The sequence below is a fragment of the Aegilops tauschii genome, chromosome 3 (assembly GCF_002575655.3).
Source record: "Aegilops tauschii subsp. strangulata cultivar AL8/78 chromosome 3, Aet v6.0, whole genome shotgun sequence".
Lineage (NCBI taxonomy): Eukaryota > Viridiplantae > Streptophyta > Magnoliopsida > Poales > Poaceae > Aegilops > Aegilops tauschii.
The window spans coordinates 49,019,862-49,091,950 of record NC_053037.3 but is presented as its reverse complement, the minus strand read 5'-3'; the positions used below and the strand labels follow the sequence as shown (position 1 = coordinate 49,091,950).

At 44.7% G+C, this 72,089-nt stretch overlaps 2 protein-coding genes across 2 annotated transcripts; one reads left to right on the top strand and one right to left on the bottom strand.

The window, feature by feature from the left end:
- Nucleotides 1-29,451: 29,451 nt before the first annotated feature.
- Nucleotides 29,452-29,978, top strand: LOC109756897 (putative cytochrome c oxidase subunit 5C-4). Its single transcript, XM_020315736.4, has one exon. It carries the CDS (start codon nucleotides 29,502-29,504, stop codon nucleotides 29,745-29,747), a length of 246 nt encoding a protein of 81 aa, XP_020171325.1. The 5' UTR covers nucleotides 29,452-29,501; the 3' UTR covers nucleotides 29,748-29,978.
- Nucleotides 29,979-30,734: 756 nt separating this feature from the next.
- Nucleotides 30,735-31,893, bottom strand: LOC120975338 (uncharacterized). Its single transcript, XM_040401945.3, has one exon. The coding sequence runs from the start codon at nucleotides 31,189-31,191 to the stop codon at nucleotides 30,895-30,897; it is 297 nt and encodes a 98-aa protein (XP_040257879.1). The 5' UTR covers nucleotides 31,192-31,893; the 3' UTR covers nucleotides 30,735-30,894.
- Between the last annotated feature and the right edge of the window lie 40,196 nt (nucleotides 31,894-72,089).

Here is a 72,089-nt window from a genome sequence, read left to right as displayed (position 1 = left end):
TTGGAGAGATCCGGAGTTTTCTTGGACTCGCAGGATACTACCGGAGGTTCATTGAGAATTTCTCAAAGATTGCGAAGCCCATGATGGAGTTGTTGAAGAAGGACACTAAATTCAAATGGATTGAGGAATGTGAGGCCAGTTTTCAAGAGTTGAAGAGACGCTTGGTTACGTCACCAGTGTTGATTCTGCCAGATCAACGCAAGGATTATGAAGTGTATTGCGATGCTTCTCGTCGAGGACTTGGAGCCGTACTTATGCAGGAGGGAAGAGTTGTTTCATATGCCTCACGACAACTTAAACCCCATGAGTTAAATTATGCTACGCCTGATTTGGAGTTAGCAGCCGTAGTGCATGCATTGAAGACATGGAGAGATTTTCTCATCGAAAACCATTGTGAGGTATACACGGATCACAAGAGTTTGAAGTATATCTTCACGCAGAAGGAGTTGAATCTCAGGCAGAGGAGATGGTTAGAGCTCATTAAGGATTATGATATGAGATTGCATTATCATCCCGGAAAGGCTAACGTAGTAGCTGATGCGTTGAGTCGCAAAAGTCATGTCAACACACTCATAACCGGAGAGTTACCTAAGGAGTTAGCAGAGGATCTTCGCGAGCTATGTTTGGAGATAGTTCCGAGAGGATATGTAGCAGCTTTGGAGATTCAATCTACTTTAATGGATAAGATCAGAGAAGCTCAGAAGACGGACAAGGAGATTGCCGAAATAAAGGAAAGAATGAGTAAAGGAAAGGCTAAGGGATTTCGTGAGGATGAGCACGATACCTTATGGTTTGAGGACCGCGTATATGTGCCAAATGATCAGGAGATCAGGAAGTTTATTCTGCAAGAGGCCCATGATTCGCCATATTCGATTCACCCAGGAAATACCAAGATGTATCTGGATTTGAAGGATAGTTTCTGGTGGACCGGAATGAAGAAGGATATTGCAGAGTATGTAGCAGTTTGTGATGTATGTCAGAGAGTGAAGGCAGAGCATAAGAAACCAGCAGGATTGCTACAACCATTGCCGATACCCGAAAGGAAGTGGGATAAGTTAGGCATGGATTTTATAACGGGATTACCCAGGACTCGTTCAGGCTATGACTCGATATGGGTTGTAGTCGATCGTTTGACGGAAGTAGCTCACTTCATCCCAGTGAAGACCACTTACACCAGTGCTAAGTTGGCAAAGATATACATGACCAGGATCGTATGTCTGCATGGAGTCCCGAGGACCATTATATCAGATAGAGGAACCCAGTTTACTTCAAAGTTTTGGAATCAGTTGCATGAAACTTTGGGAACCAGGCTAGAGTTCAGTACAGCTTTTCACCTGCAGACGGATGGACAGACTGAAAGAGTCAATCAGATTCTGGAGGACATGTTGAGAGCTTGTGCGCCAGACTATGTAGGAGATATGCCCTAGAGGCAATAATAAATGTTATTGATTATCTCCCTGTTCATAATTATGTTTATGTTCCATGCTATAACTGCTGTGGTTCCCGAGCCCGTATATCCATAAAGGCTCTGGGGAGAACCCATATGCACGTGTGGAATAATAAACGGTAAAATGTATTCCTAGTCGTGCCTCTAAGACTAGCTCAAGTGTTGCATGATGATTATGGTTTCCCAATCATGGGCATGTCTATGCCAAGCAACTTTGAGGGCACAATGTCAGGAAGGACATTTGTGTTGAATCGACCCGAATTGATGTTATGCTATGAGATACATTCGTCACAAGTTAATGGTTTATAACACAGAGATAGTTAATGTTTGCATAATTCCTTAGACCATGAGAGTATCGAGTTTCTTCATGCTTGCTTCATGAACTTTGGGGTTTGTTAAACGTCATCCGTAACTGGATGGCTATTACGGCGGCTTACGGGTTCATGGAAAAGTGTGTCAAGTAACTTGATAGCTCAAGATTGGGATTTGCTCCTCCGACGATGGAGAGATATCTTTGGGCCCTCTCGGTGTTACAGTATCCATCATCGTCTGGCCAGACACTTTGTGATTTGATCATGGGGATGCCGGAACACGATAACGAGAAACGAGAACAATACCGGTAACGAGGTAACTAGCATAGTGGACAAGTTGTTGATCCACGGGAATGCCAACATGTCTCACCTCGGGTATTTGTAACATATCGCGAAGCAACAGGAATAGCACATGGCAACTGGAGGTTCACTCGAATATTTATTTGTGTGGGTATAGGGGTCAATATGGGTGTCCACGGCTCCGATGTTGATCATTGATCGGAAAGGGTTCCAGTCATGTCTATACTTCACCGAACCTATAGGGTCACACGCTTAAGGGTCATCTATCTGCTAAATACTAGACAAGGAGTCTGAGAGAAAATCACCGAAAGAGTTTCGGACACCGAAAAGTTTCGGACAGCGGAAAAGTTCCGCAGAGAGAGGTCACCGGATGAGTTTCGGTGAAACCGAAAAAGTTGTTTCGGGGTATGCCATTAAGTCAAAATGGTTTCGGCACATGCCTGGTAATTCTTGGAGGGTGCCAGAATCATTCTGGAAACTTTTTGGAATTTTCAGAAATAAAAACCGAAAATGTTTCGGAGCTGCCGGTACCGCTTTGGCTGTTTTTCGCAGATGAAATTCACTAATCTGAAATTGTTTCAGAACGAATCCAAAATCATTTTAGTGGGTACTGGAATTCTTCTAAGACCCACAGAAATATTTTCGGATTTAGTGGACGCGAAAAATTGTCTTCATGAATAGTGAAAACGCATTCTTGTTTGCTTTTCGCAGATGAAAATCACTAAACCGAAATTGTTTCGGAATGCGTTGAAAATTATTTTAGTGGGTACTGGAAATGTTCTGAGCCCACATAAATATTTTCAGTTCGAACGGACGCTGAAAAATGTCGTCATGAATAGTGAAAGTGCTTTTTGCTTGGCTTCTTGGAGAAGCCACCTTGAGGGCCTTTTTGGTATTTCCCCCCTTGGCTTCTTGGTGAATCCACCCTTGGGTTTGGCCTATAAATAGGGGTGGAGGGGGCTGCCTAAAGGATCATTCCTTCTCACATACAAGTGCCATGCATGATCTGGCTTCTCTCTCCCTCCCAGCGAAATAGTTTCGTAGAGCCGAAAGGTTGTCTGGGTTCCGGTGGGAACTAGTTCTGGACGGCGAAGCCCTGCCGGATAGATGACACCGTATGTGTGCAACTCTATAGAGAGATCGTAGTTTCGGTCTTAGTTCGTGAGTGCCTCCCGAAGGGCTGTCCGTGTGACCGTCCGAGTTTTGAAGGTCCTCCCGAAGGGCTGTCCGAGTGACCGTTCGAGTTTCGAAGGTCCTCCCGAAGGGCTGTCCGCGACACCGTCTGGGGGACTGTTCGACCGCCTCCCGGAGGGCTGTCTGAGGAGCAGATGAGGGTATACATCCTCGCGGTTGGGAGGTTGTAAATCCTAGCTGCGGGGATCTGCACCGCCGATCGTCATCGACTCTACTTCCCGCTGCGCTACGAGTCGGTAACGAATAAGATCAAACCTTGTATGCAGTCTCCATAGTGGTCCTGGGCTGGTGCGTAGGTCAGAATATTTTTGTTTTCTGCTGCGTTACCCTACAGTGGCATCATGAGCCGTGCTATGCGTAGATGCAGGTTGCGATCTAGAATACATAGAGATGTATGGGTATTGCATAATATAATTAGGTAGTAGATGAGATCTATTGCTGAAAATTATTTATGCGGGTGACAGATGAAATCTGTTACCCGATGTTCTTGTTGCTTCCCTAGAATTTGCTTTTGCTCAATCTCGAGACAGCATGGTGGAATTTGACAAAGTTCTGGCAATCCGTGATCTTGATTGATCATGGAAGTGCTATCAGTTCTTTGGGTTCTGCCGTAGTCAAAAGAAAGATGAAATTCGCAGACGACAGGGCAATGCAGATATGATCTGCACGGGGGTCATGCGTATGACGATGTTTAGTATGGGGTTCGAGATTTTATTGTCTCGTGCTTCATACACCCTGCAAAGTTAATCTAGCGACATGAACTATCATACTTGATGATGAACGTTGGTCGCTGCGGTTTAAGTCAAAACCTTAGAAGACATGTAAAATAAATTTTGCATAAACCGATTAGAGGCGTCTAACTTGGTTTTGCAGGATGTGCATGTGATGTGGTATAGCAGTGCTCATACTAATTCGATTATGTATGAGATGACTATATGATGTAATTTGATTAACATGACCTGCGTGTCATGATTCGGCATGATGGCTGGAGCCATATGATTGCACTTTAATGACCTGCGTGTCAACCTTGTTGTAATGCATTATTTTGTTAGCTATAGAGATAGCAATATTATCTGGTGCATCGACAAGGTGGTGGCAATCTTCGCGAAGGTGAACACCGACGCGAATGCCGAAGACGAAGAAATGAAAGACTTCTCCGTCAGAAAGGGCTATACCGTATCATGCTATTATGAATTGCCCGAGATGTTTATCCCTTATGATGCACCCTTCTTGATTGCGCGGTAGTCGCTTTTATTAGGGTGATCTCTCACAAAAAATACCAAGTAGTTAGTGTTCTCCCAAGTGTAGCACCGTCATGGCACCTATCTTTTCGGGGTGCGCCGTGTCACACGGGTACGAACGATTAGAGAAGTGTGAGGCGGTTGAGTTGAGACCTCGCAGCGAGATCCCTTGGTTGTCTTGACGTTCAGGCATGACCGTCATGAGCTCGGAACACACGCATCGAAAGATGAACAAGAGTCACATAGAGATGTGATTGGCAAGTTGGCCTACCGGTTGAGATTTTTCGTCATCAGTGGTGTTACAGCAATGGCGAACAATTGAAATGTGGGTCTTGTATCACTCACAATCAATTATGAGAGATATTGATTTGAGTGGGAGCGCACTGTTGAATTAACATGTTTAATTCTTAGTGCAATTAATTATGAACATTGTCTAAGTGTTATATGCAAAATAGTTGTAGAATAATGGCTCGCGTTTCCATCTTCCCTATTAAAATTGAATAGCTGTTAAATATCTGGTTAAAACTTTACGGTTGGTAACGTAATGTGAGGATCGTCCTCAAGAGTGCCGAGAAGGACTTTGTCCTATCGCATGCTTTCGGTATTATCCCGCTAATGCTATGGATCATACGACTCTCGTCCTTCGATCCAAAAGCTATAATTCCGTTTCAGTCAAGTGCAATATGTTTGCTTCCATGAGACCCGAACTTCGAAAGTTTGGATAGTTATGTGATATTCATGGAATCTGAAAATCATTTTCAGAGACAGACAAAAGCTAAAAGATATGAGATATCCAAAGCAATGTTTGTTTGCAAACTATTAGTAAAAGTGTTTACTATGCATTAGACTGATAAAAGAGGGATCCAGGAGAACGCCTACCATATGATGAAAGGTGAATAAAACAACAACTTAAAGAGAAAGGAAGTGTCCGAAGGGTGTTAGTAAGACTTTCACGCCTAGGAAGTCCGGGGCTAATGCCACTCTTAAGTTGGGTGCTTCTTCTGAGAGTAGGAGAAATACTAAAAGTTAAACTGTTAGAAGTATAAAGGCAAAAGGAAAGAAGACTGGAATATCCAGCTCATGTATGAATGTCATACAAGTTTTTGATGTATAGAAGGCTGGTCAAAGATATAGTTCTTGCGAATTATGGTTAAACATGTTAATCACTAATTCTTGGGTATTGTGAGTTAATCACAAAAATGTCCGCTCGATTGCATTTTGTTGCAACTCGATGTAAGAACTACTATGGCCTGAAAGACTAGCCAGGAATGAGGTTGAGATACACACATGGAACATAGTAAATGTTACTATACCTTCCATCGGTGTATTACCCATGTATTTACTTTCATAATTCATTTTAGAGTTTCACACTCTAGCCCTTTGCATAAGGTATCTTGCAAGAAGGTTGTTCATAAGAGAACTTTTCATGTTGGTGTTATGAATAACATAAGGGCCATACTTTCATTATGAATGAGATGTATGTTATGAATATTGATTAATACATTACCTCTGGGTTTACCTTCATAATTCATTTTAGAGTTTCATACACTCTAGCCATTGCACAATGTTTGTTGCAAAAGAGTTGTTCATAAAAACAACAATTGTTGTTAAGTATTATGAATAACATGAAGGGCCATGCTTCCATCCAAGATGGATGTATGTTATGAATATTGATGGTAGTATAATACATCCATAACACTGACGCTAAATGTCGCAAGACTATGAGAATACCACACATGTGTGGCACTGTATTTGGTCACATTGGAGAAACCCGCATGGAAAAATTCCATTATGATGGATTTTGAAGTCGTTTGATTTTGAATCATCTAACACTTGCAACTTTTCTCCGAAAAGTGAAGTGACTGAAATACCGTTCACAGGCCATAAGGAACGAGCAACAAACTTATTGGTGATCATACATTTTGATGTGTGTAGTTCAATAAATGTTGTTGCAAGTAGTGGATTGATATATCTTCAGAAATGACTCAAGTAGATATATGGATATTTGCTTGATGAGACGTAAGTCTGGATCTTTTGAAATCATTCGAAAGGTTTTCAAAAATGAAGTAGAAGTTATTGTAACAAGAAAATTATGTTTCTGCAATTTGATTGCACAAAGGAATATTTGAGTTACATGTTTAGCGAATGTCTGATGAGTTGTGAAAGGGGTTTCATAACTTGCACCTCCCAGAACACCACTGCAAGTGAAAAGTCCGTGGAGATGTAATCTAACCATTTATGACATGGTAAGGTCAAAGATGACATAAATAAATTTGCCATTATCCTTTTTAAAGTGATGCTTTAGAGACTGCGGCTTTTACACTGAAAAGAGCTACATCGGGTCTGTTGAAATGAAGCCATGGTATGGTACGCCCAACCATGTTATATCTTTTCTTAACATTTGGAATATGGGGCTTGTGTAAAAGGTTACAAACCTATTCCAAATCAGACAAGTGCTACTTTGTAGGTTATACCAAAATGTTGGGTATTCCTCCCTCACTATACCGAGGCAAATAGTTTTGCCGCGAAATGGTGTGCTTTTAAAGAGAATGGTTCTTTCAAAAAGGTGAGTGGGAGAATAGTGCAACTCGACGAGATAAACAGTATCTTCATCAGATCAAAGGAAAGAGACCTTGGAAGTAATTCCAGAGTTTCCTACTGCGACTGATACGGAAGTCTCTACAATAAAATGTATGAACTTCGGTCGAACTTGCAGCTGAACCACGTAGGAAAGGCTCATGCAAACCTCTCAGGTGCGCAACCGAGATATTGTTGTTAAACAACATTATACCTACGATACACAAGGAAGCGTTGATGGGCCCTGACTCCAGAATTGGCTAAATGCCAATACAACCCCAGTTAGTTTCCATATAAGTGATTCAAGATTAAAACCTTGATACACCTTTCGGAAGACTTAGAGTCTAACGAATATTTATGGAACTTAAAACTGATACGAATAAAAATGTTTTATCCATGAAGCTCGACTTGTTGAAATAACAAGTTCAAGAGTTGACTACGATGAGGTTGTTTTCATCGTAGCGATGCTTAAAGTCGGTTCGGGTTGAACTAGCAATTAATACATATTTCAATCATGAGATATGAAACATGGATGACAATAGGATTTCCATCTGATGGAAATGAAACCAAGGACTTGCATGTGTTACAGTCCAAGGCATTTTGTCTATCCAGAGGATGCTAGTAAGGGTGCAAACTTTAGAGTTCCAGCGATGGACAGAAGAGAGCAAAATGGAGTTGGAATCTTCGTGCTTTGATGAAATGGTCAAAGGGGTTTGACTTCATCAATGGGTAACGAAGATGTTTGTAATTCAAGAAAGTAAGTGGGAGCGTAATAATATTTCTAAAAACCTTGTGTGCTTGACACATTGTTAATTGGAAATAAATTTCTTGACACGAATTAGGACTTCATTTGAAAATAGTTTATTGATGAAGTGCTTAGGCTAAATAGCCTCAATATTAGGCATAATGATCTATGGAGATAGATTTACCTAATAGGGCTAAGCAATGAATACATATTGACAAGGTGCTAAAACCTTTTAGCATTTAAAACCGCTAGGGAGTGATTCTTGCCGGAGTCACATGGAAGAGTTTTTTGCAAGACTCGGTGTCCCAAAACATTGATGAGCAAAATACATGATGCAAATTTCACACACTTTTGTGTATGGATTAATCATGTATTCCATGGTATGTAAAACAACCAGATACGTCCGATACTCCCAAGGTGTTGCGAGTATGGATACCAAAGTGATCAAATTACTGATCATGGGACAACAGTGAAAGATGTCACAGAGTACTAGAGTAAGTACTGATGACATGCTCGCAAGCAAAGATCATGAAGAGTTCTTTGTAAAATGTTACATCGATACAGTCTTCATCTTTTCTCCATGCGATTTTCGATTTAACTTGAGGGTTTTGTGTAACACACAATGTGGTGGCACAGTTAGTTGGAATTTGTTCAAACTAGTTACTGTGGCGAATTCTATAACAAGGGCTAAATATGTTGACGCTTTAGAAGCGACAAAGAAGATGTTGAATCATATAGTTCATTCATGAACTTAGTATGGTTCCAAGATGGCTTTTGACAATGGGACACTACTGCAGATAGTTGCTCCATAACTCAGTCTGAGGAATCCAGGTTCGACCTGTGATTCACATACATACAAAGCCAAGTCCACACAAAATATGAATTTTGTGAAAACGTGAAAACGCGAGGACATGCAAAGATACACAAGGAGCTGAAGTAACCAGATCCATTGGACATCAGGCTATACCACAAGCGAAGCATATTTACACCAGTGTGCCACAGGTGTGAAGTGCATTAGCATAAGCTAGATTATTGACTCTAGTGCAAGTGGGAGTCTGTAGGAGATATGCCCTAGAGGCAATAATAAATGTTATTGATTATCTCCCTGTTCATAATTATGTTTATGTTCCATGCTATAACTGTTGTGGTTCCCGAGCCCGTATATCCATAAAGGCTCTGGGGAGAACCCATATGCACATGTGGAATAATAAACGGTAAAATGTATTCCTAGTCGTGCCTCTAAGACTAGTTCAAGTGTTGCATGATGATTATGTTTTCCCAATCATGGGCATGTCTATGCCAAGCAACTTTGAGGGCACAATGTCAGGAAGGACATTTGTGTTGAATCGACCCGAATTGATGTTATGCTATGAGATACATTCGTCACAAGTTAATGGTTTATAACACAGAGATAGTTAATGTTTGCATAATTCCTTAGACCATGAGAGTATCGAGTTTCTTCATGCTTGCTTCATGAACTTTGGGGTTTGTTAAACGTCATCCGTAACTGGATGGCTATTACGGCGGCTTACGGGTTCATGGAAAAGTGTGTCAAGTAACTTGATAGCTCAAGATTGGGATTTGCTCCTCTGACGATGGAGAGATGTTGGGGAACGTAGCAGAAATTCAAAATTTTCTACGCATCACCAAGATCAATCTATGGAGTAATCTAGCAACGAGGGGAAGGGGAGTGCATCTACATACCCTTGTAGATCGCGATGCGGAAGCGTTGCAAGAACGCGGATGAAGGAGTCACACTCGTAGCGATTCAGATCGCGGTTGATTCCGATTTAAGCGCCGAACCACGGCGCCTCCGCGTTCAACACACGTGCAGCCCGGTGACGTCTCCCACGCCTTGATCCAGCAAGGTGAGAGGGAGAGGTTGGGGAAGACTCCATCCAGCAGCAGCACGACGACGTGGTGGTGGTGGAGGAGCGTGGCAATCCCGCAGGGCTTCGCCAAGCACCGCGGGAGAGGAGGAGGAGGAGGAGGTAGGGCTGCACCAGGGAGAGGAGAACTCATGTGTTTGCAGCCCCCAATGCCTCAACTATATATAGGGGAGAGGGAGGGGGCTGCGCCCCCTCTAGGGTTTCCACCCCAAGGGGTGCGGCAGCCCAAAACCCATCTAGGGCGGCGGCCAAGGGGGGAGAGGGGGAAACTTGCCCCCCAAGCAAGGTGGAGGAGCCCCCTCCCCAAACCCTAGGCGCCTTGGGCCTTGGTGGGGGGGCGCACCAGCCCACCTGGGGCTGGTCCCCTCCCACACTTGGCCCATGCTGCCCTCTGGGGCCGGTGGCCCCACTTGGTGGACCCCCGGGACCCTCCCGGTGGTCCCGGTACATTACCGATATCACCCGAAACTTTTCCGGTGACCAAAACAGGACTTCCCATATATAAATCTTTACCTCCGGACCATTCCGGAACTCCTCGTGATGTCCGGGATCTCATCCGAGACTCCGAACAACATTCAGTAACCACGTACATACATTCCCTATAACCCTAGCGTCATCGAACCTTAAGTGTGTAGACCCTACGGGTTCGGGAACCATGCAGACATGACCGAGACGTTCTCCGGTCAATAACCAACAGCGAGATCTGGATACCCATGTTGGCTCCCACATGTTCCACGATGATCTCATCGGATGAACCACGATGTCGGGGATTCAATCAATCCCGTATACAATTCCCTTTGTCTATCGGTATGTTACTTGCCCGAGATTCGATCGTCGGTATCCCTATACCTTGTTCAATCTCGTTATTGGCAAGTCTCTTTACTCGTTCCGTAACACATCATCCCGTGATCAACTCCTTGGTCACATTGTGCACATTATGATGGTGTCCTACCGAGTGGGCCCAGAGATACCTCTCCGTTTACACGGAGTGACAAATCCCAGTCTTGATTCGTGCCAACCCAACAGACACTTTCGGAGATACCTGTAGTGCACCTTTATAGCCACCCAGTTACGTTGTGACGTTTGGTACACCCAAAGCATTCCTACGGTATCCGGGAGTTGCACAATCTCATGGTCTAAGGAAATGATACTTGACATTAGAAAAGCTCTAGCAAACGAACTACACGATCTTGTGCTATGCTTAGGATTGGGTCTTGTCCATCACATCATTCTCCTAATGATGTTATCCCGTTATCAATGACATCCAATGTCCATGGTCAGGAAACCATAACCATCTATTGATCAACGAGCTAGTCAACTAGAGGCTTACTAGGGACATGTTGTGGTCTATGTATTCACACATGTATTACAGGAATAGCACACGGCAACTGGAGGTTCACTTGAATATTTATTTGTGTGGGTATAGGGGTCAATATGGGTGTCCACGGCTCCGATGTTGATCATTGATCGGAAAGGGTTCCAATCATGTCTATACTTCACCGAACCTATAGGGTCACATGCTTAAGGGTCATCTATCTGCTGAATACTAGACAAGGAGTCTGAGAGAAAATCACCGAAAAAGTTTCGGACACCGAAAAGTTTCGGATAGCGGAAAAGTTCCGCAGAGAGAGGTCACCGGATGAGTTTCGGTGAAACCGAAAAAGTTGTTTCGGGGTATGCCATTAAGTCAAAATGGTTTCGGCACATGCCTGGTAATTCTTGGAGGGTGCCAGAATCATTCTGGAAACTTTTTGGAATTTTCAGAAATAAAAACCGAAAATGTTTCGGAGCTGCCGGTACCGCTTTGGCTGTTTTTCGCAGATGAAATTCACTAATCTGAAATTGTTTCAGAACGAATCCAAAATCATTTTAGTGGGTACTGGAATTATTCTAAGACCCACAGAAATATTTTTGGATTTAGTGGACGCGAAAAATTGTCTTCATGAATAGTGAAAACGCATTCTTGTTTGCTTTTCGCAGATGAAAATCACTAAACCGAAATTGTTTCGGAACGCGTTGAAAATTATTTTAGTGGGTACTGGAAATGTTCTGAGCCCACATAAATATTTTCAGTTCGAACGGACGCTGAAAAATGTCGTCATGAATAGTGAAAGTGCTTTTTGCTTGGCTTCTTGGAGAAGCCACCTTGAGGGCCTTTTTGGTATTTCCCCCCTTGGCTTCTTGGTGAAGCCACCCGTGGGCTTGGCCTATAAATAGGGGTGGAGGGGGCTGCCTAAAGGATCATTCCTTCTCACATACAAGTGCCATGCATGATCTGGCTTCTCTCTCCCTCCCAGCGAAATAGTTTCGTAGAGCCGAAAGGCTGTCTGGGTTCCGGTGGGAACTAGTTCTGGACGGCGAAGCCCTGCCGGATGGATGACACCGTATGTGTGCAACTCTGTAGAGAGATCGTAGTTTCGGTCTTAGTTCGTGAGTGCCTCCCGAAGGGCTGTCCGTGTGACCGTCCGAGTTTCGAAGGTCCTCCCGAAGGGCTGTCCGAGTGACCGTTCGAGTTTCGAAGGTCCTCCCGAAGGGCTGTCCGCGACACCGTCCGGGGGACTGTTCGACCGCCTCCCGGAGGGCTGTCTGAGGAGCAGATGAGGGTATACATCCTCGCGGTTGGGAGGTTGTAAATCCTAGCTGCGGGGATCTGCACCGCCGATCGTCATCGACTCTACTTCCCGCTGCGCTACGAGTCGGTAACGAAAAATATCAAACCTTGTATGCAGTCTCCATAGTGGTCCTGGGCTGGTGCGTAGGTCAGAATATTTTTGTTTTCTGCTGCGTTACCCTACAGACTATGGATCTAGTTGGGACGATAATTTGCCGTATGCGGAGTTCTCATACAACAACAACTACCAAGCCAGTTTGAAGATGGCCCCTTTCGAAGCACTGTATGAAAGGAGGTGCAGAACACCGTTGTTGTGGGACGAAGTTGGAGACCGACAGTTGTTTGGACCAGATTTGATTAAAGAGTCTGAAGAGAAGGTTAAGCTGATTCGCGATAGACTCAAGGTAGCCCAGTCCAGGCAGAAGAGCTATGCGGATTCTAAACGCAAGGAGACAGTTTACGAAGTTGGAGACAGAGTGTATCTTCGTGTATCCCCACTTCGAGGAGTAAAGCGCTTTGGAGTTAAGGGAAAGTTAGCGCCACGTTTTGTGGGACCATACAAAGTTTTGGAACGTATGGGAGAAGTTGCTTACAAGTTGGAATTACCCGAAGGATTGTCAGGAGTTCACGATGTGTTCCACGTTTCTCAGTTGAAAAAGTGCCACGCGGAGATGGTTGATATTCCTCTGAGAGATACAGTGCCGCTGGAAGCGATACAGTTGGATAGCGATTTGACCTATGAGGAGAAGCCAGTCAAGATACTCGAGTTTGCTAGCCGAGTCACACGCAGCAGAGTAATCAAGTTCTGCAAAGTTCAGTGGAGTCACCATACTGAAGATGAAGCCACCTGGGAGCGAGAGGAAGACCTACGGAAAGATCACCCACACCTATTTTCTAGCCAACCCGAATCTTGTGGGCGAGATTCATCTTAACGGGGGTAGGTTTGTAACATCCCAAATTATCAATTTGGAATGTTATACATTAGATCATCATTGCATATCATATTTTTTTTGCATTTTGGTTGATCCTAGAAATTCTACGCAACTCAAGGACCCGCGGAGAGTATTTGGGGATTTCATTATTTTCATATTCGAATTTTTCTCGAATTTTGAAAAGAGGATCGTTTGATTTTTATTATTTTCTCTTCGAATATTTCTTTTATAAAAATAAAGAGAGAGGATAAAATGACTTCCTCAAAATAAAGAAATATCTGAGATTTAATATTAAAATCAAATAAGATTTTTATTTGGAATTTTATCGCTATTTTATTTGAATTAGGAAAATATGCGTTTTTCAAAATTGCATTTTAGGCCCAAATAAATGTTCACCTTTTCCGGCCTATTTTTAGAGGACAGGGAAAATTTATTTCAGGATTTTTGGAGTCTGTTTAGTATTTCTTTTCTTTTTTTTTCTGCACGTCGGAATTATTTAAAAAAAAGTCAAACCGACTCCGGGCCGTATCCGAGCGGGACTCCGCCCGGGGGGGTTTTATAAGCCGCCGCCCCGAGCCGCCCGAGGCCCAGCCCAGCCGCACCAGCGCCCCAAACCCTAACCCACGCCGCGCCGCCGTCGCCAGCCGCCGCCATTCACCGACCCGCTGGAGGTAGCCGCCGCCGCCGCCTCGGTTTTCGCGAGAGAACCGACGTTTTTTTTCTAAACCTAGATCCGTGTTTTTTAGATCCCGTTCGGTTTATTTTTTCGGTTTAGTTATTTAGCGAACACCCGTTCATTAGTAACGGTTTTCACCGTTTAGCCGCAGACAGCGAACGTTCATTCGTTAGCCTGTTCCTCAGTTTTTCTTTTTCTAGGATTTTTCCGCGATTATTTTTGATCGCGATTTCTGATCCAATTTTCGTTCTGGTATAACTTTTCGCTCATTTATCGGAATCAGGCGATTCAAGCGCCTAGAGTTTCGTCTCGAAACCCTCTTTCTGGTTAACCAACTTAAACAAGATTTTGCTACTGTAAAATTCGACTTTAGTCCAGATTAGTAAACGAAGCTTGTTTCTTTCGCTGTTTGAGTTTTGTTGCTTCGTTTGATTTGATTCTTTTTGCAAACCAGAGTTCTTAAGTTGAACTTTCTGGTTAGATCTCTTATTTGAGTTTTACCCGTGCCCTTGCTTGATTGCTTATTGTATGCTTGTTTGTTTGCGATAGAGTACCCGGAGTGCGAAGCGTGCTACTACGAGTCTCTAGGTTTCGCGGATCATCAGCAAGGCAAGTAACACTTTGATCATACCTCTTTCATACCCAGTTTTACTGCATTAGATCAATCATCAAACAATTGCATGGCTAGGATCTGAATTAAATTATGGGATTGGGAAGTAGATGAGGTAGTACCTATTCACCTGTTTATTATCAAACCCTGGGAGTTACTTCTACGTTGATTATATTGCTATGCTATGCTCGTAGACGTGGTTTGGGTTTGAGAGTATTCATGACAGATGTGAGATTCTTATTAATGGTTAACTTAAGGTGGCAACTTAAATACATAGCTGGGTGGATATTCCCTGTATTTTTTTGGAAATCCCGGGGTACCGTGTGATTCTCCTATGGACTGCCACCCAGGCTCAAAGGGATCATAAGATTATTCATGCTAGAAACTTCCGTGTGCAACCACATGCCATTATGGGCTCTGGCATAGTTGAGTAAGTTGTGGGAAACCTTTCCATGATGGGCTAGCAGATGTAGGGGATTGTAGGTGTACCGGCCTATCTATCGGTTAAGGGGACCTCTTCGGGACTGTGTCTCGGTCATCCGTTTCTCAAACATCTTGTAGTGCGAGAAATCAAACGGAGGAGATCGAGTCTTGTGGGGAAAAGTGCACAAACCTCTGCAGAGTGTACAAACTAATCATGGTTAGCCGTGTCCCCGGTTATGGACATCTTGAGTATCTGGTTCTTGGATTATCATGTGGATCTCATCACTCTTAATTATAAAAGTTGATTGGGTTATTGATTACTTTTAATTGGGATTGAGATGGGGTTTACCATTCTCAATGTTTAACAACCACCATGATAGTTAAATAAAATATATTCCTTTGTTGTAGGGAAAAATTGGCTTTTCGCAAAACATATTAACCATATAGCCTCCACCAGCCATATATGCATGTAGTGATAGCTTTATTCTGTTCATTACTCTCTTGTGTTACATTGCCAGCATATTCCATGTGCTGACCCGTTTTTGGGCTGCAACGTATCATGTTGCAGACTTTTCAGACGACGAGTAAGGAGCCTTAGGTCGTGGTCTTTCACTCAGTGATGCCGTTGGAGTTGATGGACTCACTTTATCTTCCAAGCCTTCCGCTGTTATCGTATTAGATGGCCTTAAGCCATATTTATTGTAAGAAGTTCTCTTTTGAGACATTCGATGTAATAAGTGTGTGATTGCTACTCTGTTATAAATCCTTCAAGTACTGTGCGTGTTAGCATTACCGATCCAGGGATGACACTGATGCATAGAGATCAGACTATTTGAGGTCTGGTCGCTACAAATACCTTGTGCGCTATCAAACGTCACAACGTAACTGGGTGATCATAAAGATACTCTACAGGTATCTCCGAAGGTGTTTGTTGAGTTGGCATAGATCAAGATTAGGATTTGTCACTCCAAGTATCAGAGAAGTATCTCTGGGCCCTCTCGGTAATACACATCATAAGCTTGCAAGCAAACGACTAAGGAGTTAGTCACGAGGTGATGTATTACGGAACGAGTAAAGAGACTTGCCGGTAACGAGATTTAACTAGGTATGAAGATACTAATACGTCTCCAACGTATCTATAATTTTTGATTGCTCCATGCTATATTATCTACTGTTTTTGGACATTATTGGGCTTTATTATTCACTTTTATATTATTTTTGGGACTAACCTATTAGCCGGAGGCCCAGCCCAGAATTGCTGGTTTCGCCTATTTCAGAGTTTCGCAGAAAAGGAATATCAAACGGAGTCCAAACGGAATGAAACCTTCGGGAACGTGATTTTCAGAACGAACAAGATCCAGGAGACTTGGACCCTACGTCAAGAAATAAAAGAGGAGGCCACGAGGTAGGGGGCGCGCCTACCCCCCAGGGCGCGCCGTCCACCCTCGTGGGCCCCCTGTTGCTCCACCGATGTACTCCTTCCTCCTATATATATACCTACGTACCCCCAAACGATCAGATACGGAGCCAAAAACCTAATTCCACCGCCGCAACCTTCTGTACCCACGAGATCCCATCTTGGGGCCTGTTCCGGAGCTCCGCCGGAGGGGGCATTGATCACGGAGGGCTTCTACATCATCACCATAGCCCCTCCGATGAAGTGTGAGTAGTTTACCTCAGACCTTCGGGTCCATAGTTATTAGCTAGATGGCTTCTTCTCTCTTTTTGGATCTCAATACAATGTTCTCCCCCTCTCTCATGGAGATCTATTCGATGTAATCTTCTTTTGCGGTGTGTTTGTTGAGACCGATGAATTGTGGGTTTATGATCAAGTTTATCTATGAACGATATTTGAATCTTCTGAATTCTTTTATGTATGATTGGTTATCTTTGCAAGTCTCTTCGAATTATCAGTTTGGTTTGGCCTACTAGATTGATCTTTCTTGCAATGGGAGAAGTGCTTAGCTTTGGGTTCAATCTTGCGGTGTCCTTTCCCAGTGACAGTAGGGGCAGCAAGGCACGTATTGTATTGTTGCCATCGAGGATAACAAGATGGTTTTTTTATCATATTGCATGAATTTGTCCCTCTACATCATGTCATCTTGCTTAAGGCGTTAATCTGTTTTTATGAACTTAATACTCTAGATGAATGCTGGATAGCGGTCGATCAGTGGAGTAATAGTAGTAGATGCAGGCAGGAGTCTGTCTACTTGTCTCGGATGTGATGCCTATATACATGATCATACCTAGATATTCTCATAACTATGCTCAATTCTGTCAATTGCTCAACAGTAATTTGTTCACCCACCGTAGAATACTTATGCTCATGAGAGAAACCACTAGTGAAACCTATGGCCCTCGGGTCTATCTTCGTCATATTAATCTTCCAACACTTAGTTATTTCCTTTGCTTTTTACTTTGATTTTATTTTACTTTGCATCTTTATCACAAAAATACCAAAAATATTATCCTATCATATCTATCAGATCTCACTCTCATAAGTGACCGTGTAGGGATTGACAACCCCTTATCGCGTTGGTTGCGAGGATTTATTTGTTTTGTGTAGGTGCGAGGGACTCGCGCGTAGCCTCCTACTGGATTGATACCTTGGTTCTAAAAAACTGAGGGAAATACTTACGCTACTTTGCTGCATCACCCTTTCCTCTTCAAGGGAAAACCAACGCAGTGCTCAAGAGGTAGCAAGAAGGATTTCTGGCGCCGTTGCCGGGGAGGTCTACGCAAAAGTCAACATACCAAGTACCCATCACAATCCCTTATCTCCCGCACTACATTATTTGCCATTTGCCTCTCGTTCCTCTCCCCCACTTCACCCTTGTCGTTTTATTCGCCCTCTCTTTTTCCGTTTGCCTCTTTTTCGCCTGCTTTTTGTTTGCTCGTGTGTTGGATTGCTTGTTTGTCGCGATGGCTCAAGATAATACCAAATTGTGTGACTTTACCAATACCAAAAATAATGATTTCCTTAGCACTCCGATTGCTCCTCCTACCAATACTGAATCTTGTGAAATCAATGCTGCTTTGTTGAATCTTGTCATGAAAGATCAATTCGCCGGCCTCCTAGTGAAGATGCCGCTACTCATCTAAATAGCTTCGTTGATTTGTGTGATATGCAAAAGAAGAAAGATGTTGATAATGATATTGTTAAATTGAAGCTATTTCCTTTTTCGCTTAGAGATCGTGCTAAAGCTTGGTTTTCGTCTTTGCCTAAAAATAGTATTGATTCATGGAATAAGTGCAAAGATGCTTTTATCTCTAAGTATTTTCCTCCCGCTAAGATCATCTCTCTTAGAAACGATATTATGAATCTTAAGCAACTTGATCATGAACATGTTGCACAAGTTTGGGAGAGGATGAAATTAATGATACGTAATTGCCCTACTCATGGTTTGAATTTGTGGATGATTATACAAAAAATTTATGCCGGATTGAATTTTGCTTCTAGAAATCTTTTAGATTCGGCCGCAGGAGGCACTTTTATGGAAATCACTTTAGGAGAAGCTACTAAACTCCTAGATAATATTATGGTTAATTATTCTCAATGGCACACTGAAAGATCTACTAATAAAAAAGTGCATGCGATAGAAGAAATTAATGTTTTGAGTGGAAAGATGGATGAACTTATGAAATTATTTGCTACTAAGAGTGTTTCTTCTGATCCTAATGATATGCCTTTGTCTACTTTGATTGAGAATAATAATGAATCTATGGATGTGAATTTTGTTGGTAGGAATAATTTTGGTAACAACGCGTATAGAGAAAACTTTAATCCTAGGCCTTATCCTAGCAATTCCTCTAATAATTATGGTAATTCTTACAACAACTCTTATGGAAATTTTAATAAGATGCCCTCTGAATTTGAGACTAGTGTTAAAGAGTTTATGAATTCACAAAAGAATTTCAATGTTTGCTTGAAGAGAAATTGCTTAAAGTTGATGAATTGGCTAGGAACGTTGATAGAATTTCTCTTGATGTTGATTCTTTAAAACTTAGATCTATTCCTCCTAAGCATGATATCAATGAGTCTCTCAAAGCCATGAGAATTTCCATTGATGAGTGCAAAGAAAGAACCGCTAGGATGCGTGCTAAGAAAGATTGCTTTATAAAAGCGTGTTCTTCAAATTTCTATGAAAATAAAGACGAAGATCTAAAAGTTATTGATGTGTCTACTATTAAATCCTTGTTTTGAAATATGAATCTTGATAATGATGAGACTGAATATGATCCACCTTTATCTAGAAGGCGTTCCAAAAATTCAGAGTTTTTAGATCTTGATGCTAAAATTGATAAAAGTGGAATTGAAGAAATCAAAACGTTAGATATTAATAACCCCACTATTTTGGATTTCAAGGAATTTAATTATGATAATTGCTCTTTTATAGATTGTATTTCCTTGTTGCAATCCGTGCTAAATTCTCCTCATGCTTATAGTCAAAATAAAGCCTTCACCAAACATATCGTTGATGCCTTGATGCAATCTTATGAAGAAAAACTCGAGTTGGAAGTTTCTATCCCTAGAAAACTTTACGATGAGTGGGAACCTACTATTAAAATTAAGATTAAGGATCATGAGTTCTATGCTTTATGTGATTTGGGTGCTAGTGTTTCCACTATTCCCAAAACTTTGTGCGATTTGCTAGATTTCCGTGATTTTGATGATTGCTCTCTAAACTTGCACCTTGCGGATTCCACTATTAAGAAACCTATGGGAAGAATTAATGATGTTCTTATTGTTGCAAATAGGAACTATGTGCCCATAGATTTTATTGTTCTCGATATAGATTGCAATCCTTCATGTCCTATTATTCTTGGTAGACCTTTCCTTAGAACGATTGGCGCAATTATTGATATGAAGGAAGGGAATATTAGATTTCAATTTCCATTAAAGAAAGGCATGGAACACTTCCCTAGGAAGAAAATAAAATTACCATATGAATCTATTATGAGAGGCACTTATGGATTGCCTACCAAAGATGGCAATACCTAGATCTATCCTTGCTTTTATGCCTAGCTAGGGGCGTTAAACGATAGCGCTTGTTGGGAGGCAACCCAATTTTTTTTTAGTTTTTTTTTTGCTTTTTGCTTCTGTTTAGGAATAAATATTTGTTCTAGCCTCTGGTTAGATGTGTTTTTATGTTTTAATTAGTGTTTGTGCCAAGTTAAACCTATAGGATCTTCTTGGATGATAGTTATTTGATCTTGCTGTAATTTCCAGAAACTTTCTGTTCACGAAAATAATTGTTAAAAATCACCAGAACGTGATAAAATACTGATTCCAATTGCTGATGATCAATAAACAAATTTTCTAGGCCGTCCTATTTTGGCTGATTTTTTGGAGTTTCAGAAGTTTGCGTTAGTTACAGATTACTACAGACTGTTCTGTTTTTGACAGATTCTGTTTTTCGTGTGTTGTTTGCTTATTTTGATGAATCTATGGCTAGTAAAATAGTTTATAAACCATAGAGAAGTTGGAATAAATTAGGTTTAACACCAATATAAATAAAGAATGAGTTCATTACAGTACCTTGAAGTGGTCTTTTGTTTTCTTTCGCTAACGGAGCTCACGAGATTTTCTGTTGAGTTTTGTGTTGTGAAGTTTTCAAGTTTTGGGTGAAAGACTAGATGGATTATGGAACAAGGAGTGAAAAAAGCCTAAGCTTGGGGATGCCCATGGCACCCCCAAGATAATCTAAGGACTCCAAAAAGCCAAAGCTTGGGGATGCCCCGGAAGGCATCCCCTCTTTCGTCTACTTCCATCGGTAACTTTACTTGGAGCTATATTTTTATTCACCACATGATATGTGTTTTGCTTGGAGCGTCTTGTATGATTTGAGTCTTTGCTTTTTAGTTTACCACAATCATCCTTGCTGTACACACCTTTTGAGAGAGCCATACATGATTTGGAATTTGTTAGGATACTCTATGTGCTTCGCTTATATCTTTTGAGTTATATAGTTTTGCTCTAGTGCTTCACTTATATCTTTTAGAGCACGGTGGTGGATTTGTTTTATAGAAACTATTGATCTCTCATGCTTCACTTAGATTATTTTGAGAGTCTTAAATAGCATGGTAATTTGCTTAAATAATCCTAATATGCTTGGTATTCAAGATTAGTAAAACTTTCTTATGAGTGTGTTGAATACTAAGAAAAGTTTGATGCTTGATAATTGTTTTGAGATATAAAGATTGTGATATTAGAGTCATGCTAGTTGAGTAGCTGTGAATTTGAGAGATACTTGTGTAAAAGTTTGTGATTCCCGTAGCATGCACATATGGTGAATCGTTATGTGATGAAATTGGAGCATAATTTATTTATTGATTGTCTTCCTTATGAGTGGCGGTCGGGGATGAGCGATGGTCTTTTCCTACCAATCTATCCCCCTAGGAGCATGCGCGTAATACTTTGCTTTGATAACTTGTAGATTTTTGCAATAAGTATATGAGTTCTTTATGACTAATGTTGAGTCCATGGATTATACACACTCTTCTTTCTCCCACCATTGCTAGCCTCTCTAATACCGCGCAATTTTCGCCGGTATTATACACCCACCATAAACCTTCCTCAAAAAAGCCACCATACCTACCTATCATGGCATTTTCATAGCCATTCCGAGATATATTGCCATGCAACTTTCCACCGTTCCGTTTATTATGACACGCTCCATCATTGTCATATTGCTTTGCATGATCATGTAGTTGACATCGTATTTGTGGCAAAGCCACCGTTCATAATTCTTTCATACATGTCACTCTTGATTCATTGCATATCCCGGTACACCGCCGGAGGCATTGATATAGAGTCATATTTTGTTCTAAGTATCGAGTTGTAATTGTTGAGTTGTAAGAAAATAAAAGTGTGATGATCTTCATTTTTAGAGCATTGTCCCAAGTGAGGAAAATGATGATGGAGACTATGATTCCCCCACAAGTCGGGATGAGACTCCGGACGAAAAAAAAAGAGGCCATAAAAAAAGGGAAAGGCCCAAATAAAAAAAAGAGAGAAAAAGAGAGAAGGGACAATGTTACTATCCTTTTACCACACTTGTGCTTCAAAGTAGCACCATGATCTTCATGATAAAGAGTCTCTCATTTTGTCACGTTCATATACTAGTGGGAATTTTTCATTATACAACTTGGCTTGTATATTCCAATGATGGGCTTCCTCAACATGCCCTAGGTCTTCGTGAGCAAGCGAGTTGGATGCACACCCACTTAGTTTCTTTTGTTGAGCTTTCATATACTTATAGCTCTAGTGCATCCGTTGCATGGCAATCCCTACTCACTCACATTGATATCTATTGATGGGAATCTCCATAGCCCATTGATACGCCTAGTTGATGTGAGACTATCTTCTCCCTTTTTGTCTTCTCCACAACCACCATTCTATTCCACATATAGTGCTATGTCCATGGCTCACGCTCATGTATTGCGTGAAGATTGAAAAAGTTTGAGAATGTCAAAAGTATGAAACAATTGCTTGGCTTGTCATCGGGGTTGTGCATGATTTAAATACTTTGTGTGGTGAAGATAGAGCATAGCCAGACTATATGATTTTGTAGGGATAACTTTCTTTGGCCATGTTATTTTGAGAAGACATAATTGCTTTGTTAGTATGCTTGAAGTATTATTATTTTTATGTCGATATTAAACTTTTGTCTTGAATCTTTCGGATATGAATATTCATACCACAATTAAGAAGAATTACATTGAAATTATGCCAAGTAGCACTCCGCATCAAAAATTCTGTTTTTATCATTTACCTACTCGAGGACGAGCAGGAATTAAGCTTGGGGATGCCTGATACGTCTCCAACGTATCTATAATTTTTGATTGCTCCATGCTATATTATCTACTGTTTTTGGACATTATTGGGCTTTATTATTCACTTTTATATTATTTTTGGGACTAACCTATTAGCCGGAGGCCCAGCCCAGAATTGCTGTTTTTTGCCTATTTCAGAGTTTCGCACAAAAGGAATATCAAACGGAGTCCAAACGGAATGAAACCTTCGGGAACATGATTTTCAGAACGAACAAGATCCAGGAGACTTGGACCCTACGTCAAGAAACAAAAAAGGAGGCCATGAGGTAGGGGGGCGCGCCCTCCACCCTCGTGGGCCCCCTGTTGCTCCACCGATGTACTCCTTCCTCCTATATATACCTACGTACCCCCAAACGATCAGATACGGAGCCAAAAACCTAATTCCACCGCCGCAACCTTCTGTACCCACGAGATCCCATCTTGGGGCCTGTTCTGGAGCTCCGCCGGAGGGGGCATCGATCACGGAGGGCTTCTACATCATCACCATAGCCCCTCCGATGAAGTATGAGTAGTTTACCTCAGACCTTCGGGTCCATAGTTATTAGCTAGATGGCTTCTTCTCTCTTTTTGGATCTCAATACAATGTTCTCCCCCTCTCTCGTGGAGATCTATTCGATGTAATCTTCTTTTGCGGTGTGTTTGTTGAGACCGACGAATTGTGGGTTTATGATCAAGTTTATCTATGAACGATATTTGAATCTTCTGAATTCTTTTATGTATGATTGGTTATCTTTGCAAGTCTCTTCGAATTATCAGTTTGGTTTGGCCTACTAGATTGATCTTTCTTGCAATGGGAGAAGTGCTTAGCTTTGGGTTCAATCTTGTGGTGTCCTTTCCCAGTGACAGTAGGGGCAGCAAGGCACGTATTGTATTGTTGCCATCGAGGATAACAAGATGGTTTTTTTATCATATTGCATGAATTTATCCCTCTACATCATGTCATCTTTCTTAAGGCGTTACTCTGTTTTTATGAACTTAATACTCTAGATGCATGCTGGATAGCGGTCGATGAGTGGAGTAATAGTAGTAGATGCAGGCAGGAGTCGGTCTACTTGTCGCGGACGTGATGCCTATATACATGATCATACCTAGATATTCTCATAACTATGCTCAATTCTGTCAATTGCTCAATAGTAATTTGTTCACCCACCGTAGAATACTTATGCTCATGAGAGAAGCCACTAGTGAAACCTATGGCCCTCGGGTCTATCTTCGTCATATTAATCTTCCAACACTTAGTTATTTCTTTGCTTTTATTTTACATTGCATCTTTATCACAAAAATACCAAAAATATTATCCTATCATATCTATCAGATCTCACTCTCGTAAGTGACCGTGTAGGAATTGACAACCCCTTATCGCGTTGGTTGCGAGGATTTATTTGTTTTGTGTAGGTGCGAGGGACTCGCGCGTAGCCTCCTACTGGATTGATACCTTGGTTCTCAAAAACTGAGGGAAATACTTACGCTACTTTGTTGCATCACCCTTTTCTCTTCAAGGGAAAACCAACGCAGTGCTCAAGAGGTAGCAGATACCGACGATCGAATCTCGGGCAAGTAACATACTGATGGACAAAGGGAATTACGTATGTTGTCATAAGGTTCGACCGATAAAGATCTTCGTAGAATATGTAGGAGCCAATATGGGCATCCAGGTTCCGCTATTGGTTATTGACCGGAGAGGTGTCTCGGTCATTTCTACATAGTTCCCGAACCCGTAGGGTCCGCACGTTTAACGTTCGTTGACGATATTGTATTATATGAGTTATGTATGTTGGTGACCGAATGTTGTTCGGAGTCCCGGATGCGATCACAGACGTGACGAGGAGCTCCGGAATGGTCCGGAGGTAAAGATTAATATATAGGATGATATGGTTAGGCCAAGGGGTTAAGCCCACTGGGCTTTAGGTCGGTGCAAAAGGAGTTTTGCGGAGGCCGGGGGCCAAACGCCGGAGACCCTGGCGTCTGGCCCTGGGCCAAACGCCGAGGCCCTTTCAATACAGTTTTCTTTTCCCATTTTTATGCTCATCCGCATGGACCGATCAATGCAGTTTTCTTTTCCCATTTTTCGATTGTTCTGTTCTGCTCCTTATTTCAATTCATTCTCCTTTTCTTCTTTTTCTTTTCTTTATTTTTTCCTTTCCTTTTCCCTTTTTCAGTTTCTTTTTAATTTCTCTCTCTTCAGTTTTATTTTTTGTTTTACCCTATTTATTTTCTATCTTATTTTATTCTTTTTTATTTCCAACTTTCATTTTAAAAAGAAATGTGAAAACTTGTAAATATGAAGTTTTGACCTGAACATACATTGAACATTTTTTATAATACATTATGAACAATTTTTCAAATTACATGAACAATTTTTTGCATGTGGGTGAGTATTTTTATTTTTCTTACATGACCAAAAGGTTTTTTTTTTTGAAATATGGGTTTATTTAAAACTAAAAAAAATGCAAATACAAGTGAAATTAAAATCAGCAAAGAAAAAACCAAAGGGGCCAAACCAGCGAATCCCGAAGCCTAATTAACTACTTTGATTTATCACTAAAATAACTGGCGATCTACGGTACTGCCCGACCCATGGTTGCATGTCGTGGGCGAGCTCCCTTCCTCCGGTTGACAAGAGACATAGCCCAAACACCCCGATCCTTGGGCACGATCTTCAGTTGCGCTAGAAATGGTTTGGGTGGGTTGATGTTGAAAGACCCTGTGTGGGCACGTCGATCCGGTGTGATAAGGATGATATCTTCCTCTTGGATGCGTCCACCTTGATCAAGATTCGCAATGGTTGCAAGGTGAGTTGCTAGTCTGATCGCTGATTAGGAGATCAATCACTTTGGTTCAATATTTCGGACCTCTTCCGTTCAAGCTCAAATAAGAAGAATCCCGTTGCAGATGCCCTCACAAACCAGTAGTGGATGAAAGGATTTCACCGTATCACTAATGAAGTTAGTTACGGTAATATTTTTCGTGTGGTGTCGGCTACAGAACATCACTCTTTTGTGCAATGAAGAAGAATCCATCTCTCGGAACTGGACTACTTAAAATATATCTCTACGAAGATATTATGAGATAAGTTGCATTATATAGATCTCTACCATGATATTTAAGAGTACTAAAATATCACACACAAATATTTATGTGTACACAATATTATTTTTACACTTGTTACTATAAATTCAAAAAGAACCTTTTTACACATATTTAAATTTAGTAAAAGCCAAAAATTCCAGCGACAAATGTATATTATGAATGTATATCAACGAAAAATGTTAGTAAAATTTCGCAACCATGTCTACTAAGTAATAAAAAGTATACTTATTAAAATGTAGTATGTTTTTTAAATGTATATAAGTTTAGTACAAAAACAGTTATTTTAGTTTGCTACGGACAAAAAATGTGTTTGGACCGGACACAGTCTCAGAAAACTCATAAGTAAGCACACTACAAGCCTCCATCCTCGAATAATAATTCAACTTCAAAAACATAGGCCAGAATAAAATATGGAATAGGCATAGAACAGAACATTTTCTAAATCTTTGAACAAAATTTGGATCCTGTAACTTTATATTGCATGTATCGGATAATATTTAAATTCTAATAGCACTTTATAATGTCTTGAATATTTATCGATTGCAACCTCTACTGCTTAAACACCTAGTTAAATGATTCAATAGTCTGGGTGTGTCCTGGTGTCACCTTCATGGACCCTACCAAGCACACCTATGCAATCTGAAGTTGATAGGTTGACATCATGCAACGTCAACAAGAGTTGGTAATCCTCGGCAGGTATCTTGCGGTGCGAGCAGTAGTACCTAACACGCTCCAGTTGTTTCATCAGTGGATGTGTATGCTCCGCAACAAAGCAAGTCACGTTCCATCTCTCCTGCCTAAGCCTAACAATCATATGCGCCTTACAATCATGACGAAGCATCATGTTCTTCTGATGTGTTCTTGTTACATCCATTCCAGTGATAGGCTTCCTGCTGGAGTTGCTTTTTTCTGTTGCAGTGCTCTCTGTTGCACACACTCAAAGACCCTTTTGATCATTATTGCATATCCTCTTTCTTCTGGCCCCTCTTTTGGTTGCACTTTGAAGAAGATATATGTGTTTCGAACCCAACTTGAAGGCATGGTCATTATAGAATTTCTGGGCATCCTCAATTGTGTCAAACACCATGCCAACATAGGGTGGTAGTGGCTGCGATGAAACATCTCCATCATCTGAATCATCTTACATCGCATCATCAGCATGCAACAAACCATCTGAACCTTCACCACCATCAACAGAAAAGTTCTGTTGGACATAGCTCTCTTCCCCTTCAGTCCCGGCTTCCTACAAATGAGGCACATGATTTGTATAAATAGAGAGGTGTTGTGCAACAGTCATTTTTCCTCTACATGGAATCAAACAGTTCTTTATGTTGTTTCAGAAATTCAGGTACACAGATATATCTATCAACAGATTTTCTGTCATGTTTCGACACATTATGGCAAAAAAAAGTTTGATTCAGAGGGAGAAGAAGCGGCAGAAATTAGAACAGAAATATCATTTGATTCGTCAATCTTAAAAAAAAGATAAGAAGCAAAGTTTCTCCCTTGAGTTTGAGTGAAAAAACGAAAATGCGAGAAAAATTGCAATCCGGGTCAATTAACAGGCAGCTTTTTATGCCTGAAATCAGCTACATTAGACACATATTTTCACTCACTGTGGCTTTTTCTCGCATAAGCATACACAATAAAAATGGTATCAGAGGCATTTGTAACATGAGTGTTTTATTTTCATCAAATAGGTTGATAAACATCAAGTAACAATCATGGGATAATGCAACTAAAAAATAGAGGGGAGCATGTTTTAGAGACACAAGAAGCAGACGAGGGGGGGGGGGGGGGGGGTTTGCCTTGTTTGCACCACACACATGAAACAAAATGAATTCTACCTCTTTTTTGGTACATAGGGTTTCATGTGTTTCAGCGACGCACACGTGTTCAGTTTTCAGAGACAGGAACTCACCCAACTCCCCTAATGCGATGTGTTTGAAGGAGCTTCAGGAAACATCATGGGAGGGGGGAGGGGGTTGTGAACCAGGATGAGACTCCGGCTCACGGCGGAAGCCCCTCCCGGCGGCGGTCGGAGCTGGGAAGGGTTGCCGCGGTTGTTCTTGAAGCAAGGCCCCTTGGCGAGGTTGATCTGCGTCGGATCCAATCATCTGCCGCGCGATATGGTGCGCCATGATGCTGCGGAGAGGCGCCCTAGAAGGATTACTTGTCCCCGCCCACCGGCGGCAGTTGATTTTGCAATGGTTGGGGGCGGCGTGTCGGGCCGGTGGACAGGGGGTCTGTTTCTGAAACAGAGACGTTATTGTGGGAAGTAAATAGGGGTCAGTCGGACGCAGTTGTTACATCTGACGACCGTTAGCGTGCTGATCCAATGGAGCTCGATGTGGCGGATGGTTCTAACACATCCGCCGGCCGACGCGTAGCGCCACCCTTTAATAAACTAGAATAAAAAGGAGGAGTAAATTATTTTTTGTTAGACATGGAGGAGTAGTTTTTTTTAGACAAGGAGGAGAAAATTAGTTGAAGCTTGAACCGTTTCCTTGGCCGGCCCATTTAAAGCCCTGCGCGCGGACTAGGAGGAGCCAAACCCTATTCGGCGCCTTAAGCGCCCGAATTAGGTGTTTTCGCAAACGGGCGCATACCTATCCCTGCGCGATGGGCCGGCCCATTTATCCATATTATTCTGTTTCAGAACGGCAAAAAACTGCCGCAGGTGACACTCGAACTCCCGCCCTCTGCCTTTTAGCTTAGCTGCGCTAGCCAACTTCGCAACTACGTTGCTTTGATTCGTGAGATCCTTTTTCTTTTATTGTATCTACTTTTCTTTTTCTTTAATTTTTTATTTCCACGTTTTCTTTTTCTTATTCCTTTTTCCTTTCGTTTTCCTAAATGCACGATTTAAAAAACACAGTGAACTTTTTTCCAATTCGTGAACTTTTTATTCAAAATCGATGAAAACTCGATGAACGTTTTTTAAAATTCAATGAATTTTTTTGTGAACTTTCTAATTCGTAAACTCGATGAACTTTTTTTAAAATTTAATGAACTTTTTTCAACTTTGATGAACTTTTTTCAAATTCGGTGAACTTTTATTCGATGAACGTTTTTGAATTTCGATGAACTTTTTTCAAATCAAACTTTTTTCAAACTTCATGAAATATTTTTTCAAATTCGTGAACTATTTTTAAACTCAATGAACTTTTTCAAATTTGATGACATTTTTTCCTACTCGATGAACTGTTTTTAAATTTTTCACTTTTCTGAATCAATGAACTTTTTACAAATTTCTGTATTTCTGAATTCAAGAACCGGAGGCTGAGTTGATCGAGCGAACGAACAGAAGCTAAAAGGAAACGAAGCGAGGGAGCGATCTTATAATGGGCCGGCCCATGAAGGCGCCTGCGTGGGCGCCGCTTGCTCCAAGTGGCGCTTAAGGCGCTGTCGAGGAGGTCTTGTGACGGCGCCGCTTGGGAGAGCGCAACGCACGCGTGGCGCGAGCTCGCCACGCGCCCGCCACCTCGGCCGACACGGCGCCTCCACCCGTCCACCGCAGGGCTGCCGCGCTCGGTTCCTCTTCGTCAAAAGCATCTTACTCTGACACTTTGCTCCAAAGCGGCTACGCACGAGAAGAGGGAGGTAGGTGCCATCTGCCATGTCGACGACGGCGCACAAGGTGGCGACGCAGGCGGCGTCGGCGGCGGGGGCGAGAATGAAGGGTCGGCGGCCGCCGAGCGTGGTGAAGGAGATCGTGTACGGGATGAGCCTGGGGCTCTTCGCGGGGTACCTGTGGAAGCTGCACCACTGGAGCAACCAGCGCCGCACCCGCGAGTTCTACGCCCTGCTCGACGAGGGCAGGATCACAGTCGTCGTCGACGAGCCGGCCGGAGCCAAGGATTAGCCGCATCCATAGTTTCACCTACCTACTAGGAGAGGTGTTTTCAGCCCGTGCTTCCACAGATCAGTAGGACAGCAGCGGTTTGGCTTGTTTTGTTTAGCTAGCTAGCTAGCTCAGCTCTGTTCTTTTCTTCCTCGTGTCACTCTGTAATGTGTACTGCACTGCAGCTCTGCTGCCTGCCTTTGTCTCGTTGCCGATCGAAGAGAATAAACTGATGCGTGTCATTCATCAGTAGAGGCTGCAGAATTAGTGTTCGCTTGTGACACAATTAGTGTTGGGTGTTTCTGTTTTCCTTTGGTTGGAGTATTTGGATTGCTTGCGGCGCACTTTCGGCAGGGGGTCGACGATGGCTGATTCTAAGACACCATGATTGTGAGGTAGGACAGGCATGGAGAATGTCAGTCAGGGTCTTCGGATGTTTCCTCGCTGATATCATTGGCTTTCATTCCGTTTCTTCTCACCACAAGAGACAACAGCAGAAAGGGAAACACTTAGACTAACTGTTGTGTCACTCAGCTGATCATGGCCAGTGTGATCTTGATTTACAGCTCGATTAGTTTGTTCCTAGCATGTACTACTATTGAGGTATCGTGAAATTGCTTATGGTAATCGTATACAGGCTTATGGTAGCGTGCTCATTTTATGAAGAGAAACTAAAGCAATTGATTTGTTCCTTGCACACGATAACGTGTGGTGTGACAATGCATGGAATCGATGGCTGAGCAGTACCCATCGTGAGAGTAGAGAGGAGATCGAACTCGGTTAGTCGCGAGAAATGAGCACTTCTTGTTTGAAGAACAAGAGAATACAGAGTTCTGGTTATTTTTTGGCAACATTTTGGCTCCTTGTAGGAAATGAGAAGGAAATTTTCGACAGCTTCAGAGTTGCGAACAAAGGCAGGAACAATTCATTCAGGCACCAATACGGTCTCCTGAACTTAACAGACGATAAGTCTTTTGTGCGGTATGTACGGGAAACATGCAAGCTGAAGAATCGATACGTATATAGTACTAGTATATTATTGTAGTATACATTATCGCCTGTAATCAATCATACGAAGAAGCTGCCACTGAGGCAATAGCAGAGGAGAGCAGAGAACATCGTCGAATTCATACATGCATCGGCGACGGCGAGCAGGAACGGCGACGGCTCATCGTAGGTTGTGCAGCGGGTTGGACCCGGACGGCGCCATCCTCTTGTCGTCGCCGAACCCGCCTACACCGGCGCCATTCCGGTTCCTCGCGGCGGCCAGAGCAGCGCCCTCCGACGTCTTGACGTGCGCCGAGCCGGCGACGACGCTCGCGCTCCTGGCGGCGGCTGCTGGCCGTGCCGACGAGGGCGGCGGCGCGACGACGTGGCCGAGGAGGGAGCCGGCCCTGAGCGCCAGCGGGACGAGCGAGAGCAGCGCGAGGATCTTGACGCAGCACCTGACGACGCCGCCGCCCATGCCTCCTGGTTCACCTGGGAAAAGGTGGCTAGCTGCTAGCTAGGAAGGAACGAGTGATGGACGGGACAGGGGAGGAGGAGGCGAAGAGGAGATAACGGTGGTGAGGCTGCGTTTGACGGGATGGGTGGAAGAAAGGGAGGCGGCGGTAGGAGAGAGGTCGAAGTAGAGTGGCGACCGGCGTCGTCCCTGGAGCTGGAGCCTGGAGGGGTGCGCGCGTGTAGGCAGGCAGACAATGGCGTGGCGTGTAGGATGATACGGTACGAGTATGGCTAGCTTGGGTGGTGCGTGCGGCGTAATGATCCATGGGCAATGATGGATGGACGGGCGGGAGCGGGACGGCCAACGAACCGGGATGAGGGGACGGCACGGGGGAACCGTGGACGATCGATCGCGCGAGCGACCCTGATTTGACACGAGACGGGAGCGTGGACAAAAAGGCGCAATCAGTGCGCGCTCTCCACAGTGCCCAGCGCGTCCGCCCGGCACCCATGATGCACGCTGCCGCGCTTCGCCGGCCGGCAGGGCTGGCGCAGCCGCCTCTGCCCGCGCCCGGCGCCTCACCGGCCAGGCCAGCGCTCGACCTCGGACCAACCCGTCGTCTCCGATCTCCGATGAATCCTCCCCCCGCCGTGTGTCTCACGCATGCACGCTCAGGTCAGGGTGATCACTGCAGCCGGGCGACCGACAGTCCGGCGACAAGCAAAGGCACGGCAGAAGAAGGAAAGGCCGCGAACAGTGTCAGAGCACAGTTGACGCGATACGTGCGACACGATCGATCGTCTGCTGGAGTGCTAGTGGCGCTAGCTCGCACCCGCACCCGCGCCCAGCGGTTGGCAACTCTTGGTTGGTTGCGTCGACGACGAGCAGAGGCGAGGAAGGCTGCTTTAAGGGACAGGACACTCCGGTTGAATCGGCAACCCGGCATCGATCGGTTCCATCACACTGTCTCTCTCCGAAGCTTTTTCGCCGAGCACCCTCCCTCCGGGCTCCGGCTGCAAGTCCCCACAGCCGGAGGTACCGCTTACTCACCACACCTGCAGTGCTGCCCATGCATGCATTCCATCAGGCATCAGAACCTAGCACAACAGTTCGAAACAGTACTTACAAAAACGCACAGAGACAGCCTACAGAAAAACTGTGCTCGTAGTAACATTGTAGACACTTTGGTTCCAGAATTTGTATCTATAACTAAATAGTTTTTTTTTGCGGGTCATATAATACCTACATCGTTGATCCCACTAAAGCTAATTCTCTCAAAAATGCAGCCCTCCACGTCACCAAATGTGCCATATCGTCATCCACTAAAACTATTTTACAGCACATGCATTCCCCAATTTAATTGTTCAATTCCTAATGGTGCATTGTACATGCATACTTTTTGTTCACACACAATTACTTCTGAAAGCAACAGCTTTTGATTCAAGTCATTTCATTCATACAAAAAATATATTCAAAATTAATCTTTAAAATCCACCGGCATCGCGTGGGGAAATCACCTAGTTTTACAGATAGTGCAGCACCTTCTTTGTGCATTGCAAGGCAAAACAGAATGAAGCAAAAAGATCCGTTTCGGCCTCTCAACCATTCCGTCAGTTTCGGCCCAGGATCAAGAACTGGCTGATGCCAATGCTCTAGCCCTAGTCTTGACTTCAGATCCTCTGCCTACTGCTTCTGGTGTGGAGCGGGTCACTGATACGGAGTCCAGCAAGAAACAACGTACATCAGACCCTCGATCGGTGGATCCGGCGGCGGCTGCGAGGCAGCTCCGCCAGACGCAATGAGTATCATCTGCTGGAACCGTCGAGGCCTGGGGTCGGACTCGACAGTTGGCGAGCTTCGCTGGCTTGTGAAGCTCTACCGACCCTCCCTCCTCTTTCTTTCAGAGACAAAGAGGAGGGATTCGAGAGTTAGAAATTTCTTGTGGTCTTTGGGTTATTCGGGCTGTTTTGCTGTCAGCAACGAGGGGCTCAGTGGTGGCCTCGCTCTCTTCTGGACACATACGGCGGTAGTGACGGTTAGGGCTGCCAACAAGCGGTGTATTGATGTCAAGGTCCAGCTGGATGAGGGTGCACCTTGGCGGGCTTCTTTTGTCTATGGGGAACCAAGGAGAGAGGATAGAGTTCACTTTTGGGAACTCCTTCGACGCATGCAACCTTCCTCGACGGGTCCTTGGATTTGTTGTGGTGACTTTAATGAAGTTCTTATTCAGGATGAACACTGTGGTCCTAGGGACCGGCTGGACTCACAGATGGCTGCGTTTCGGGATTGTTTGATGGATTGTGGGTTATCTGATTTGGGTTACTCGGGTCCGAAATTCACTTGGTGCAATAAGCAAGACCCCAACAGCAATGTCAGATGTCGGTTGGACCATGCAGTGGCTAACAGTGCCTTCACCAGTCTTTTTAAAGATTGTGGTGTGGAGAATGTCATTGCCACTACTTCTGATCATTACCCAATTCTGATTTATCTGGATCGTGTTTCCCAACAGCGCCGCTTGGCACCGGTACATCAAGGTTTTAGATTCGAAGCGATGTGGCTGTGAGCGGCTGATTATAAAGAGACCCTCGAGCAAGCGTGGTCTGCTGGTAGAGATGGCCTTTCTTCTTTGAGCTCGACATGGGAAAATTTGAAAAATGTGGCTGGCTCTCTGTCTTCCTGGAGCAAGGAAATTTTTGGCTCCATTCGCAAGAACATTGAAAAGATGGAGCGCCGTCTGGCTTCTATTAGGGCTTCTCCACCTTCCCCAACATCTTTATCAGAGGAAAGGCACATTGAGAGTCAACTATGCGAGCTGTTTGAACGGGAGGAAATTATGGAACAGCAACGCTCACGGGTGGATTGGCTAAAGTCAGGAGATTGTAATACTAAGTTCTTCCAGGCCAGAGCGTCGGCTAGACGGAGAACTAACATGATCCACTCGCTTCTCCGGGAGGATGGTTCAGCTTGCAACTCTCAAGGGCAGATCAAGGGTATGGTGCAGTCCTACTATGAAGACCTCTTCACGTCGGAACCACGCCCGGCTGCTGATGAGGTTTTACAAGCTATTCCAAACAAGGTGTGTAGTGAGATGAATGCTGATCTGTGCAAGCCTTATTCTAATGATGAAATCAAGACGGCGTTGTTTCAGATGGGACCAACCAAGGCCCCCGGTCCTGACGGGTTTCCTGCTCTCTTTTACCAGACACATTGGAACTTCTTGGGGGACGACATCTGTCAGGCGGTTCGTGGTTTCTTGGAAGGGAGTCCGATTCCGGAAGGTTTTTGTGATTCGGTCATCGTTCTGATTCCGAAGACTGTCAAGCCCAAACACTTGAAGAACTTCCGTCCTATCAGCCTTTGCTCTGTGCTCTATAAAATCGCATCCAAAGTCTTAGCTAACCGGTTGAAGGCCATTTTGCCTGTGGTGGTGTCTGAGACTCAGAGTGCTTTTGTCCCCGGTAGGTTGATCACGGATAATACTCTGATTGCGTATGAATGCCTACACACTATCAGGAAACAACGAGTGAAGAAACCTTTCTTTGCACTCAAGATCGACATGATGAAGGCCTATGATCGTGTGGAATGGAGCTATCTCCATCGGTGCTTGACTAAGCTGGGTTTTGCTTCTTCCTGGATTGAAACTGTTATGCGATGTGTGACTAATGTTTGGTATGCGGTCAGAGTGAATGGGGAGCTTACACAATCGGTGATTCCATCTCGTGGTATTCGGCAAGGGGCCCCGATCAGCCCTTATCTCTTTCTCTTATGCACCGAAGGTCTATCTAGTCTGATATTCCAAAAGGAGGCTTGTGGCGAGCTACATGGGATTCGAAACGGTCGTCATGGCCCGCCTATCTCACACCTCCTGTTCGCGGATGATAGCATTTTCTTTGCTAAGAGTGATCCTCAGAGTGTGGCATCTTTGGAGGCGACGCTCAGTTCATATTATGCGGGTTCGGGGCAAGCAATCAATAGAGACAAGTCTGCGGTGTTCTTTGGTAATCACTGTCCTGCTGAGGTCAAGGATCGTGTGAAAAATCAGTTGGGTATAAGCAATGAGACGTTTCATGGCTCTTACTTGGGTATGCCAACGGAGGTGGGCAGCTCTCCTACAAGAACTTTCAAGTTTCTGACGGATAAAGCGTGGCCGAATATCTTTGGCTGGTCGGACCAGCCTATGTCCAGGGCAGGGACTGAGACTTTACTAAAATCCAAGACTCAAGCGATTCCCACATTCATCTCAAGTTGTTTTCGCTTGCCGGTTGCGATATGCGAGAAGTTCCGGCAGATTGTGTCTGATCGATGGTGGGGTCGTGAGGATGGTAAGAAGATGCATTGGCGCTCCTGGGACTGGCTGTCCACACCAAAATCGCTCGGAGGCATGGGTTTCGGGGATTTGGCGCTCTTTAACCAGGCGATGCTCAGTAAACAGGGATGGCGTCTCCTGACTGAACCAGGATCGCTGTGTGCGCAGGTCTTAAAAGGGAGGTATTTTCCTTCCAGTGACTTTTGGAATGCATCTGCTCCCCGCTCGGCCTCTGCCACTTGGCAGGCCATTCTCCATGGTCATGAACTGCTTAAACAGGGAGTGCAATGGGGGCTTGGGGATGGAAGGAGCACCCATATACTCAATGATCACTGGATCCCTTCTACTCCTCCGGCATTACTGCAGCCCGTGGCTCCAATCCCTGCTTCGGCTACTGTTCGTTGTTTGTTTGATGAGGAAAATGAATGCTGGAACGAGGAAACTGTGAGAGCCTTCTTCCCTGATGAGGTGGCAAATGATATCCTCAGAATTCATATCAACTGGGAGGGAGGGCCGGATTTTGCTCGGTGGCCTTTCACCAAGTTTGGAGAGTATACTGTCCGTTCGGCCTATAACATGGCCAGGACGAGTCGTTTCTTGTCTGACTGTAATGTAAACGGCAGGGGACAATCCTCGAGTTGGCCATTGGAGGAAAGAATGTGGAAGAAATTGTGGAATGTTCAGGCTCCAAACAAGATGAAAATTGTGCTCTGGACGCTGGCTCGCGACTGCCTGCCTTCGGGTGAACAAATGCAGCGGCGTCAGATCCCGCCGAGGACAGACTGCTTTTTCTGTGGTCGTCCGGAAAGCATCGAACATGCGCTACTGTTTTTTGTTCATGCCTGGGCAGTTTGGGATGAGATCAAGTCTGCTTTTGGGATCAGATTGTGCAGTTCATCTTTCAGCTCTCCCAAGCAGTGGTTGTTCGACTTGCTAGCGCGAGGCTCCGATCGAGACATATCCATCATAACGGTTGCTGTGTGGCACATCTGGGAAGCCAGGAATTCTGCCCGGAATGAGCCTGAGGCTCCTCCTCCGAAACGCACAGCAGCGAGGGCGCGGGCTTACATGGAGATGATCTTACAGCACCTCTTCAAACCTGGACTTGCGGCTTCTCACGTGACACTGGCTTCTAGCTTTGGGTGGTCTCCTCCTCAAGGTACACTGCTTCTATCTTCAGATGTCGCAGTCGCCTTGGAGCAGAACTCGTCGGCGTCGGGTGTTGTGGTGCAGGACCACACCGGCCAGTGTGTGGCGGCGGCCACTGAACCTTTACCTGGAGTCTCTTCCCCGGAACTGGCTGAAGCGCTGGCTCTCCGCCGGGCAGCTCTGTTGGCTTGTCAGGAGAATTACATGCATGTGATTGATACGTCCATTTTGCATCATGTTTTTATATCGATATTTATTGCATTATGGGCTGTTATTACACATTATGTCGCAATACTTATCCCTATTCTATCTTATTTTACAAGGTTTACACAAAGAGGGAGAATGCCGGCAGCCGGAATTCTGAGCTGGAAAAGGAGCAACTATTAGAGACCTCTTCTGCACAACTCCAAAAGTCCTGAAACTTCACGAAGGCACTTTTTGGAATTAATAAAAAATAATGGCGAAAGAATCAACCAGAGGGGGGCCACACCCTGTCCACGAGGGTGGAGGGCGCGCCCAACCCCCCTGGGCGTGCCCTCCTGCCTCGTGGGCCACCTGGCAGGCCTCTGATGCCCATCTTTTGCTACATGAAGTTTTTCGCCCTGGAAAAAATCAGAGGAAGCTTTCGGGACGAAGCGCCGCCGTCTCGAGGCGGAACCTGGGCAGAACCAATCTAGGGCTCCGGCGGAGCTGTTCTGCCGGGGAAACATCCCTCCGGGAGGGGGAAATCATCACCATCGATCCTCTCAGCGGGAGGGGGTCAATCTCCATCAACATCTTCACCAGCACCATCTCCTCTCAAACCCTAGTTCATCTCTTGTATCCGATCTTTGTCTCAAAACCTCAGATTGGTACCTCTGGGTTGCTAGTAGTGTTGATTACTCGTTGTAGTTGATGCTAGTTGGTTTATTTGGTGGAAGATCGTATGTTCAGATCCTTTATGCATATTAATACCCCTCTGATTATGAACATGAATATGATTTGTGATTAGTTACCTTTGTTCCTGAGGACATGGGAGATGTATTGCTATAAGTAGTCATGTAAATTTGGTATTCGTTCGATATTTTGATGAGATGTATGTTGTCTTTCCTCTAGTGGTGTTATGTGAACGTCGACTACATGACACTTCACCATTATTTGGGCCTAGGGGAAGGCATTGGGAAGTAATAAGTAGATGATGGGTTGCTAGAGTGACAGAAGCTTAAACCCTAGTTTATGCGTTGCTTCGTAAGGGGCTGATTTGGATCCATATGTTTCATGCTATGGTTAGGTTTACCTTAATACTTCTTTTGTAGTTGTGGATGCTTGCAAGAGGGGTTAATCATAAGTGGGATGCTTGTCCAAGGAAGGGCAGTACCCAAGCACCGGTCCACCCACATATCAAATTATCAAAGTAACGAACGCGAATCATATGAGCGTGATGAAAACTAGCTTGACGATAATTCCCATGTGTCCTCGGGAGCGCTTTCCTTTATATAAGAGTTTGTCCAGGCTTGTATTTTGCTACAAAAAGGATTGGGCCACCTTGCTGCACCTTGTTTACTTTTGTTACTTGTTACCCGTTACAAATTACCTTATCACAGAACTATCTGTTACCGATAATTACAGTGCTTGCAGAGAATACCTTACTGAAAACTGCTTGTCATTTCCTTCTGCTCCTCGTTGGGTTCGACACTCTTACTTATCGAAAAGACTACGATAGATCCCCTATACTTGTGGGTCATCAAGACTCTTTTCTGGCACCGTTGCCGGGGAGTGAAGCGCCTTTGGTAAGGAAAAACTTATATAGTGTGCTGAAATTTACTGTCACTTGTTACTATAGAAAGTAATCCTTTGAGGGGCTTGTTCGGGGTATCTTCACCCCGACCAGTAGAGCAAAGAGTTGCTCCTCAACCTGCTGAACCTACTGAAAATGTTTACTTTGAAATTCCTTCGGGTATGATAGAGAAACTGCTAGCTAATCCTTTTACAGGAGATGGAACATTGCATCCCGATTTACACCTAATATATGTGGATGAAGTTTGTGGATTATTTAAGCTTGCAGGTATGCCCGAGGATGTTATCAAGAAGAAGGTCTTCCCTTTATCTTTAAAGGGAAAGGTATTGACATGGTTTAGGCTATGCGATGATATTGGATCATGGAACTACAACAGATTGAAATTGGAATTTCATCAGAAGTTTTATCCTCTGCATCAGGTTCATCATGATCGTAATTATATATATAATTTTTGGCCTCGCGAAGGAGAAAGCATCGCTCAAGCTTGGGGGAGGCTTAAGTCAATGTTATATTCATGCCCCAATCATGAGCTCTCAAGAGAAATTATTATTCAAAAATTTTATGCCCGGCTTTCTCTCAATAATCGCTCCATGCTCGATACTTATTGTATTGGTTCTTTTATTATGAAGACTATTGAATTCTGATACGTCTCCAACGTATCTACATTTCCAAACACTTTTGCCCTTGTATTGGACTCTAACTTGCATGATTTGAATGGAACTAACCCGAACTGATGCTGTTTTCAGCAGAATTGCCATGGTGTTATTTTTGTGCAGAAATAAAAGTTCTCAGAATGACCTGAAACTTCACGGAGAAAACTTTTGGAATTAATAAAAAATACTGGCAAAAGAATCAAGGCCAGGGGGCCCACACCCTGTCCACGAGGGTGGGGGCGCGCCTACCCCCCTGGGCGTGCCCCCTGCCTCGTGGGCCCCCTGGTGCTCCACCGACCTCAACTCCAACTCTATATATCCATGTTTGGGGAGAAAAAAACGGAGAGAAGGATTCATCGCATTTTACGATACAGAGCCGCCGCCAAGCCCTAAACTCTCTCGGGAGGGCTGATTTGGAGTCCGTTCGGGGCTCCGGAGAGGGGAATCCATAGTCGTCGTCATCATCAACCATCCTCCATCACCAATTTCATGATGCTCACCGCCGTGTGTGGGTAATTCCATAGTGGGCTTGCTGGACGGTGATGGGTTGGATGAGATTTATCATGTAATCGAGTTAGTTTTGTTAGGGTTTGATCCCTAGTATCCATTATGTTCTGAGATTGATGTTGCTATGACTTTGCTATGCTTAATGCTTGTCACTAGGGCCTGAGTGCCATGATTTGAGATCTGAACCTATATGTTTTCATGAATATATGTGAGTTCTTGATCCTATCTTGCAAGTCATTAGCCACCTACTATGTGTTATGATCCAACAACCCCGAAGTGACAATAATCGCGACCACTCCCGGTGATGACCGTAGTTTGAGGAGTTCATGTATTCACTAAGTGTTAATGCTTTGGTCCGGTACTCTATTAAAAGGAGGCCTTAATATCCCTTAGTTTCCAATAGGACCCCGCTGCCACGGGAGGGTAGGACAAAAGATGTCATGCAAGTTCTTTTCCATAAGAACGTATGACTATATTTGGAATACATGCCTACATTACATTGATGAATTGGAGCTAGTTCTGTGTCACCCTATGTTATAACTATTGCATGATGAACCGCATCCGACATAACTATCCATCACTGATCCAATGCCTACGAGCTTTTCACATATTGATCTTTGCTTAGTTACTTTTTCGTTGCCACTGTTACAATTACTACAAAACTGCTACTGTTACCTTTGCCACTGTTATCGTTACTTCCATATTACTTTGCTACTAAATACTTTGCTACAGATAAGTTATCCAGGTGTGGTTGAATTGACAACTCAACTGCTAATACTTGAGAATATTCTTTCACTACAGGAATCAGCTATTTTGCCGTCTGCCACGGCGGACGGCAAATGCATGAACGGCGGACGGCAAAAGGCTCCGGCAAAGTAGGCTACGGTAAACAGCTACTTTGCCGTTTGCTTCCTGGCGGCTGACGGCAAAGGCCCTTTGCCGTCTGCCGCGGACGGCAAAGAGAGCGGACGGCAATAATTGTGCTCTCAGTCCCTTAAGTGGCTAACGGCAGGCCTTTGCCGTCCGCCGCGGACGGCAAACTTTCTAGTGCCTTTGCCGTCTGCCAGCGGACGGCAAACTTTCTAGTGTCTTTGTCGTCCGCCGTATGATGTCATCTACACGTCACTACATGGCAGGCCTTTGCCGTCCGCCGCTGACGGCAAACTCGTTTACTCTTTGCCGTCTGCCACTGTAGGCAAACTGACCAAATGGGTCAGCTCCCAGGAAGCACAGCTGGATGCCACGTGTCTTCTTTGCCGTCCGCGGCAGACGGCAAAGAGCCCGTTGCCGTCGGTGGCAGACGGCAAAGAGCCTGCATATTGGCTCTTTTTTCTGTTTTTTATTAAATCCAACAATTTTCACAGCAAATATATATGACATATATAGATATATTTCACAGGCATTCATATCACAAAATTCCATCCATAAACAAAGTTCCTTCATACATAAACAAAGTTCCATCCATAAACAAAGTTCCTTCATACATAAACAAAGTTCCTTCATACATAAACAAAGTTCCATTCATATCACAAAGAGCCTTCATACATAAACACAGTTCCATCCATACATAAACAGGAAGACTAGAACAAGAAGAGTAGCATCCATGAAGTGAATGAAATCTGCAAAATGGCAAAATAAGAAAGTTACAAATAGGTGACTAGAACAAGAAGAGTAGAACAAGAAGAAGACTAGAACAAGAAGAGTAGAACAAGAAGAAGACTAGAACAAGAAGAGTATGTCATTTATGAGCTAACTTACGTGAAATGGATCATATATGAGCTAACTAAGTTGAAATGGGTCGTTTATGAGCTAGCAAAGGTGAAATGGATCATTTATGAGCTAACTTAGTTGAAATGGGTCGTTTATGAGCTAACTAAGGTCAAATGGATCGTTTTTGAGGTAACTAAGGTGAAATGGATCATTTTTTTAGCTAACTTAGGTGAAATGGATCATTTATGAGCTAACATAGTTGAAATGGATCGTTTTTTAGCTAACTTAGGTGAAATGGATCATTTATGAGCTAATTTAGTTGAAATGGATCTTTTTGAGCTAACTTAGGTGAAATGGATCATTTAAGAGCTAATTTAGGTGAAATGGATCATTTTTTAGCTAACTTGGTGAAATGGATCATTTATGAGCTAAATTAGTTGAAATGGATCGTTTATGAGATAACCTAGGTAAGATGGGTCATTTTGGAGTTAACCTAGGTGAAATGGGTCATTTTAAAGCTAACGTAGGTAAAATGGATCATTTAGGAGCTAATCTAGGTAAAATGGGTCATTTTTGAGCTAACTTGGATGAACTGGATCATTTATAAGCTAACCTAGGTAAAATGGGTCATTTTAGAGCTAACTTAGGTAAAATGGATCGTCTATGAGCTAACTAAGCTAATTATGCAATTTTTGACATAAGTAAGCTAAGTACAGATCGTTTTAGAGCTAACTTAGGTAAAATGGATGGTTTTGGAGGTCAGTAAGCTTATTAAGTCATTTTGGAGGAGAAGAAGCTAAGTCTAGGTCATTATGGTAAGCATTGGAGGAAATAAAGCGAAGTCTAGGTCTTTATGCATGTGTTAAGCAAAACACTAGATAAACTTACCAAGATCCAGGAGGTGTAGGAGCGGGCTGGCTCGTGTCGGTAGCTGGAGAAGGATCGTGCGATGCTTGTCTGGAGTTACGCTGCACCAAAGATCATTTCCAATGTCTTGTTAGCATGATGACACTCAAATGTTAAGACTAGCAAGTAATGTCCATTCAAATAAAACTCACCGTGGTCCCAGGAGCAATCACTGGCATCGGCGGAGCGGTCTGACCTGTCTTCTCGCACACAGACTGCACATTTGGTTTTGACGACTCAGTCATACTAGTTAGTAATGAGACAAACACTACATGAATGTTTTGGCTAATCTGTAGAAGAAACTTACCACAAGGAGCTCGTACATGGCCCTTGCCTGCATGTCATTCCGTGCCCTCTCCTCCTCCATCATCTTTGTCGTCCTCTCCTCCAACTCCCGCTGCCTCTCCGCCGCCTCCGCCAGAAGTTTCTCCGTTCTATCTCTCTCACTCTGTATAGCAGCCTGCAACACCACTCACATGACCATTTGTAATCATTGATGGAAGCGCACACAATGTAATGGAGAAAGATAACTGAGTACGTATCACTAACCTTGATGGCGAGTTGCACTGGCCGTTCACGAGGCCTTATCTCAGGAGCGGAGCTCGACTGGCGCGCCTTGATCTCCGGGAGAGTGCTAGGACAACGGATAAGTCCATCTCCAATGGCTATGGAGCCATGGGACCTCCCGCCACCAGATATCATCACCAGCTCTGGATCAATGGGACCCTGGCTCGGGTTAAAGTCCTCCCCTTTCCTCGCCTTCCCCTCATCTCTATATCTCACGAGCTTGTTGTGGGAGGAGATGTTGGTGAAGTTGTTTGCATCATCGAGGTCAGACTGAGAGAAAGCCTTGACTTTCTTGAAAGAGGCAGTGTGGGCCATGGCATACAGGTCGTACACCTCTGGCACCTTATCCACCTTATTGTGGCGTGCCTGAAAGAGAGAAACAATGTAAATTAGTAATTAAAGGGCTCAAGCTAGCATGATGAATGAATTGCATGAATCATGAAGCAAACCACATACCCAGTTGCGCCCGAACTGATATAAGTTGGAGCTGCCTTGATGGTGTGGCACACCTTCCATTTGGGCACGTTTGTCCTTGGCCTCGTTGTGGAGGGCTAGCCATTCTTTTGAGCACCACTCATCGACCAACACCTCCCAACAATCCATCCGATCCGCACACCATCTCGGAGGCGCCTAAGTTAGCAAATAGAAACTTGAGCGCTACGGCTAAGAATTACTAAATGAAGGAACTTAAGTAGAAGGCCTTAAGAATTACCTTCATGTACTGCTCCTTACTCAGGAACTTATCACGGCACGCCGGCTTGGTCTTCTTGATACCACACAAGGCGTAGTAGTCTCGAACAGCCTGCACCCGAGCCTCGTGCCGTAAGTTCTGGAGTAGGCGCTTGCAGACGTTCTCGATAACATGTGCCGCGTCCTCCTCGTATCCCTCCTCACACCTGTAGAATGTCTGCAATCAAATGAGACAATATTGATTAGTACAATTAATAACTAGCTAGTTGAAGATTTTTAAATGTGTAAAGGAGAAATTACCCAGAACTTTCTGATCACCATGTCTGCCCTCGTGTCGCACACGACACCGTCGATAATCTCATCCGGCGGGGCCGGGGCAGCCACGTAGTGCTCCTAGCTCAATCCAAGCTCTGGAAGCCGACCCTCACCAGGCAACATGACAAACCCCGGGAAGTTTTGCCGGCAAAGAACTCCAAGGACGGAGTTGGGCCGGCGGATACTATGATGGTGGTCCCAACCCCTGCAGCATGACAAGGCCAACGCATTAGTTATTTGAAGAAACGTGAATGCAGAAGGTGTTGGGGAACGTAGCAGAAATTCAAAATTTTCTACGCATCACCAAGATCAATCTATGGAGTTCACTAGCAACGAGAGGGAAGGAGTGCATCTACATACCCTTGTAGATCGCGAGCGGAAGCGTTCAAGAGAACGGGGTTGATGGAGTCGTACTCGTCGTGATCCAAATCACCGATGATCCTAGCGCCAAACGGACGGCACCTCCGCGTTCAACACACATACGGAGCAGTGACGTCTCCTCCTTCTTGATCCAGCAAGGGGGGAGGAGAGGTTGATGGAGATCCAGCAGCACGACGGCGTGGTGGTGGAAGTAGCGGGATCCCGGCAGGGCTTCGCCAAGCGCAAGCGGGGAGGAAGAGGTGTCACGGGAGGGAGAGGGAGGCGCCAGGGCTTAGATGTTGCTGGCCTCACTTCCCCCCACTATATATAGGGCCAAGGGAGAGGGGGGGGGGGGGGCGCAGCCTTGGCCCTTCCTCCAAGGAAGGGTGCGGCCAGGGAGGAGTCCTTCCCCCCCCCCCAAGGCATCTCGGAGGTGCCTTCCCCCTTTAGGACTCTCCCTTTTCCTTATCTCTTGGCGCATGGGCCTCTTGGTGTTGGGAATCGTAGCATAATTTAAAATTTTCCTACGCTCACCAAGATGCATCTATGGAGTCTACTAGCAACGAGGGGAAAGGAGTGCATCTACATACCCTTGTACATCGCGAGCGGAAGCGTTCCAATGAACGTGGATGACGGAGTCGTACTCGCCGTGATCCAAATCACCGATGACCGAGTGCCGAACGGACGGCACCTCCGCGTTCAACACACGTACGGTGCAGCGACGTCTCCTCCTTCTTGATCCAGCAAGGGGGAAGGAGAGGTTGATGGAGATCCAGCAGCACGACGGCGTGGTGGTGGATGTAGCGGGTCTCTGGCAGGGCTTCGCCAAGCTTCTGCGAGAGAGAGAGAGGTGTTGCAGGGGAGGAGGGAGGCGCCCAAGGCTGTTATGTTGCTGCCCTCCCTTCCCCCCACTATATATAGGGCCAAGGGAGAGGGGGGCGCAGCCTTGCCCCTTCCTCCAAGGAAGGGTGCGGCCAGGGGGGAGTCCTTCCCCCCCAAGGCACCTCGGAGGTGCCTTCCCCCTTTAGGACTCTCCCTTTTTTCTTATCTCTTGCGCATGGGCCTCTTGGGGCTGGTTCCCTTGGCCCATATAGGCCAAGGCGCACCCCTTACAGCCCATGTGGCCCCCCCGGGCTGGTGGACCCCCGGACCCCTTTCGGCACTCCCGGTACAATACCGATAAAGTGCGAAACTTTTCCGGCGACCAAAATAAGACTTCCCATATATAAATCTTTACCTCCGGACCTTTCCGGAACCTCTCGTGACGTCCGGGATCTCATCCGGGACTCCGAACAACTTTCGGGTTTCCGCATACATATATCTCTACAACCCTAGCGTCACCGGACCTTAAGTGTGTAGACCCTACGGGTTCGGGAGACATGCAGACATGACCGAGACGCCTCTCCGGTCAATAACCAACAGCGGGATCTGGATACCCATGTTGGCTCCCACATGTTCCACGATGATATCATCGGATGAACCACGGTGTCGAGGATTCAATCAATCCGTATGCAATTCCCTTTGTCAATCGGTATGTTACTTGCCCGAGATTCGATCGTCGGTATCCCAATACCTTGTTCAATCTCGTTACCGGCAAGTCTCTTTACTCGTACCGCAATGCATGATCCCGTGACTAACGCCTTAGTCATATTGAGCTCATTATGATGATGCATTACCGAGTGGGCCCAGAGATACCTTTCCGTCACACGGAGTGAAAAATCCCAGTCTCGATCCGTGCCAACCCAACAGACACTTTCGGAGATACCCGTAATGCACCTTTATAGTTACCCAGTTACGTTGTGACGTTTGGCACACCCAAAGCACTCCTACGGTATCCGGGAGTTGCACGATCTCATGGTCTAAGGAAAAGATACTTGACATTGGAAAAGCTCTAGCAAACGAAACTACACGATCTTTTATGCTATGCTTAAGTTGGGTCTTGTCCATCACATCATTCTCCTAATGATGTGATCCCGTTATCAATGACATCCAATGTCCATAGTCAGGAAACCATGACTATCTGTTGATCAACGAGCTAGTCAACTAGAGGCTTACTAGGGACAGGTTGTGGTCTATGTATTCACACATGTATTACGATTTCCGGACAATACAATTATAGCATGAATAATAGACAATTACCATGAACAAAGAAATATAATAATAACCATTTATTATTGCCTCTAGGGCATATTTCCAACAGTCTCCCACTTGCACTAGAGTCAATAATCTAGTTCACATCAGCATGTGATTAACATTCACTGGTCACATCACCATGTGACCAACATCTGTAGAGTTTACTAGAGTCAACAATCTAGTTCACATCACTATGTGATTATCACTCAATGTGTTCTGGTTTGGTCATGTTATGCTTGTGAGAGAGGTTATTAGTCAACGGGTCTGAACCTTTCAGAACCGTGTGCTTTACGAATATCTATGTCATCTTGTGGATGCTACCACGCGCTATTTGGAGCCATTTCAAATAATTGCTCTACTATACGAATCCGGTTTACTACTCAGAGTCATCCGGATTAGTGTCAAAGTTCGCATCGACGTAACCCTTTACGACGAACTCCTTTCCACCTCCATAATCGAGAAAATTCCTTAATCCACTAGGTACTAAGGATAAGTTCGACCGCTGTCATGGGATCCTTTCCGGATCACCATTGTACCCTCTTGACCAACTCATGGCAAGGCACACTACATGTGCGGTACACAGCATAGCATGCTATAGAGCCTACGTCTAAAGCATAGGGGATGACCTTTCGTCCTTTCTCTATCTTCTGCTGTGGTCAGGTCTTGAGTCTCACTCAATACTCACACCTTGTAACACAGCCAAGAACTCCTTCTTTGCTGATCTATTTTGAACTCTTTCAAAATCATGTCAAGGTGTGCTGTCTTTTGAAAGTATCATCAGGCGTCTTGATCTATCTCTATGGATCTTGATGCCCAATATGTAAGTAGCTTTATCCAGGTCTTCCTTTGAAAAACTCCTTTCAAACAACCCTTTATGCTTTCCAGAAATTTTACATCATTTTGGATCATCAATATGTCATTCACATATACTCATCAGAAATGTTGTAGCGCTCCCACTCACTTTATTGTAAATACAAGTTTCTAACAAACTTTGTATAAACCCAAAAACTTTGATCACCCCATCAAAGCGTATATTCTGACTCCGAGATGCTTGCTCTGATCCATGGAAGGACCGCTGGAGCTAGCATACCTTTTAGCATCCTTAGGATCGACAAAACCTTTCTGATTGTATCACATACAACCTTTCCTTACGAAAACTGGTAAGGAAACTTGTTTTGACATCCATCTGCCAGATTTCATAAATGTAGCTAATGCTAACATGATTCCGACGGACCTAAGCATCGCTACGGATGAGAAAAACTCATCGTAGTCAACTCCTTGAACTTGTGAAAATACTCTTTGCCACAAGTCGAGCTTCATAGACGGTAACATTACCGTCCATGTCCGTCTTCTTCTTAAAGACCCATTTATCTCAATGGCTTGCCGATCATCGGGCAAGTTCACCAAAGTCCATGCTTTGTTCTGATACATGGATTCTATCTCGGATTTCATGGCCTCGAGCCATTCGTCGGAATATGGGTCTACCATCGCTTCTCCATAGCTCGTAGGTTCATTGTTGTCTAGCAACATGACTTCCAAGACAGGATCACGCATTACTCTGAAGTAGTGCGCATCCTCGTCATCCTACGAGGTTTGGTAGTGACTTGATCCGAAGTTTCATGATCACTATCGTAAGCTTCCACTTCAATTGGTGTAGGTGCCACAGGAACAACTTCCTGTGCCCTGCTACACACTAGTTGAAGCGACGGTTCAATAACCTTATCAAGTCTCCACCATCCTCCCACTCAATTCTTTCGAGAGAAACTTTTCCTCGAGAAAGGACTCGTTTCTAGAAGCAATTACTTTTGCTTCCAGATAGGAGGTATACCCAACTGTTTTTGGGTATTCTATGAAGATGCATTTATCCGCTTTGGGTTCGAGCTTATCAGCCTGAAACTTTTTCACATAAGCATCGCAGCCCCAAACTTTTAAGAAACGACAACTTAGGTTTCTATAAACGGTGTCGTCTCAACGGAATTGCGTGGTGCCCCTTTTAAAGTGAATGCGGTTGTCTCTAATGCCTAACCCATAAATGATAGTGGTAATTTGATAAGAAACATAATGGTATGCACCATATCCAATAGGGTGCAGTTATGATGTTCGGACACACCATCACACTATGGTGTTCCAGGCGGTATTAATTGTGAAACACTTTCCACAATGTCTCAATTGTGTGCCAAACTCGTATCTCAGATACTCATCTCTATGATCATATCACAGACATTTTATCCTCTTGTCACGACGATCTTCAACTTCACTCTGAAATTGCTTGAACCTTTCAATAATTCAGACTAGTGTTTCATCAAGTAAATACACTCAGCATCTACTCAAATCATCTGTGAAGTAAGAACATAACGATATCCACTGCATGCCTCAGCATTCATTGGACTGCATACATCAAAATGTATTACTTCCAATAAATTGCTCTCTTGTTCCATCTCACTGAAAACGAGGCCTTTCAGTCATCTTGCCCATGTGGTATGATTTGCATGTCTCAAGTGATTCATAATCAAGTGAGTCCAAACGATCCATCTGTATGGAGTTTCTTCATGCATATATACCAATAGACATGGTTCGCATGTCTCAATCTTTTCAAAAACGAGTGAGTCCAAAGATCCATCTACATGGAGCTTCTTCATGCGTTCTATACCAATATGACTCAAGTTGCAGTGCCACAAGTATGTGGTACTATCATTACTATCGTATATCTTTTGGCATGAACATGTGTATCACTACGATCGAGATTCATTTTAGGTGCAAGACCATTGAAGGTAATATTCAAATAAACAGAGTAACCATTATTCTCCTTAAATGAATAACCGTTTTGCGGTAAACATAATCCAATCATGTTCAGCGCAGCCACCAAATCTCGATGGTAGAGGGAGCATGCGATGCTTGATCACATCAACCTTGGAAACACTTCCAACACATATCGTCATCTCACCTTTAGCTAGTCTCCATTTATTCCGCAGCTTTTATTTCGAGTTACTAACACTTAGCAACCGAACCAGTATCTAATACCCTGGTGCTGCTAGGAGTACTAGTAAAGTACACATTCATATAACGTATATCCAATATACTTTGTCGATCTTGCCTGCCTTCTCATCTACCAAGTATCTAGGGTAGTACTGCTTCAGTGACCGTTCCTCTCATTACAGAAGCACTTAGTCTCGGGTTTGGGTTCAACCTTGGGATTCTTCACTAGAGCAGCAAACGACTTGTTGTTTCATGAAGTATCCCTTTTGCCCTTGCCCTTCTTAAACTAGTGGTTTTACTAACCATCAACAATTGATGCTCCTTCTTGATTTCTACTCTCGCGGTGTCAAACATCGCGAATAGCTCAAGGATCATCATAACTATCCTTGATATGTTATAGTTCATCACGAAGCTCTACTAGCTTGGTGGCAGTGACTATGGAGAACCATCACTATCTCATCTGGGAGATTAACTCCCACTCGATTCAAGCGATTGTGGCACTCAGACAATCTGAGCACACGCTCAACGATTGAGCTTTTCTCCCTTAGTTTGCAGGCTTAAGAAACTTGTCAGAGGTCTCATACCTCTTGACGTGGGCACTAGTCTGAAATCCCAATTTCAGTCTTCGGAACATCTCACATGTTCTGCGACGTTTCAGAAACGTCTTTGGTGCCACAATTCTAAACCGCACCGAACTATCACGTAGTTATCAAAACGTGTATGTCAGATGTTTTGTAACATCTACAGACGTCGCTGAGGTTCAGCACACCGAGCGGTGCATTAAGGATATAAGCCTTCTGTGCAGCAATGAGGACAATCCTCAGTTTACGGACCCAGTCCGCATAATTGCTACTACCAACTTTCAACTAAATTTTCTCTAGGAACATATCTTAACCAGTAGAACTAAAGCGCAAGCCATGACATAATTTGCAAATACTTTTTGACTATGTTCATGATAATGAAGTTCATCTGATTATGAACTCCCACTCAGATAGACATCCCTCTAGTCATCTAAGTGAAACATGATCCGAGTTCAACTAGGTCGTGTCCGATCATCACGTGAGACGGACTAGTCAAGATCGGTGAACATCTCCATGTTGATCGTATCTTCTATACGACTCATGCTCGACCTTTCGGTCCTCCGTGTTCCGAGGCCATGTCTGTACATGCTAGGCTCGTCAAGTCAACCTAAGTGTATTGCGTGTGTTCCGAGGCCATGTCTGTACATGCTAGGCTCGTCAACACCCGTTGTATTCGAACGTAAGAATCTATCACACCCGATCATCACGTGGTGCTTCGAAATGACGAACCTTCGCAACGGTGCACAGTTAGGGTGAACACTTTCTTGAAATTATTATAAGGGATCATCCTACTTGCTACCGTCGTTCTAAGCAAATAAAATGCAAAAACATGATAAACATCACATGCAATCAAATAGTGACATGATATGGCCAATATCATCATGCTCCTTTGATCTCCATCTTCGGGGCACCATGATCATCTTTGTCACCGGCATGACACCATGATCTCCATCATCATGATCTCCATCATTGTGTCTTCATGAAGTTGTCACGCCAACGATTACTTCTACTTCTATGGCCAACTCGTTTAGCAACAAAGTAAAGTAATTTACATGGCGTTATTCAATGACTCGCAGGTCATGCAAAATAATAAAGACAACTCATATGGCTCCTGCCGGTTGTCATACTCATCGACATGCAAGTCGTGATTCCTATTACAAGAATATGATCAATCTCATACATCACATATATCATTCATCACATCTTCTGGCCATATCACATCACATAGCACTTGCTGCAAAAACAAGTTAGACGTCCTCTAATTGTTGTTGCATGTTTTTACGTGGTTTGTAGGTTTCTAGCAAGAACGTTTCTTACCTACGTATGACCACAACGTGATTTGCCAATTTCTATTTACCCTTCATAAGGACCCTTTTCATCGAATCTGTTCCGACTAAAGTAGGAGAGACAGACACCCGCTAGCCACCTTATGCATCTAGTGCATGTCAGTCGGTGGAACCTGTCTCACGTAAGAGTACGTGTAAGGTCGGTCCGGGCCGCTTCATCCTACAATGCCGCCGAAACAAGAAAAGACTAGTAGCGGCAAGAAGAATTGGCAAACTCAACGCCCACAACTACTTTGTGTTCTACTCGTGCATAGTAACTTCGCATAGACCTGGCTCATGATGCCACTATTGGGAATCGTAGCATAATTTAAAATTTTCCTACGCTCACCAAGATGCATCTATGGAGTCTACTAGCAACGAGGGGAAAGGAGTGCATCTACATACCCATGTAGATCGCGAGCGGAAGCGTTCCAATGAACGTGGATGACGGAGTCGTACTCGCCGTGATCCAAATCACCGATGACCGAGTGCCGAACGGACGGCACCTCCGCGTTCAACACACGTACGGTGCAACGACGTCTCCTCCTTCTTGATCCAGCAAGGGGGAAGGAGAGGTTGATAGAGATCCAGCAGCACGACGGCGTGGTGGTGGATGTAGCGGGTCTCTGGCAGGGCTTCGCCAAGCTTCTGCGAGAGAGAGAGAGAGGTGTTGCAGGGGAGGAGGGAGGCGCCCAAGGCTGTTATGTTGCTGCCCTCCCTTCCCCCCACTATATATAGGGCCAAGGGAGAGGGGGGGCGCAGCCTTGCCCCTTCCTCCAAGGAAGGGTGCGGCCAGGGGGGAGTCCTTCCCCCCGAAGGCACCTCGGAGGTGCCTTCCCCCTTTAGGACTCTCCCTTTTTTCTTATCTCTTGCGCATGGGCTTCTTGGGGCTGGTGCCCTTGGCCCATATAGGCCAAGGCGCACCCCTTACAGCCCATGTGCCCCCCCGGGGCTGGTGGACCCCCTTGGTGGACCCCCGGACCCCTTTCGGCACTCCCGGTACAATACCGATAAAGCGCGAAACTTTTCCGGCGACCAAAATAAGACTTCCCATATATAAATCTTTACCTCCGGACCTTTCCGGAACCTCTCGTGACGTCCGGGATCTCATCCGGGACTCCGAACAACTTTCGGGTTTCCGCATACATATATCTCTACAACCCTAGCGTCACCGCACCTTAAGTGTGTAGACCCTACGGGTTCGGGAGACATGCAGACATGACCGAGACGCCTCTCCGGTCAATAACCAACAGCGGGATCTGGATACCCATGCTGGCTCCCACATGTTCCACGATGATATCATCGGATGAACCACGGTGTCAAGGATTCAATCAATCCGTATGCAATTCCCTTTGTCAATCGGTATGTTACTTGCCCGAGATTCGATCGTCGGTATCCCAATACCTTGTTCAATCTCGTTACCGGCAAGTCTCTTTACTCGTACCGCAATGCATGATCCCGTGACTAACGCCTTAGTCATATTGAGTCATTATGATGATGCATTACCGAGTGGGCCCAGAGATACCTTTCCGTCACACGGAGTGACAAATCCCAATCTCGATCCGTGCCAACTCAACAGACACTTTCGGAGATACCCGTAATGCACCTTTATAGTCACCCAGTTACGTTGTGACGTTTGGCACACCCAAAGCACTCCTATGGTATCCGGGAGTTGCACAATCTCATGGTCTAAGGAAAAGACACTTGACATTGGAAAAGCTCTAGCAAACGAAACTACACGATCTTTTATGATATGCTTAAGTTGGGTCTTGTCCATCACATCATTCTCCTAAAGATGTGATCCCGTTATCAATGACATCCAATGTCCATAGTCAGGAAACCATGACTATCTGTTGATCAACGAGCTAGTCAACTAGAGGCTTACTAGGGACAGGTTGTGGTCTATGTATTCACACATGTATTACGATTTCCGGACAATACAATTATAGCATGAATAATAGACAATTACCATGAACAAAGAAATATAATAATAACCATTTATTATTGCCTCTAGGGCATATTTCCAACACTTGGGGCTGGTGCCCTTGGCCCATATAGGCCAAGGCGCACCCCCTACAGCCCATGTGGCCCCCCAGGGCTGGTGAACCCCCTTGGTGGACCCCCGGACCCCTTTCGGCACTCCCGGTACAATACCGATAAAGTGCGAAACTTTTCCGGCGACCAAAACAAGACTTCCCATATATAAATCTTTACCTCCGGACCATTCCGAAACTCCTCGTGACGTCCGGGATCTCATCCGGGACTCCGAACAACTTTTGGGTTACCGCATACTAATATCTCTACAACCCTAGCGTCACCGAACCTTAAGTGTGTAGACCCTACGGGTTCGGGAACCATGCAGACATGACCGAGACGTTCTCCGGCCAATAACCAACAGCGGGATCTGGATACCCATGTTGGCTCCCACATGTTCCACGATGATCTCATCGGATGAACCACGATGTCGAGGATTCAATCAATCCCGTATACAATTCCCTTTGTCTATCGGTATGTTACTTGCCCGAGATTCGATCGTCGGTATCCCTATACCTTGTTCAATCTCGTTACCGGCAAGTCTCTTTACTCGTTCCGTAACTCACATCATCCCGTGATCAACTCCTTGGTCACATTGTGCACATTATGATGATGTCCTACCGAGTGGGCCCAGAGATACCTCTCCGTTTACATGGAGTGACAAATCCCAGTCTCGATTCGTGCCAACCCAACAGACACTTTCGGAGATACCTGTAGTGCACCTTTATAGCCACCCAGTTACGTTGTGACGTTTGGTACACCCAAAGCATTCCTACGGTATTCGGGAGTTGCACAATCTCATGGTCTAAGGAAATGATACTTGACATTAGAAAAGCTCTGAGCAAACAAACTATAAAATCTTGTGCTAGGCTTAGGATTGGGTCTTGTCCATCACATCATTCTCCTAATGATGTGATCCCGTTATCAATGACATCCAATGTCCATGGTCAGGAAACCGTAACCATCTATTGATCAACGAGCTAGTCTCCTAGAGGCTTACTAGGGACATGGTGTTGTCTATGTATCCACACATGTATCTGAGTTTCCTATCAATACAATTCTAGCATGGATAATAAACGATTATCATGAACAAGGAAATATAATAATAACCAATTTATTATTGCCTCTAGGGCATATTTCCAACAGTCCCCCACTTGCACTAGAGTCAATAATCTAGTCCACATCACGATGTGATTAACACTCATAGGTCACATCACCATGTGACCAACATCCAAAGAGTTTACTAGAGTCAACAATCTAGTTCACATCACTATGTGATTAACACTCAATGAGTTCTGGTTTGACCATGTTATGCTTGTGAGAGAGGTTATTAGTCAACGGGTCTGAACCTTTCAGATCCGTGTGTGCTTTACGAATATCTATGTCATCTTGTGGATGCTACCACGCGCTATTTGGAGCCATTTCAAATAATTGCTCTACTATACGAATCCGGTTTACTACTTAGAGTCATCCGGATTAGTGTCAAAGTTCGCATCGACGTAACCCTTTACGACGAACTCCTTTTCACCTCCATAATCGAGAAAATTCCTTAGTCCACTAGATACTAAGGATAATCTTGACCGCTGTCACGTGATCCATTCACTATTGTACCCCTTGACCAACTCATGGCAAGGCACACTTCATGTGCGGTACACAGCATAGCATACTGTAGAGCCTACGTCTGAAGCATAGGGACGACCTTCGTCCTTTCTCTCTCTTCTGCTGTGGTCAGGTCTTGAGTCTTACTCAATACTCACACCTTGTAGCACAGCCAAGAACTCCTTCTTTGCTGATCTATTTTGAACTCTTTCAAAAACATGTCAAGGTGTGCGTTCTTTGAAAGTATCATCGGGCGTCTTGATCTATCTCTATAGATCTTGATGCCCAATATGTAAGCAGCTTTATCCAGGTCTTCCTTTGAAAAACTCCTTTCAAACAACCCTTTATGCTTTCCAGAAATTCTACATCATTTCGGATCAACAGTATGTCATTCACATATACTTATCAGAAATGTTGTAGCGCTCCCACTCACTTTATTGTAAATACAAGTTTCTAACAAACTTTGTATAAACCCAAAAACTTTGATCACTCCATCAAAGCGTATATTCTGACTCCGAGATGCTTGCTCTAGTCCATGGAAGGATCGCTGGAGCTAGCATACCTTTTAGCATCCTTAGGATCGACAAAACCTTTCTGATTGTATCACATACAACCTTTCCTTACGAAAACTGGTAAGGAAACTTGTTTTGACATCCATCTGCCAGATTTCATAAATGCAGCTAATGCTAACATGATTCCGACGGACTTAAGCATCGCTACGGATGAGAAAATCTCATCGTAGTCAACTCCTTGAACTTGTGAAAATACTCTTTGCCACAAGTCGAGCTTCATAGACGGTAACATTACCGTCCATGTCCGTCTTCTTCTTAAAGATCCATTTATCTCCATGGCTTGCCGATCATCGGGCAAGTTCACCAAAGTCCATGCTTTGTTCTGATACATGGATCCTATCTCGGATTTCATGGCTTCTAACCATTTGTCGGAATATGGGCCCACCATCGCTTCTCCATAGCTCGTAGGTTCATTGTTGTCTAGCAACATGACTTCCAAGACAGGATCACGTGCCACTCTGAAGTAGCAAGCATCCTCGTCGTCCTACGAGGTTTTTGGTAGTGACTTGATCCGAAGTTTCATGATCACTATCATGAGCTTCCACTTCAATTGGTGTAGGTGCCACAGGAACAACTTCCTGTGCCCTGCTACACACTAGTTGAAGTGTCGGTGCAATAACCTTATCAAGTCTCCACCATCCTCCCACTCAATTCTTTCGAGAGAAACTTTTCCTCGAGAAAGGAACTGTTTCTAGAAGCAATTACCTTTGCTTCCAGATCTGAAATAGGAGGTATACCCAACTGTTTTTTTGGGTATTCTATGAAGACGCATTTATCCGCTTTGGGTTCGAGCTTATCAGCCTGAAACTTTTTCACATAAGCATCACAGCCCCAAACTTTTAAGAAACGACAACTTAGGTTTCTCTAAATGGTGTCGTCTCAACGGAATTGCGTGGTGCCCTATTTAAAGTGAATGTGGTTGTCTCTAATGCTTAACCCATAAACGATAGTGGTAATTCGATAAGAGACATCATGGTATGCACCATATCCAATAGGGTGCAGTTATGATGTTCGGACACACCATCACATTATGGTGTTCCAGGCGGTATTAATTGTGAAACACTTTCCACAATGTCTTAATTGTGTGCCAAACTCGTAACTCAGATACTCATCTCTATGATCATATCACAGACACTTTATCCTCTTGTCACGACGATCTTCAACTTCACTCTGAAATTACTTGAACCTTTCAAAAATTCAGACTTGTGTTTCATCAAGTAAATACACTTAGCATCTACTCAAATCATCTGTGAAGTAAGAACATAACGATATCCACTGCATGCCTCAGCACTCATTGGACTGCATACATCAAAATGTATTACTTCCAATAAGTTGCTCTCTTGTTCCATCTTACTGAAAAACAAGGACTTTCAGTCATCTTGCCCATGTGGTATGATTTGCATGTCTCAAGTGATTCGAAATCAAGTGAGTCCAAACGATCCATCTGCATGGAGTTTCTTCATGCATATATACCAATAGACATTGTTCGCATGCCTCAATCTTTTCAAAAATGACTGAGTCCAAAGATCCATCTACATGGAGCTTCTTCATGCGTTCTATACCAATATGACTCAAATGGCAGTGCCACAAGTGTGTGGAACTATCATTACTATTTTATATCTTTTGGCACGAACATGTGTATCACTACGATCGAGATGTTGAGGAACGTAGCAGAAATTCAAAATTTTCTACGCATCACCAAGATCAATCTATGGAGTAATCTAGCAACGAGGGGAAGGGGAGTGCATCTACATACCCTTGTAGATCGCGAGCGGAAGCGTTCAAGAGAACGGGGTTGATGGAGTCGTACTCGTCGTGATCCAAATCACCGATGATCCTAGCGCCGAACGGACGGCACCTCCGCGTTCAACACACGTACGGAGCAGCGACGTCTCCTCGTTCTTGATCCAGCAAGGGGGAGGAGAGGTTGATGGAGATCCAGCAGCACGACGGCGTGGTGGTGGAAGTAGCGGGGATCCCGGTAGGGCTTCGCCAAGCACTAACGGGAGGGAGAGGTGTCACGGGAGGGAGAGGGAGGCGCCAGGGGCTAGGATATTGCTGCCCTCCCTCCCCCCCACTATATATAGGGCCAAGGGAGAGGGGGGGCGCAGCCTTGGCCCTTCCTCCAAGGAAGGGTGCGGCCAGGGAGGAGTCCTTCCTCCCCAAGGCACCTCGGAGGTGCCTTCCCCCTTTAGGACTCTCCGTTTTTCTTATCTCTTGGCGCATGGGCCTCTTGGGGCTGGTGCCCTTGGCCCATATAGGCCAAGGCGCACCCCCTTCAGCCCATGTGGCCCCCCGGGGCTGGTGGACCTCCGGACCCCTTTCGGCACTCCCGGTACAATACCGATAAAGTGCGAAACTTTTCCGGCGACCAAAACAAGACTTCCCATATATAAATCTTTACCTCCGGACCATTCCGGAACTCCTCGTGACGTCCGGGATCTCATCCGGGACTCCGAACAACTTTCGGGTTACCGCATACTAATATCTCTACAACCCTAGCGTCACCGAACCTTAAGTGTGTAGACCCTACGGGTTCGGGAACCAGGCAGACATGACCGAGACGTTCTCCGGCCAATAACCAACAGCGGGATCTGGATACCCATGTTGGCTTCCACATGTTCCACGATGATCTCATCGGATGAACCACGATGTCGAGGATTCAATCAATCCCGTATACAATTCCCTTTGTCTATCGGTATGTTACTTGCCCGAGATTCGATCGTCGGTATCCCGATACCTTGTTCAATCTCGTTACCGGCAAGTCTCTTTACTCGTTCCGTAACTCACATCATCCCGTGATCAACTCCTTGGTCACATTGTGCACATTATGATGATGTCCTACCGAGTGGGCCCAGAGATACCTCTCCGTTTACACGGAGTGACAAATCCCAGTCTCGATTCGTGCCAACCCAACAGACAATTTCGGAGATACCTGTAGTGCACCTTTATAGCCACCCAGTTACGTTGTGATGTTTGGTACACCCAAAGCATTCCTACGGTATCCGGGAGTTGCACAATCTCATGGTCTAAAGAAATGATACTTGACATTAGAAAAGCTCTGAGCAAACGAACTACACGATCTTGTGCTAGGCTTAGGATTGGGTCTTGTCCATCACATCATTCTCCTAATGATGTGATCCCGTTATCAACGACATCCAATGTCCATGGTCAGGAAACCGTAACCATCTATTGATCAACGAGCTAGTCAACTAGAGGCTTACTAGGGACATGGTGTTGTCTATGTATCCACACATGTATCTGAGTTTCCTATCAATACAATTCTAGCATGGATAATAAACGATTATCATGAACAAGGAAATATAATAATAACCAATTTATTATTGCCTCTAGGGCATATTTCCAACAGTCTCCCACTTGCACTAGAGTCAATAATCTAGTCCACATCACCATGTGATTAACACTCATAGGTCACATCACCATGTGACCAACATCTAAAGAGTTTACTAGAGTCAACAATCTAGTTCACATCACTATGTGATTAACACTCAATGAGTTCTGGTTTGATCATGTTATGCTTGTGAGAGAGGTTATTAGTCAACGGGTCTGAACCTTTTAGATCCGTGTGTGCTTTACGAATATCTATGTCATCTTGTGGATGCTACCACGTGCTACTTGGAGCCATTTCAAATAATTGCTCTACTATACGAATCCGGTTTACTACTCAGAGTCATCCGGATTAGTGTCAAAGTTCGCATCGACGTAACCCTTTACGACGAACTCCTTTTCACCTCCATAATCGAGAAAATTCCTTAGTCCACTAGATACTAAGGATAAATTCGACCGCTGTCATGTGATCCATTCCCGGATCACTATTGTACCCCTTGACCAACTCATGGCAAGGCACACTCCATGTGCGGTACACAGCATAGCATACTGTAGAGCCTATGTCTGAAGCATAGGGGACGACCTTCGTCCTTTCTCTCTCTTCTGCTGAGGTCAGGTCTTGAGTCTTACTCAATACTCACACCTTGTAACACAGCCAAGAACTCCTTCTTTGCTGATCTATTTTGAACTCTTTCAAAAACATGTCAAGGTGTGCGTTCTTTGAAAGTATCATCGGGCGTCTTGATCTATCTCTATAGATCTTGATGCCCAACATGTAAGCAGCTTTTATCCAGGTCTTCCTTTGAAAAACTCCTTTCAAACAACCCTTTATGCTTTCCAGAAATTGTACATCATTTCGGATCAACAATATGTCATTCACATATACTTATCAGAAATGTTGTAGCGCTCCCACTCACTTTATTGTAAATACAAGTTTCTAACAAACTTTGTATAAACCCAAAAACTTTGATCACTCCATCAAAGCGTATATTCTGACTCCGAGATGCTTGCTCTAGTCCATGGAAGGATCGCTGGAGCTAGCATACCTTTTAGCATCCTTAGGATCGACAAAACCTTTCTGATTCTATCACATACAACCTTTCCTTACGAAAACTGGTAAGGAAACTTGTTTTGACATCCATCTGCCAGATTTCATAAATGCAGCTAATGCTAACATGATTCCGACGGACTTAAGCATCGCTACGGATTAGAAAATCTCATCGTAGTCAACTCCTTGAACTTGTGGAAATACTCTTTGCCACAAGTCGAGCTTCATAGACGGTAACATTACCGTCCACGTCCGTCTTCTTCTCAAAGATCCATTTATCTCGGATTTCATGGCTTCTAACCATTTGTCAGAATATGGGCCCACCATCGCTTCTCCATAGCTCGTAGGTTCAGTATTGTCCAACAACATGATATCTCAGACAGGATCACGTACCACTCTGAAGTAGCACGCATCCTCGTCGTCCTACGAGGTTTGGTAGTGACTTGATCCGAAGTTTCATGATCACTATCATAAGCTTCCACTTCAATTGGTGTAGGTGCCACAGGAACAACTTCTTGTGCCCTGCTACACAGTAGTTGAAGCGACGGTTCAATAACCTTATCAAGTCTCCACCATCCTCCCACTCAATTCTTTCGAGAGAAACTTTTCCTCGAGAAAGGACTCGTTTCTAGAAGCAATTAATTTTGCTTCTAGATCTGAAATGGGAGGTATACCCAACTGTTTTGGGTATTCTATGAAGATGCATTTATCCGCTTTGGGTTCGAGCTTATCAGCCTGAAACTTTTTCACATAAGCGTCGCAGCCCCAAACTTTTAAGAAACGACAACTTAGGTTTCTCTAAACGGTGTCGTCTCAACGGAATTGCGTGGTGCCCCTTTTAAAGTGAATGCGGTTGTCTCTAATGCCTAACCCGTAAACGATAGTGGTAATTCGATAAGAAACATCATGGTATGCACCATATCCAATAGGGTGCAGTTATGATGTTCGGACACACCATCACACTATGGTGTTCCAGGCGGTATTAATTGTGAAACACTTTCCACAATGTCTTAATTGTGTGCCAAACTCGTAACTCAGATACTCATCTCTATGATCATATCACAGACATTTTATCCTCTTGTCACGACGATCTTCAACTTCACTCTGAAATTACTTGAACCTTTCAATAATTCAGACTTGTGTTTCATCAAGTAAATACACTCAGCATCTACTCAAATCATCTGTGAAGTAAGAACATAACGATATCCACTGCATGCCTCAACACTCATTGGACTACATACATCAAAATGTATTACTTCCAATAAGTTGCTCTCTTGTTCCATCTTACTGAAAACGAGGCCTTTCAGTCATCTTGCCCATGTGGTATGATTTGCATGTCTCAAGTGATTCAAAATCAAGTGAGTCCAAACGATCCATCTGCATGGAGTTTCTTCATGCATATATACCAATAGACATGGTTCGCATGTCTCAATCTTTTCAAAAACGACTGAGTCCAAAAATCCATCTACATGGAGCTTCTTCATGCGTTCTATACCAATATGACTCAAATGGCAGTGCCACAAGTATGTGGTACTATCATTACTATTTTATATCTTTTGTCACGAACATGTGTATCACTGCGATCGAGATTCATTTTAGGTGCAAGACCATTGAAGGTATTATTCAAATAAACAGAGTAACCATTATTCTCCTTAAATGAATAACCGTATTGCGATAAACATAATCCAATCATGCTCAACGCAAACACCAAATCTCGATGGTAGAGGGAGCATGCGATGCTTGATCACATCAACCTTGGAAACACTTCCAACACACATCGTCATCTCACCTTTATCCAGTCTCCATTTATTCCGCAGCTTTTATTTCGAGTTACTAACACTTAGCAACCGAACCGATATCTAATACCCTGGTGCTGCTAGGAGTACTAGTAAAGTACACATTCATATAATGTATATCCAATATACTTGTGTCGACCTTGCCTGCCTTCTCATCTACCAAGTATCTAGGGTAGTCCTGCTTCAGTGACCGTTCCCCTCATTACAGAAGCACTTAGTCTCGGCTTTGGGTTCAACCTTGGGATTCTTCACTAGAGCAGCAAACGACTTGCTGTTTCATGAAGTATCCCTTTTGCCCTTGCCCTGCTTAAACTAGTGGTTTTACTAACCATCAACAATTGATGCTCCTTCTTGATTTCTACTCTCGCGGTGTCAAACATCACGAATAGCTCAAGGATCATCATAACTATCCCTGATATGTTATAGTTCATCACGAAGCTCTACTAGCTTGGTGGCAGTGACTATGGAGAACTATCACTATCTTATCTGGGAGATTAACTCCCACTCGATTCAAGCGATTGTGGCACTCAGACAATCTGAGCACACGCTCAACGATTGAGCTTTTCTCCGTTAGTCTGCAGGTTCAAGAAACTTGTCAGAGGTCTCATACCTCTTGACGTGGGCACTAGTCTGAAATCCCAATTTCAGTCTTCGGAACATCTCATATGTTCTGCGACGTTTCAACAATGTCTTTGGTGCCACAATTCTAAACCGTTAGCATTACGCACTGAACTATCACGTAGTCATCAAAACGTGTATGTCAGATGTTCCGCAACATCTACAGACGACGCTGAGGTTCAGCACACCAAGCGGTGCATTAAGGACATAAGCCTTCTATGCAGCAATGAGGACAATCCTCAGTATACGGACCCAGTCCACATAATTGCTACTACCAGCTTTCAACTAAATTTTCTCTAGGAACGTATTTTAAACAGTAGAACTAAAGCGTATGACATAATTCGCAAAGACCTTTTGACTATGTTCTTGATAATGAAGTTCATCTGATTATTGAACTCCCACTCAGATAGACATCCCTCTAGTCATCTAAGTGATACATGATCCGAGTCAAACTAGGCCGTGTCCGATCATCACGTGAGACGGACTAGTCATCATCGGTGAACATCTCCATGTTGATCGTATCTACTATACGACTCATGTTCGACCTTTCAGTCTCTTGTGTTCCGAGGCCATGTCTGTACATGCTAGGCTCATCAAGTCAACCTAAGTGTTTCGCATGTGTTCCGAGGCCATGTCTGTACATGCTAGGCTCGTCAACACCCGTTGTATTCGAACGTTAGAATCTATCACACCCGATCATCACGTGGTGCTTCGAAACAACGAACCTTGCAACGGTGCACAGTTAGGGGGAACACGTCTCTTGAAATTTTTAGTGAGGGATCATCTTATTTATGCTACCGTCGTTCTAAGCAAATAAGATGCATAACATGATAAACATCACATGTAATCAAATAGTGACATGATATGGCCAATATCATTTTGCTCCTTTGATCTCCATCTTCGGGGCACCATGATCATCTTTGTCACCGGCATGACACCATGATCTCCATCATCATGATCTCCATCATTGTGTCTTCATGAAGTTGTCACGCCAACGATTACTTCTACTTCTATGGCTAACGCGCTTAGCAATAAAGTAAAGTAATTTACATGGCGTTATTCAATGACACGCAGGTCATACAAAATAATAAAGACAACTCCTATGGCTCCTGCCGGTTGTCATACTCATCGACATGCAAGTCGTGATTCCTATTACAAGAACATGATCAATCTCATACATCACATATATCATTCATCACATCCTTTTTGGCCATATCACATCACATAGCATACCCTGCAAAAACAAGTTAGACGTCCTCTAATTGTTGTTGCATGTTTTACGTGGCTGCTATGGGTTTCTAGCAAGAACGTTTCTTACCTACGCAAAATCCACAACGTGATATGCCAATTTCTATTTACCCTTCATAAGGACCCTTTTCATCGAATCCGATCCGACTAAAGTGGGAGAGACAGACACCCGCTAGCCACCTTATGCAACTAGTGCATGTCAGTCGGTGGAACCTGTCTCACGTAAGAGTACGTGTAAGGTCGGTCCGGGCCGCTTCATCCCACGATGCCGCCGAATCAAGATAAGACTAGTAACGGCAAGTAAATTGACAACATCGACGCCCACAACTGCTTTGTGTTCTACTCGTGCATAGAAATTACGCATAGACCTAGCTCATGATGCCACTGTCGGGGAACGTAGCAGAAATTAAAAAATTTCTACGCATCACCAAGATCAATCTATGGAGTAATCTAGCAACGAGGGGAAGGGGAGTGCATCTACATACCCTTGTAGATCGCGAGCGGAAGCGTTCAAGAGAACGGGGTTGATGGAGTCGTACTCGTTGTGATCCAAATCACCGATGATCCTAGCGCCGAACGGACGGCACCTCCGCGTTCAACACACGTACGGAGCAGCGACGTCTCCTCCTTCTTGATCCAGCAAGGGGGGAGGAGAGATTGATGGAGATCCAGCAGCACGACGGCGTGGTGGTGGAAGTAGCGGGGATCCCGGTAGGGCTTCGCCAAGCACTAACGGGAGGGAGAGGTGTCACGGGAGGGAGAGGGAGGCGCCAGGGGCTAGGATATTGCTGCCCTCCCTCCCCCCCACTATATATAGGGCCAAGGGAGAGGGGGGGCGCAGCCTTGGCCCTTCCTCCAAGGAAGGGTGCGGCCAGGGAGGAGTCCTTCCTCCCCAAGGCACCTCGGAGGTGCCTTCCCCCTTTAGGACTCTCCGTTTTTCTCAAATCTTGGCATATGGGCCTCTTGGGGCTGGTGCCCTTGGCCCATATAGGCCAAGGCGCACCCCCTACAGCCCATGTGCCCCCCCCCCCCCCGGGCTGGTGGACCCCCGGACCCCTTTCGGCACTCCCGGTACAATACCGATAAAGTGCGAAACTTTTCCGGCGACCAAAACAAGACTTCCCATATATAAATCTTTACCTCCGGACCATTCCGGAACTCCTCGTGACGTCTGGGATCTCATCCGGGACTCCGAACAACTTTCGGGTTACCGCATACTAATATCTCTACAACCCTAGCGTCACCGAACCTTAAGTGTGTAGACCCTACGGGTTCGGGAGACACGCAGACATGACCGAGACGACTCTCCGGTCAATAACCAACAGCGGGATCTGGATACCCATGTTGGCTCCCACATGCTCCTCGATGATCTCATCGGATGAACCACGATGTTGAGGATTCAATCAATCCCATATACAATTCCCTTTGTCTATCGGTATGTTACTTGCCCGAGATTCGATCGTCGGTATCCCGATACCTTGTTCAATCTCGTTACCGGCAAGTCTCTTTACTCGTTCCGTAACTCACATCATCCCGTGATCAACTCCTTGGTCACATTGTGCACATTATGATGATGTCCTACCGAGTGGGCCCAGAGATACCTCTTCGTTTACACGGAGTGACAAATCCCAGTCTCGATTCGTGCCAACCCAACAGACACTTTCGGAGATACCTGTAGTGCACCTTTATAGCCACCCAGTTACGTTGTGATGTTTGGTACACCCAAAGCATTCCTACGGTATCCGGGAGTTGCACAATCTCATGGTCTAAGGAAATGATACTTGACATTAGAAAAGCTCTGAGCAAACGAACTACACGATCTTGTGCTAGGCTTAGGATTGGGTCTTGTCCATCACATCATTCTCCTAATGATGTGATCCCGTTATCAACGACATCCAATGTCCATGGTCAGGAAACCGTAACCATCTATTGATCAATGAGCTAGTCAACTAGAGGCTTACTAGGGACATGGTGTTGTCTATGTATCCACACATGTATCTGAGTTTCCTATCAATACAATTCTAGCATGGATAATAAACGATTATCATGAACAAGGAAATATAATAATAACCAATTTATTATTGCCTCTAGGGCATATTTCCAACACGAGATTCATTTTAGGTGCAAGACCATTGAAGGTATTATTCAAATAAACAGAGTAACCATTATTCTCCTTAAATGAATAACCGTATTGCGATAAACATAATCCAATCATGCTCAACGCAAACACCAAATATCGATGGTAGATAGAGCATGCGATGCTTGATCACATCAACCTTGGAAACACTTCCAACACATATCATCATATCACCTTTAGCTAGTCTCCGTTTATTCCGCAGCTTTTATTTCGAGTTACTAACACTTAGCAACCGAACCGGTATCTAATACCCTAGTGCTGCTAGGAGTACTAGTAAAGTACACATTCATAAAACGTATATCCAATATACTTCTGTCGACCTTGCCCGCCTTCTCAACTACCAAGTATCTAGGGTAGTACTGCTTCAGTGACCGTTCCCCTCATTACAGAAGCACTTAGTCTCGGGTTTGGGTTCAACCTTGGGATTCTTCACTAGAGCAGCAAATGGCTGTTTCATGAAGTATCCTTTTTGCCCTTGCCCTTCTAGAAACTAGTGGTTTTACTAACCATCAACAATTGATGCTCCTTCTTGATTTCTACTTTCGCGGTGTCAAACATCGCGAGTTGCTAAAGGATCATCATGTCTATCCCTGATATGTTATAGTTCATCACGAAGCTCTACTAGCTTGGTGGTAGTGACTATGGAGAACCATCACTATCTCATCTGGGAGATTAACTCCCACTCGATTCAAGCGATTGTGGTACTCAGACAATCTGAGCACATGCTCAACGATTGAGCTTTTCTCCCTTAGTTTGCAGGCTTAGGAAACTTGTCAGGGGTCTCATACCTCTTGACATGGGCACTAGTCTGAAATCCCAATTTCAGTCTTCGGAACATCTCATATGTTCTGCGACGTTTCAAAACCGTCTTTGGTGCCACAATTCTAAACCGTTAGCATTACACACTGAACTATCACGTAGTTATCAAAACGTGTATGTCAGATGTTCCGCAACATCTACAGACGACGCTGAGGTTCAGCACACCGAGCGGTGCATTTAGGACATAAGCCTTCTGTGCAGCAACGAGGACACTCCTCAGTTTACGGACCCAGTCCGCATAATTGCTACTATTTACTTTCAACTAAATTTTCTCTAGGAACATATCTTAAACAGTAGAGCTAAAGCGTAAGCTATGACATAATTTGCAAAGACATTTTGACTATGTTCATGATAATGAAGTTCGTCTGATTATTGAACTCCCACTCAGATAGACATCCCTCTAGTCATCTAAGTGATACATGATCCGAGTCAAACTAGGCCGTGTCCGATCATCACGTGAGACGGACTAGTCATCATCGGTGAACATCTCCATGTTGATCGCATCTACTATACGACTCATGTTCGACCTTTCGGTCTCTTGTGTTCCGAGGTCATGTCTGTACATGCTAGGCTCGTCAAGTCAACCTAAGTGTTTCGCATGTGTTCCGAGGCCATGTCTGTACATGCTAGGCTCGTCAACACCCGTTGTATTCGAACGTTAGAATCTATCACATCCGATCATCACGTGGTGCTTCGAAACAACGAACCTTCGCAACGGTGCACAGTTAGGGGGAACACATCTCTTGAAATTTTAGTGAGGGATCATCTTACCTACTACCGTCGTTCTAAGCAAATAAGATGCATAACATGATAAACATCACATGCAATCAAATAATGACATGATATGGCCAATATCATTTTGCTCCTTTGATCTCCATCTTCGGGGCACCATGATCATCTTTGTCACCGGCATGACACCATGATCTCCATCATCATGATCTCCATCATTGTGTCTTCATGAAGTTGTCACGCCAACGATTACTTCTACTTCTATGGCTAACGCGCTTAGCAATAAAGTAAAGTAATATACATGGCGTTATTCAATGACACGAAGGTCGTACAAAAAAAATAAAGACAACTCCTATGGCTCCTGCCGGTTGTCATACTCATCGACATGCCAGTCGTGATTCCTATTACAAGAATATGATCAATCTCATACATCACATATATCATTCATCACATCTTCTGGCCATATCACATCACATAGCACATGCTGCAAAAACAAGTTAGACGTCCTCTAATTGTTGTTGCAAGTTTTTTACGTGGCTTGTATAGGTTTCTAGCAAGAACGTTTCTTACCTACGTAAAACCACAACGTGATATGCCAATTTCTATTTACCCTTCATAAGGACCCTTTTCATCGAATCCGTTCCGACTAAAGTGGGAGAGACAGACACCCGCTAGCCACCTTATGCAACTAGTGCATGTCAGTCGGTGGAACCTGTCTCACGTAAGCGTACGTGTAAGGTCGGTCCGGGCCGCTTCATCCCACAATGCCGCCGAAACAAGATAAGACTAGTAACGGCAAGTAAATTGACAACATCGACGCCACAACTACTTTGTGTTCTACTCGTGCATAGAAACTACGCATAGACCTAGCTCTGATACCACTGTTGGGGAACGTAGCAGAAATTCAAAATTTTCTACGCATCACCAAGATCAATCTATGGAGTTCACTAGCAACGAGAGGGAAGGAGTGCATCTACATACCCTTGTAGATTGTGAGCGGAAGCGTTCAAGAGAACGGGGTTGATGGAGTCGTACTCGTCGTGATCCAAATCACCGATGATCCTAGCGCCGAACAGACGGCACCTCCGCGTTCAACATACGTACGAAGCAGCGCCGTCTCCTCCTTCTTGATCCAGCAAGGGGGGAGGAGAGGTTGATGGAGATCCAGCAGCACGACGGCGTGGTGGTGGAAGTAGCGGGATCCCGGCAGGGCTTCGCCAAGCGCAAGCGGGGAGGAAGAGGTGTCACGAGAGGGAGAGGGAGGCGCCAGGGCTTAGATGTTGCTGCCCTCCCTTCCCCCCACTATATATAGGGCCAAGGGAGAGGGGGCGCAGTCTTGGCCCTTCCTCCACGGAATGGTGCGGCCAGGGAGGAGTCCTTCCCCCCCAAGGCATCTCGGAGGTGCCTTCCCCCTTTAGGACTCTCCCTTTTCCTTATCTCTTGGCGCATGGGCCTCGTAGGGCTAGTGCCCTTGGCCCATATAGGCCAAGGCGCACCCCCTACAGCCCATGTGGCCCCCCGGGGCTGGTGGACCCCTTTGGTGGACCCCCCGGACCCCTTTCGGCACTCCCGGTACAATACCGATAAAGTGCGAAACTTTTCCGGCGACCAAAATAAGACTTCCCATATATAAATCTTTACCTCCGGACCATTCCGGAACTCCTCGTGACGTCCGGGATCTCATCCGGGACTCCGAACAACTTTCGGGTTACCGCATACTAATATCTCTACAACCCTAGCGTCACCGAACCTTAAGTGTGTAGACCCTACGGGTTCGGGAACCATGCAGACATGACCGAGACGTTCTCCGGCCAATAACCAGCAGCGGGATCTGGATACCCATGTTGGCTCCCACATGTTCCACGATGATCTCATCGGATGAACCACGATGTCGAGGATTCAATCAATCCCGTATACAATTCCCTTTGTCTATCGGTATGTTACTTGCCCGAGATTCGATCGTCGGTATCCCTATACCTTGTTCAATCTCGTTACCGGCAAGTCTCTTTACTCGTTCCGTAACTCACATCATCCCGTGATCAACTCCTTGGTCACATTGTGCACATTATGATGATGTCCTACCGAGTGGGCCCAGAGATACCTCTCCGTTTACACGGAGTGACAAATCCCAGTCTCGATTCGTGCCAACCCAACAGACACTTTCAGAGATACCTGTAGTGCACCTTTATAGCCACCCAGTTACGTTGTGACGTTTGGTACACCCAAAGCATTCCTACGGTATCTGGGAGTTGCACAATCTCATGGTCTAAGGAAATTATACTTGACATTAGAAAAGCTCTAAGCAAACAAACTACACGATCTTGTGCTAGGCTTAGGATTGGGTCTTGTCCATCACATCATTCTCCTAATGATGTGATCCCGTTATCAATGACATCCAATGTCCATGGTCAGGAAACCGTAACCATCTATTGATCAATGAGCTAGTCTCCTAGAGGCTTACTAGGGACATGGTGTTGTCTATGTATCCACACATGTATCTGAGTTTCCTATCAATACAATTCTAGCATGGATAATAAACGATTATCATGAACAAGGAAATATAATAATAACCAATTTATTATTGCCTCTAGGGCATATTTCCAACAGAAGGTACAAAAAGATTAAATGCACTTACGTACCTCTCCCCATCAGGGAAAATCAACCACCTCTGCTCGCGGGTCGCCGGCACGGACGGGAGCCGTGTAGCACCACGCTGGTAGACAGTGCCCCCCTCCTCCTCAAGATCAGTCGGCTCCCCGCCATCATCAGCATGGCCACTCGGCTCCTCGGGCTGATCCGGCCAGGTACCCCATCCGGACGTGTGCTCCTCCGGGGTCTCGTGGGCCGAACTCTCGTGGGCCGAAGGCCAGTCGACCCGAGGCTCGTGGGCCCAAGACCCGTGGACCGGAGGCTCGTGGACCGGAGTCCGTGTAGCCTCCTCCTCGGACGAGTCCACCTTAGGAGTCACGTGCTCGGGTGAAACAGCTGGGGGTGGCAGCGAGGAAGGCGCTTTAGCAGTCACCCTACCTCCTCTCCCGCGACCACGTGCCCCACCTCCTCTCTTCCTACCACGTCCCCTGCTGGGCACCACGGTCGACGAAGAAGGGCCCGGCGGTGTGGCCATACTGTCCAGCAACGCTCGGCGGAGAGGTGCGTCTGGAATGGAAGACCTCAGACCACGCGCCGATGAAGAAGGGGCCTTGGCGCGCTCCCGACCAGCGCCCACCATCTTTCAACACCTGCCATGACTAATAGTAAACGAAATTAGTACAACATAAAAAAAGACCGACATGAATAATAATATGTGTATCACTTAAGTGTATCATCAAGTACAACATAAAATTTTTTAATACCTGACACTACTAATAATCTCGATCAGTATCATCAATAAATGCATAATCATCATCATCACTATAATCAATGACGGGCTCATAGGGATCAGTGGCATCAACATGTGGAAGGCCACCTTGACGTAATCGGTCAAGCAATGACAGGTCATCCGCAACAGTAACCTCTTCTTGTTCCGGCTCTTCTTGTTCCTCCTCTGGGGTGATGTCGGATTCACTGTCGCTGTCTACTTCAATGTTTTGGGGTGAAGTATAGCGGTTCTTGAAACGCTTTTTGGAAAGACGTGTCTCTTGGAAGAATTCTCCTTCATATGTGTCTGGGTTAATGTGAGGTTCATAATCCTCTTCCTTTGGGGGAGATAGTCTAGCACGTGGCGGCACTTCATAAACGACATCCCAACCTTTCAGATTTGGATTAGTGTGGCAGGCCCACGGTAGATAGAATACTTGGGTCGCCTGTTGAGCCGTAATATAGACATCAGGAACATCTAAATGGGTGCTTTGGTTGATTTCAACTAGCCCTATATGTTCATGAGTCCTTCTAGTCTCCTTTGGCTGAAACCAATAACATTTGAAGACTACGACATTCGGTGGGTTTTCACCATAGAATAGAAGTTCATAAATTGCTTCAACTCTCCCATAATACTCAGTACCTCCTTCGCCGATAGCAGATACACAACAATTTGTAGACTTTCGGTCGGCCATAGATAGCTCTTTGCCATAGGTACGAAAGCGATACCCGTTGATGTCGTATTTGTCAAATGAACGGACCTTATAGTCAACACCATTAGCAACTTGTCTCAATTCGGCGTCCATAGACTCTGAATTAGCCTACAAGTTTAATATGAAAGGATTGTTGCATTACACACAAATTAGCGAATGAAACCGGGATAGCCGCCTACAAATTAGCCTACAAGTCTAATAGAAATTACCGTTTGTTTGAACCAAGAGATGAAACCGGGATAGCCGCCTCCTTGCTTTGCGAGAAGCTCATACTCTTCGACAGAATCCTTTTGGATCACCGCTCCATACGAGAATAAGGCGACGTATCGACTGTATGAAATATGCAGGAATAAGAGCAGTTCAAAGGAAATAGAAGTTGCGAAACTATGTACTGAGAACTTACTCGATGTACGGCCGCACTTCTATCAGGTTGTTGAAGATATACAACGAAATGGTCTGCCATTGTTCGTTATCCAAAGATACTGGATTTGAAACACTGGCTGGTGCGAGATTCCCTTTGAATAGGTTGAGGTTGGATCCACCCTTTTTAGGGTCGTCAGCATTGTACCGAGGCTTCGGATTATGCAAATGATGATTTTTGGCTTCGTAGTGTGCTGTCACGAAGTTTGCCGCCTCCTCAGTGATGAATGCCTCAGCCATCGATGCTTCAGTTCTACGTTTATTTTTACATTTTTGTCGAAGCGTCTTCTGCATCCTCTCAGTTGGGTAGCACCAACGATCTTGCACGGGCCCCCCAATCTTGCCTCGGTCGGGAGATGCAAAATCAAATGTTGCATTGGATTAAAGAAGCCCGGTGGAAAGATCTTCTCTAACTTGCAGATCAACTCCGCCGCCAACTCTTCCATTTCTATCATGTTTTGCTTTCCTTTCGGTTCTTTCGGTTCTGCTTTCCTTTCGGTTCTTTCATGTTTTGTAACGGCCTATC

What these genes read in the sequence shown, in the direction of transcription:
- LOC109756897 (XM_020315736.4), top strand. Translation starts at nt 29,502, where the DNA reads ATGTCGACGACGGCGCACAAGGTGGCGACGCAGGCGGCGTCGGCGGCG.
- LOC120975338 (XM_040401945.3), bottom strand. Translation starts at nt 31,191, where the DNA reads ATGGGCGGCGGCGTCGTCAGGTGCTGCGTCAAGATCCTCGCGCTGCTC.